At 36.7% G+C, this 68,922-nt stretch overlaps 6 protein-coding genes and 1 pseudogene across 7 annotated transcripts in view; all 7 read left to right on the forward strand.

The window, feature by feature from the left end:
- LOC111344541 (uncharacterized) overlaps positions 1-14,357 on the forward strand; it is a 17,491-nt pseudogene extending 3,134 nt beyond the window's left edge. Inside the window, exons 3-20 of the transcript XR_015997170.1 lie at positions 681-1,454; positions 1,652-2,007; positions 2,095-2,154; positions 3,283-3,491; positions 4,989-5,096; positions 5,669-5,756; positions 6,237-6,327; positions 6,415-6,464; positions 6,667-6,796; positions 6,896-6,999; positions 7,617-7,719; positions 7,833-7,983; positions 8,059-8,140; positions 8,251-8,317; positions 8,480-8,568; positions 12,954-13,074; positions 13,824-13,865; positions 13,990-14,357. The product of XR_015997170.1 is annotated as an uncharacterized LOC111344541 (transcript). The remainder of the gene's footprint in view (positions 1-680; positions 1,455-1,651; positions 2,008-2,094; positions 2,155-3,282; positions 3,492-4,988; positions 5,097-5,668; positions 5,757-6,236; positions 6,328-6,414; positions 6,465-6,666; positions 6,797-6,895; positions 7,000-7,616; positions 7,720-7,832; positions 7,984-8,058; positions 8,141-8,250; positions 8,318-8,479; positions 8,569-12,953; positions 13,075-13,823; positions 13,866-13,989) is intronic.
- Positions 14,358-17,716: 3,359 nt separating this feature from the next.
- On the forward strand, positions 17,717-18,735 carry LOC148737009 (adhesion G protein-coupled receptor D1-like). The gene is made up of 3 exons (XM_088750776.1): positions 17,717-17,832; positions 18,150-18,191; positions 18,310-18,735. Exons 1-3 carry the CDS (start codon positions 17,737-17,739, stop codon positions 18,445-18,447), a joined length of 276 nt encoding a protein of 91 aa, XP_088606902.1. The 5' UTR covers positions 17,717-17,736; the 3' UTR covers positions 18,448-18,735.
- Positions 18,736-30,154: 11,419 nt separating this feature from the next.
- On the forward strand, positions 30,155-41,558 carry LOC148737010 (uncharacterized). The gene is made up of 18 exons (XM_088750791.1): positions 30,155-31,643; positions 31,832-32,247; positions 32,344-32,403; positions 32,935-33,142; positions 33,901-34,005; positions 34,325-34,415; positions 34,712-34,802; positions 34,897-34,946; positions 36,079-36,205; positions 36,295-36,398; positions 36,656-36,758; positions 36,863-37,013; positions 37,124-37,205; positions 37,667-37,733; positions 37,860-37,942; positions 38,099-38,219; positions 40,094-40,135; positions 40,237-41,558. The coding sequence occupies exons 1-18, from the start codon at positions 30,254-30,256 to the stop codon at positions 40,402-40,404; spliced, it is 3,459 nt and encodes a 1,152-aa protein (XP_088606917.1). The 5' UTR covers positions 30,155-30,253; the 3' UTR covers positions 40,405-41,558.
- An 805-nt stretch (positions 41,559-42,363) lies between these two features.
- Positions 42,364-46,798, forward strand: LOC148737011 (uncharacterized). The gene is made up of 3 exons (XM_088750695.1): positions 42,364-43,228; positions 45,235-46,152; positions 46,348-46,798. The coding sequence occupies exons 1-3, from the start codon at positions 43,171-43,173 to the stop codon at positions 46,560-46,562; spliced, it is 1,191 nt and encodes a 396-aa protein (XP_088606821.1). The 5' UTR covers positions 42,364-43,170; the 3' UTR covers positions 46,563-46,798.
- A 1,041-nt stretch (positions 46,799-47,839) lies between these two features.
- On the forward strand, positions 47,840-51,436 carry LOC111346139 (adhesion G protein-coupled receptor L4). Its single transcript, XM_088749230.1, has 7 exons — positions 47,840-48,754; positions 49,477-49,567; positions 49,654-49,703; positions 50,007-50,136; positions 50,253-50,356; positions 51,008-51,110; positions 51,209-51,436. The coding sequence occupies exons 2-7, from the start codon at positions 49,496-49,498 to the stop codon at positions 51,434-51,436; spliced, it is 687 nt and encodes a 228-aa protein (XP_088605356.1). The 5' UTR covers positions 47,840-48,754; positions 49,477-49,495.
- Positions 51,437-54,170: 2,734 nt separating this feature from the next.
- On the forward strand, positions 54,171-55,802 carry LOC148737012 (adhesion G protein-coupled receptor L4-like). The gene is made up of 3 exons (XM_088749231.1): positions 54,171-54,723; positions 55,374-55,476; positions 55,575-55,802. Exons 1-3 carry the CDS (start codon positions 54,689-54,691, stop codon positions 55,800-55,802), a joined length of 366 nt encoding a protein of 121 aa, XP_088605357.1. The 5' UTR covers positions 54,171-54,688.
- Positions 55,803-58,536: 2,734 nt separating this feature from the next.
- Positions 58,537-60,168, forward strand: LOC148737013 (adhesion G protein-coupled receptor L4-like). The gene is made up of 3 exons (XM_088749232.1): positions 58,537-59,089; positions 59,740-59,842; positions 59,941-60,168. The coding sequence occupies exons 1-3, from the start codon at positions 59,055-59,057 to the stop codon at positions 60,166-60,168; spliced, it is 366 nt and encodes a 121-aa protein (XP_088605358.1). The 5' UTR covers positions 58,537-59,054.
- The last annotated feature ends 8,754 nt before the right edge of the window (positions 60,169-68,922 follow it).

A 68,922-nucleotide genomic window follows, 5' to 3' on the forward strand; every position in this document is an offset into this window, starting at 1 on the left:
GGATTTAACTGAGTGGTTGTGAGGGTGAAACGTGAGAGTGAATGGAATGCAGTCGGAATCTTCCTTTTGTGACGTTTGTAGTGCTAAATGTCGATCAATAAGTTGGGCGCGGTGGTAACCCTCTTGAACGACAGAAACAGGGTAGCCACGTTTATGCACATTGACTCTGATTTGTGGTGGAAATCAGGGTCATCACTACGTAAACAACAATTAAATTAATCATCTATTTCTGAAACCTTCCTTTGATTGAGACGCTTGTTCGATTCTAGTTTATAAATGCAGTGAGAAAAATATCCCAAACTTTCCATTTCCGGTGTTATTATTGCATAGGAAATACGTTAAATAAATCAAATCTTCGTCATAAAAGTATCACGCTGTGCCAAGCGATTTAGGGTCCCATCTCAGTACTGTGATGTTATTGAATGATTTTCAGCAAATTGCAGACCTTAAAAGTGAGACGACAATGCTTTGAAACCCTTTCATCCCTTTCGTCGGAAGAATTAGAAGAGTGTTGTGACACTGAGGAATAAAGTTTGCTTAAATCGGAAGGAAATAAATCTGAAGAGTTGCATATGACTGTTTATGGATTCAGCTAAGTTCTCACCCTTTTCATCGTTTTCCGCTTTTGTTTTATTTGATCGAGTTATTACCATGTTTTTTTTTCAATCTTATTTTGCTAGGGTATGCCAGACTTAATAAAGATAACTGCGGGTGGAACGAAAACCCATGTTCAAGGGAATGTATCAAGGCCAACGATAAATGCAACCAACAATGCAACGGAGACAACTATAATTGTTCTCTTAAATGTAGCGGGGACGACTGTGCGCAAGAATGCAACGCTAAAAGATGTAACCTGCAATGTAGCAGCAAACATTGTGAACAGAGGTGCAACGGGAATGTAAACGAATGCCATATGCATTGCAACGGGAGTAAATGTCAACAGACATGCAACGCTATTACCTGTCATTTAACCGGAAGAGCATCAATCCAGGACATACCTGAGCAGAAATGTAACGGAAGAGTAAAAATGTGCAATGTGCTATGCTACGTGAATAAAAAGAATTGTAAGCAAGAGTGTAATGCTGAAAGATGTAATCTGGAATGTAACGGGAAAGAATGTAGTCAAATATGCAACGGGGGAGTAGAAGGCTGCAACGTGCGTTGCAACGCGAATACATGTAAGCAAACGTGCAATGCTCACACTTGTGACATGACAAGAAGTGGGTCAGTTAATTCTCTGACTGAGCAGAAGTGCAACTCTGGAAAGGGCTCTTGTTGTCAACGTATCTTGATGAAAAACACTGTTGGAGGCCTTACAACTATCTGTGACAGAGGAAAAAAATGCACGTGCTCTAAATATTATTCAAATACCAATTACATCAATTTATATACGTCAAATGCTATTGCAACTACCTCAGCGACTATAATTGAAGCCACGAAAACTCAAACATCAGGTACACAAGGGGACTTAATATTTTAGTGATTACCATTAGAAACATAAACGGTTTGTAAGTGTTAAATCCCCCCTCCCCATCCCTACATGATAAAAAAAGGTATCGTGATTGTCCTTTTCAAATTCCTTCCAACAATTACAGCTTTCCAACATTAGTTGAAATCATATTTTGATGTAATATTTTGCTTCAACATACAGCTCACATGCAATCATTGTATGGGTCACCGACCTCATTGTCATTTCTATCAGCATCACCAATATTACAATCGTCATCACAAATATCTTCCTCTTCCTCAACGGCGTCGGCATCGTCATCGTCACGGTCACCGTCGTCACTATCATCACCATCAGCGTCTTTACCATCTTCGAAATCAATTCCAACAGCATCACCATTCTTATCGATGTTATCATCGTCAACGTCATGGTCATTGCCAGTGATACTGTCATCTTCGTCATCATCATTGTCACCATCATTATCCCTGTCATCATCATCGTCTTCGTCATCTCGAACTTTTACATCTCCGCCTGCGCCACTGATAACAATAGAGAGGGTGGTGTGTATTTTAATATCTCCAAATCCTTACATGTATTAGTTCCATAGAGTAAGGCGTTCGTTTATGTGTTTTTATTTCCTTCCCCAGGCAAATGAATATGTTTCTAAACTTGGCACGGTCGAACTCAGCAGAGAAAGTTCGTTAAAGGTATACCTAAAAATACATTTGATTTATCAATCATTTAACTAAACTAAGTTTTATAGCATGCGCAGTATCAAAGAAGTGATCATCTTTAATTTAGACAAAAAAGGAAACATTTAAAGCCCAGACTTAAATTCGAGAGCAGAGCGTTTTAATAGCATTATAAGAATCTGGTGCAGACAAACAGTCTTCTTTAAAACGAAAGCAGATCTGTAAGTTGAAGTGCCGAACCATTTTCCTGTTTCTCTTACCAGTACAATGATTTTTCTCCCAATATATACTTGATGAAACGTTCAAGTATACAGCGTTAGAAGCACGCACAACGTGTCAATATCCCTTCGGCATAATTGAAATTCTAAATAGAAAATTAAAAATGAAAATGAAAAAAAAGGCAAGAAAACAAACGAAAACAACCAAGTTGATACATTCTGGCATGGTGTAATTCTTTGTTTTTTGATGTTTTGTTTTAATTGTTGCTTTTTTTAAATTTATTTTTATCAATCACACAAAAAAGATTACAGACAGACATAGACAACCTTTATTTTAGCACGATAGTAACAAAAGCTATGCAGCTTATGGGGTCGTGCAAAAATACTAAACCTAAGAAGATAATATATACATGATAAGTTACAATATGAAGCTATCTAAAAATTAAATTGTTTAAAACTATGACGTAACCTAAATATAATGGAAATCTTTATGTATAAAATTTGTGGTTGTTGCAGAGGTCTCTTTGAAAGTCAACTCTTTAACAATATCCATTGAACGGGTTTTCTTCTTCAGGGTTGGATAACTTGAATTAGGAATAGTCTTATCCTTAGAAATTAAAATATTCCACAATACAGGGCCTCTATAAGCAATATAGGTTTTACCATAAATAGAGCTGAAACGTGGCACCGCTAAGGAGTCTGACGCTCGTAAAGAGTAACCTGTAGGGGGTTTCGTCATAATATTATCGGATAGCACTAGTGGGAAATTACCATTAAATGCACCTATTTTCGCCACGTTTACCTTAGCCGAACTTCTCAGTACGGAAATCTAATTTTCATTGTGTCGACATCGTTATCAGGTACGCTAAATTAGGATATTTGAAGGTTATGTCATATGAATGGAAAGTATTTCATGTGGTTACAGGAGGCAATGCGTTTGTTCAACGAATTCACCAATCAGTATCAGAACATAACCAAGCCTATCAAAGGCCAACTTGGCAAAGAAGAAGCAACGAAAGGAACAGAAGCTATCTTTAAGGTGGCAGTAGCTTTCGAAAAATTGGTTCTCGATTACAGCAGGTACCACCTAAATGAAAAAAAAGCCGTTAAAGAAGATGTATGACCGTAGAATGGGTAAGTTAGAATGTCGTCTTTTCAAATCTGTGATATTTTGTTGATTAGATCAATACTGACCAAACAGGCAACCTCTTGACTGACTAAAATAATAAAGGCTGATAGTTTCGAAAGAAACTGTTTGGGGCTGCGTCGGTGGGAGTAACGAAATAATTTGGATATATCAACAAAGTTGAAATGGTAAATTGGCCACCGTAACGATTACAAAAGCTGACGTTTCGAGCGTTAGCCCTTCGTCGGAGCGAATAGAGGAATTGTGCGTTGTGTGTGCTTTTAAAGATAGACAATGGAGCTACGTTATTGGTGGGAACATGGCTACGAGAAAAACAAGAATAAATTAGTGGAATGAAAAGCGTTCGTTGATCCCTGTGGAATTTAGACTGCCGGTTTGAAAGATGAGCTTTTTTTCAAGATTTTTACGGCTTTCCGTGCTACCTAAGTGTAAGGAAAGTCTAAAATAATAGTCAACTGGTTGCCTTGCTTGAAGAAAAACTATGCAGATGACTTCTCGTAGTGCGAGTTCATAGGTCTCTTGTCTTATGCTTTAATATAATTAGGTGTGCGTATAGATCTGTAAATCTTCTTTCTGCTATAAGGAGATGCAGCGGCTTTCCGATATTTTTTGCCACATGTGTAGAATAGGATTTTTACCACAATTGGGGGCAATGTCGTAATCTGACTAGCCAATTTGCCGTCATCGATATGAGTACAGAGAATCAACAAAGGTAATATTACACTTCTGTAAACCCAACCACTTGGTAATTACCGTATAATAATCTTTAAAACGCATCTTTTTAGACTTTCTTTTCATAAAAGTTTATGTTTTCAAAATTTTTATTTTAATGTTTTCAAATTTTTACTCTATGTACCAAAAGTTTTTATTTCAATTTTTAGCTTTATTTACCTTTTAGATTTAATTACTATGTACATTTGAGTTTTAATTTGCTTTTTAACTTTTTAATAGCATTGTACCGCGCTTTTGATCATATCTGCGTGGAAAAGGCGCTTTATAAATTTTTAATCATCATTATTAATCCTTGCTAAGAGGTGACTCTTACAAGGAACACAATAATTATCCTTATTTTGGCACATTGTAGACTATAACTTAGTTTACCAATGACGCAAACTCCCTGTTTCCTCAAAATCCCCTTGAAAGGCACAATTTTTGAAGTATATCATGGTAGCTCTCTCTCAGTATAGCTTCCCAGACAGTGGGTCACAGCCGATAACAACAAATACTAGTCTTAACTGATTATATATACATTAAAAAAAGTATTGTAGAACATCCCAGAAACTTAGAACACAGCTATTCTGGTGGAATTACATCATGATTACTTAACCTAACAGAGAATCGTGGAGCTTTCCAAGCTAGGAATGTCATCATGAAAATTGAATATCCATGTCACCGTGAAAAACCATTCTAGAAATTTCCAGTCACTACTTTTTCCATCCACTACCCATAACAACTTCCATCCGGTCTTCTATTTCTTCCGGCAGTTTTACGTATAAAGATAGGATACCCCAATGATGCGAGTAACTTCCTTCTCGAAGATGAAGAAAGGCAAGCCAGTATTAACATTTCCTCTGCAAACTTTGCCGAGAATGGTAAACCCTATTTAATCTTATTTAAATAGGGTTAAATATTAAATATGGTTAACCCTATTTAATCCGATTTATGTTTCATTCCTCTAATATTTCTACAAAGTCTATGTGTTTTGAAATTGAAATTGTTTTTTTCCTTTATCAGTGGCAAGTAGAAAAGTTGCAAAAAAGGCGGCGTAGTTGAAATATACTAGTAGAGTGTCAAGGCGTATATATAAAGTGTCAAGTATCAGGCAGAATAATAAATGGTTAACGAAGCAGTATACAGTAGAAAATAATAGCTGTTTGTGGATTAGTTCAAATGATTATCTTTGCTCTTAAAGAGACTGTTCATGCTTCGGTTTTCGAAGAAAAAAACCATGTTGGGTTGTATTTTCAAGTAAAGTCCTAACTCATTATGTATGTTTTTGGTTTTCTTTTATTATTATTATTTGTGTTTCTTTTTCCTTTTGGTTTTCCCTTTTTTATGAAGCAATCGAAAAAAAGCCTACTTTTGTGACCAAGACTTTGTCTTGAATAAGTATGAGGTAAAAGGAAAGTCTTTCCATCGTGTGTTTTCTTGTTTGTTTGCTTAGGGTCAGTGGTTATAGGATGTGTGTACAAAGATCTCCATGAATTACTGCTGACTAATCAACCCATCGGCAATGGAACTAACAATTCAAGGTGACTTCAATACATTATATATTTCAGAGTTCTTTAATGCCTATTGTAGAGCGTGTGTTGAGTTACATGCCATGCTGTAAAAACGTCAGCTTTTTTGTTTATGCGAAGGTGTTTACTCTTAAACATGATACCTGTTATCTAGTAACCGCAGAAAAATGAATGACAATTGCCATTTCCCTGTTTTTTGTTTTGTTTTGTTTTTTTTTTGTTTTTGTTTTTTTTTGTTCTTTTCAGACTTTTGTCTATTCTCACTTGAACTTTATTTTCCAAATATGACGAGTTCCTTGGTGAATAGTTTCTACTACATTTAACTATAAAATCGCAAGCCGAAGTAAATCTATTTTGATGACCGTTCAATACTGTTGAAACAAATTGGGCCGAACATTTTTATACGTCAAGAAATATCAATGAATAATTTGGTTTTCAAAGACAGATAGCATACCAGACCAGGTCATTTCAAGAACCCAATTTTCCTTTCAGATATGTGAACACTAGGATAATGACGGCAGATATGGATCCTAAACCTGAAAAATTACAAAAGGATGTAATCTTGAAGTTCAGAAACCTTAAGGTAATCAGTTCCGAGAGCACTGAAAGACAACTCCAGCCCTTCTTCGCTGTGTTGAGTTAATTCAATCGAAATACAATACATTTTCAGGTCGTTGAGGCAGAGACGCATTGCATGTTTTGGAGCGGCTTCAGTAAGAGGTAAAAAATATATCCAATATAAACGAATATGATATACACTGATTTTCTCTGAAATTAGTTTCTTCTTCAACGTCCAAAAAATGTACCTAAAAAACTAGGCCCACCCTTACAAAGTACCTTTCAATGCTCTGCTTGTTACAAACCCCAAATGCTTTTCTCACATTACTTTTTTTGCATTTGTCATATTCATTTACTTTTTCAGTCCAGGCGGGTTCACAGATGAGGGTTGTCTTGTAGATTCAACGAAAAGCAACTCAGAAGAAACAGTTTGTAGATGCAACCATTTGACTTACTTTGCAGTCTTAGTTGATTTTGACAGTGGTGGCACAAAGGTATTTTTTTAATTATTGATGTATTTTCGAATGTATTTCCAAGTAGTTTCTCCGTTGGGTCAACTAGTTAATTTTTTTCGTCTCTAATTTCTCATGCAGCTCACCAAGAGGGATGGAACTATCCTGGAGACAATCACTTATGTAGGATTAAGCCTTTCCATCATCGGAATACTTTTGACAATCATCCTGTATTCTTTCCTCACGTAAGTGCTGTTACCAAACAATCAGTTATGACTTTAAAGCTGGTGTCCTAAAACAGGCAGAACGGGCAAAAAAGATTTTAACAACCACTCTTGGCAACTACGATTTAAAAGACTCTGGTGCTTATTGGATTAGATAGTAAGTGACTTCAGTCCGTAAAATATATGCGTTATTGACCAAGCGTGAGGAAGAGACGGTTTGATATTTGCCGAGTTCTTCTTTTTTTTTTTTTACTTTTCTATGGACCTCGACTTCGTCTCGCTGAAAAGGAAGAAAGGATCTCTTCCTGCTCGGGTAGCCAGTCTTCAAAATATTATAACAAGAGACGAGTACCATATATTATCAGTGGCAATGTAGTTGATCTGTTTTCAATTCCTTTAATTCATAACGGAAATTTACAAGAAATCGTAACTATGAATAGCTATAGTGTACCTTCGAACTTCCCTGCTACCAAATACACTAGGCAATCTGAATATCTAATTGATTTATTCGCATATTTTGGATCTATAGTGTATTCGTTTAATTTCCTAAACTTTTTTCTTTGTTTTTGATTAGTATCATTGATTTGTCTTGCTCTCCTCTTTGCCTTTTTTCTTATTTATTTTTGTTTCCTTTTCAGAGATGCTCGTCAACCTCTTTCACAAATACGTTTAAGTCTTTCTGTGTCCCTTGGAGCTGGACAAATGATCTTTCTCGCCGGGATAAACGCCACAGAAAACGTGGTAAGTTGCTTATTCCTACATTCTCGGACCAAATTGTCATTTTGCATACAAGATTTTTTTTTCACAGCCAGGAGCATGTAATTCTATGTTCTTTCCTTCTTTCTTTCCTGCAGGCTGCCTGCATCGCAGCAGCAGCTCTGATGCAGTATTTCCTGATGGCTGCTTTCTGTTGGATGCTGGTGGAGGGAATTTATCTCTACCTGTTTGTTGTAAAGGTTTACAATATTAACACCAAGATGCACATGTATCACGTCATGTCATGGGGTATTTCTGATTATTGACCGCCTTTGTATATGATTCCCCGACATACACTACATTCTTCTTTCTCTCTATTTGTAGGCCTTCCTATCGTCATGGTGGGCATTTCACTGGGCATCGCTGCTGGAAAAGAAGGACTCCAAAGCTACACCAGTGACAAATAGTAAGAAAATCTTTAACTTCTGCCAGGGATTGTTGAGGGTTTCAAAAGGGGTACGGTTTCATTGGCTGGAAATTTTCTTTGATTCCTCATTTTTCTTTCCTTTTCTCAAGTTGCTGGTTGTCTTCGACTAATAAGCTGATCTGGATTTTTGTGACATTTGTGGCGTTTATCGAATCAGTAAGTTTATGATCGATTGATGTCCTATGTTTTCTTTTGATTCGTATATTCGGACTTCTTCTTTGTCTTACACTCGTAAAAAGTTCACAATCATATATGTTATATTGATCCACGTCTATTTTCCGATAAAAAGTTTAAATGCATTTTTGTTTTTTAATTCAGCTCAACATTTTGATACTTGTGCGTGTCATAAGGGAGATTACTACACTTGTAGAACCATTAGGTGAAGACAACTACGGAAAGCAAATAAGGTATATTTTGAAATATGACACATGAAAAAAAAAGCAAACAAACAAACAAGACATAACCACAACAAGAAAAACAAAACAAGCAAATCAAAGTTTTAAAATATATGATCAAGTATAACATGCAAATAAATGTAATGCATTCCTTCAAGTAATGTAATTTTTAAAATAAATGAGTTGCCTGTAAACGGATCCCTGTATTATGCGCAAAGGGTTCTGGGAACGCCCCGGGGCAAACATTGCGAGTTGCTACAAAGAAATATATGGCGAAAACTTGTTTTGACGTACAAAAAAAAAAACATTTTGGAGAGAATTCAGCGCATTAAAACAGCCGTTTTATGAGGAGAGGATAAGGGCAATGTTGATTCGGGGGAGGCGTACGTTTCTGATCGAATTATTGTGAAATATGCGACAAAATGTACCAATAAAGTTCTCTCCATGCGTAAGGTTTGTAATGTTTATAATAATGTGAATCGACATCGCGTAATGGTCTCGAAATATCCCAAAGTAAGGTATAAAAAAGAGGAAATTACTCAGTAAAGAAATTTCATTTTTGAATAAGTGTGAACAGCCTGTTTTTAACATTAGCTCTAGAGTCTTTTATATACGAGTTATGGTTTCCGAAAATTTACCTCCTCAACGGAGAGAAGTCGCTGTCAGTGAAGATGGAAATTGTTTTTACCGAGCTATCGCTCTCTCAGTGGAGGGACGAAATAACAGATGAGAAACATAAAGAAATCTACATTTTAAGTTGTAGTTTGATAGAAATCCAAAAGTGTTTGAGCCGCTACACTTCGCTTCCAATTCCGTGAAGGATCATGTCAAGAAAAGCAAGATCACACGACCTTGGGCTGAGACTGTGGACACTTCAGTTGTACATCGCTCGTCAAGCGACCCATTCTCACGTTCTCATCGTCGCAGAAAAAATGGTACAATTTTGAACCTATTTTGAACCGATTTTGAACACTTATTCGTTTTCGTCAATGAAATCAAAGAAGTGCAGGTGTCCAATTACTTTAATGTATCACGATGATTATGCTTAAACAAACCATTTTAGTCTCCTTCTGCAACTGTGGGACAATACAAGAACAAAAACTGGCACGAGATGAGACACCTTTTGGTTACTGGTCAAAAAATGAAATATATTTATGCTAGACAAAAAACTTTAGAAAATTATCCTTTTACTGATGTATCACTTACTGTTAAAAATTTCATCGATCAAGAAAAATTTTAAGAGAACCATGTCCAAAATTCTACTTCTCAAAAGTCAGTGAAAAACAGCACTTGTTCATTTGATCTTGAGGGGCTTGTTCTCTTCATTAGTAGCAGTTATTCCTGGATAGGAGCAAGTTTACATGGTATTAGATGTCATTGTTCTGACCCTTCAGTAGTAGAGATAAAATGTCCATTTAAAGGAAAGGACTTTGACCCTAAAATTGCTTTCCTGCTACCAACATTTGGTGAAAAAAAACATTGAAGATGGGAATTACTTTCTTGACAAAAATCACTTACATTATTTTCAAGTTCAGACTGGCATGGCAGTTTCAGGTATAAATACTTGTGATTTTGTAACATATACAAGTAAAGGGATATTTATTGTTACAATTCTGGGAAACTGTTTTAGCAACAGTTTACAAGTTTTATTGTAGGGAAGTAGTTCCTTCTTTCCTTATGGAAGCCTTACATAGTTACAATTTTCACATAAAACAGTTATCCCAAAGTCAAGAAGATCAACAAAATCACTAACTAAAACTTTTGCTATTGCAATGTGCACCTTAATTTATGCTTCTTCTACATAAATTAGTATAAGTAGCACAAATAAAAATAATTCTATCCAACATTGGTTTTAACAAAAAGGGAATAACTCCTGAAAGAATTCTAAATTGTTTTAATTTCAAAGTGTTTCTCTCAACATGAGTTTGTAGTGATGCCCCGCGACGGGTGTGCGTAGTCGTTTTGGTTGACAGACATGGTCCTCGACAGTAGGCTGGTGAAATAAGGTGGACTTTCTTAAGTGTTAAGAGATCCCAAATCACAAAACCCTTAAGCTTATCAGCCATAGCTGCATCCCCCACCTCAAGCAAATCCAGCAGTCCACTTTGCCTAACAATTTCTTTATCACTGATGGATCCTGTCCATAATGGTGGAATGAAAGTATATTTAGCTTATTCCAGTGTTTATAATTACTCCATGTGATCTTTTGGCTTGAAGGAACTGTTAGTTTTTGTATAAAGAGTTCAAGACAGTCATTAAATACTTTTTCACTCTTAATATTTTAACCTTTTTGGAAGACACTTTTGTAATTCTTAAAGGCCAATGAACTAGAAAGGACAGCTCTTGAGAAAGAAGTATTATCTAGCCATAACTAGCTATGGCCTTAATTCATTTTCATACTTCTCAGCTAAGCTATGGAATACACTGCCTGGCTATATCCGCATGAGTGCAATTAAAGACCTTAGAAAGATAAACCAAGGCCGTATCTTTGTAGAGTCGCTCCCGCTTATCTTCACTTTTCTGTTCATTTCTACTGATATGTTACATAATTATATTTCTGAATACTGTGTATTTTAGTATATTTTAGTATAGTTAGTATTTTAGATCTTGTACAGATATATGTAAGAATATATATATAAATATTATGAGAGGAAAAAAGGACGTAACTACATTTCCCGACAAGCCTGTTTCGTGAATCGCTTCACTCTTTTAAACCCCTGAAGAGTGAAGCGATTCACGAAACAGGCTTGTCGGGAAATGTAGTTACGTCCTTTTTTCCTCTCATAATATTATATATATATATATATATATATATATATATATATATATATATATATATATATAAGCGAAATAGGCAACGTAGGATCCATGACAGTGCTCGACAATGAAGGAGCGATTACAGTAGCAAATGGACTACTCAAGTGACGCACATATGGATTTTAATACAGCCTGTTTCGTAGACCAACAAAAGTTGATCCACTCATCAGTTAAACTGATCAGTGGATCAACTTTTGTTGGTCTACGAAACAGGCTGTATTAAAATCCATATGTGCGTCACTTGAGTGGTCCATTTGCTACTATATATATAGTGCTCTGCTTTAACGTATTGAGCACTGTTCCACGCGAAAATCGACTTACAGACTTCCTATATATATATATATATATATATATATATATATATATATATATATTGTGGGAGGAAAAAGACAAGTAAACTACAAGTTCATCCCTACAAGCCTGTTTCGTATATATACTTCGCTCTACTTCTATGTATTGAGCACTGTTCTACGAAAATCAAGTCACACTTTATATATATATATATATATAGATAATCTCCATTTTATGTTTTCTCGAAGATATTAGCTCCAAAAAGCTACTCTAAAGTTCCAGATAAAATAAAATTTATGACGATGATGATGATGATCCATGTATTGTAAATTCTGGAAACTTGAGATGAATTAATGCCACAAATGTCAGCTAGGAATTTGACATCAAAACCTTTTCTTGTCCTAACAAACCTTCTTACTCGTTGTAACCTTGAATTGAACACGATTAATAGCTCTGGCCCACAACAAAAACATCTTTCTTATTCTTGGGGGGAGTGGAATCTTAATATCCGAACGTGAGGAAGAATCTTTTGCCATTCTGGGTACCTTCGATCGTTGCCACAACCTCACACAGCACAATGATCGCTACGAGGCTTATTTCCTATAATATTTGCGTTTACGAGCTTACAAATAAACCATAAGTAGACTGTACACACTTATTTACGAATGAAATTTCTTTATTGGGTAATTTCCTCTGCTTTGTACCTAACTTTGGAATATTTCGAGATTAGTAGATGTCGATTTCAGAATAAACCTTGCGCAAGGAGAGAACTTTAATGGTACGTCTTATCTCATACTGCATGGTTATTTCAACAAAAACTTACACTTCCCCTGTATCAATATCGCTCTCATCCTTTTCTTATAAAACGGCTGCAAAAAGGCGCTGAATTCCCTCCAAAATGTTATTTTTTGTACAGAACAGGTTGCCGCCATATATTTCTTCGTGGAAAATTGCAATGTTTGCCCGGGGCGATCCCAGATCCCTTTGGGCATAATAGAGGATCCGGTTATTAGCAACTCATTCATTGCGTTCTCATTTTTCCAAATTTAAATGAGTTTTCCAATTTAGTTCTCCGGCTTCTTCTCGTGGATCATTGAGTTTCGTGGAAAAAAAATCCACTGTTTCCCACAGGGTCGGTCTTAATTGCTTGGTATCACCTTGGTCTATGATACTCGCCTACTTCCTTAGTGTACGGAATCTGTGGGTTATCTAAATTTGATAAATTAATGTGAAGAAAATAAAGGAAAGGCTATTTCCCATGCAATGTTGCAACTGTTCTCATCCTTTAGACTTGGCGTTAAAGCGGGCGTGGTGATGATTCCCCTGCTGGGTATCACGTGGCTGTTTGGTTTTTTGTCACCATTGCACAAACTTTTCACCTACATTTTTACCATCCTCAACTCTACGCAGGTTAGCGTTAATTTTGTAAATCATGAAATTTAATTATTCTGCTAGAAAGTACAGGTATACAAGTCCCTCAGTTGTCATGGTTAGACATTTTAATCATGGCAACATCAAATTGGTCCTAATAAAGGATAAATGACAGAAAGGAAATGATAAATCAGTAATTAATCTGTGCAATTAAAAATGGCACAAAATCTTCTGCCATTTTTTATACCATTTATTGTAAATGATGAACGTTTTAATACTACTACCACATTTACAACAAAGCTTAGAGACCACTATTTTTAACTTTTCGATATTATCAAGAAAACAAAGCGCGATAGAACTTTTTTAGAATTTTTTGGGAGAAGATTTATCAAAAGAGTCCTTGAGGAAAAAATGAAATGAATTACGATATTGTACAACAGTCGGCGGTTTCTCGATATTTATGGTCAGTGGCTCTTAAATTATTTAAACTTGTTTGGATTTTTTTTTCTTGTTCATAGAGGTGGCTTGACGTAATGCTTGTCAACGTTCAGATTAGCATATTGCAATTACTATTAAAACTATAAAAAACTCAGTTTTTCAATTCTCAATCGCTAATTTCCTTTTAGCCTAACCTGGTTGTACTAAAATGTTTTGGGTGTGTAAATGCAGTGTTAAATTAAATTATGAAAGAAATCCTCAATCGCTCTCACCTCTTCATACAGTTAAAAAAAAAAATAAATAAATAGATAAATAAACCACAGTGATTTTTAGAGCATTTTTTGTTTCAGGGGTTCCTGATTTTTGCTCTACACTGTGTGCGAAACAGCCAGGTGAGATGCACTTTTAACAGATATGGGTTTTTCGGATAAATAAAGTTAGATACATTAAATTTACTGCATTGAATATATCAATACTAGCTACACAACTGACATTGTTTTCGATTGTCATCAACAGATTCAAGAGCGATTTAAAAGAAAGCTGAACACTGTTTTTCCATCTTCATATACTGGAAACTCCACTACGAAGGGCTCACAAATCAATCCAAGTGTTTTTGGCGACGAGGGGGCAGTTGAGTTGCGGTCTTGCCATGAATTTGAACTGAAATAGTATTTCAGGCAGGCTGCCACTAGCTGTCAAATTTTTGATGCGATCGTTAGCTTTAATCTGACGGTAAAGTCAGTTCGTTTTGCTCGGTTCGTTAGCTGTCAGAGTAACTCGTTTGTAGTATGGCAGTCATTACTGGCATTAGCTTTTCAAAGTCAGTAATGCTTGAGATTGTTCAAAAATTGATTAAACGCAGAAAGCCTTAGTTCCATTTTTAATCGTTGATATGAACAAATATTTATACTTTCGCTAATCTAATGGTAGAAAATGGTTGATTCGTGTATAATATCTAATCAAAGGCCGGTTGGCATCCCTTAAATTAGAGGTAAGGCCTAATTGTTATTTCAATGATATGTTTTCAAACGGCTCAAGGCTACTCTCGATATGTTCTGCCCTCGTCCAATGCATACTGAGACTTACTTGTCTTTAAACAGCATTGTGTTTGTCTCTGGCGGTCTTTTGATTTTTTTTCTATTTTTTAGTTATTTTTTCGGAAATCTTGATTGCCAAACGTTTTCTCTTCTTAAACGATGGTTCAATATTTGACCCTTTAGGTAATGCGTAAACTCAGGGCCTCCTATCAAACAGTTTGTAGTTATTGTAGTACAAGCAGGTGTAGGAAAGACTTAACTTTGACAAACAAATGAATAAATAATTGAGAAATAAAGGAAACCCCCACACTTTCTGGAAATAACCATCAACATGTTTCAAAAGTATTTCTCAATAGATCTGGCACAAAGAATAAAAAAAAAAAGTTACCTTACTAAGCGCTGTGATATTTTTAGTATCGTTTTCCAAAGAAGGTTCTAAGAGGCACTTCGAGTTTTCCGCGAATAGTGTGCAATGCACCCCTAAGTTGAAAGCGTGTAATGGTTGCTCGGTGCACCCGCAGTGTAGTTTTTCACTTTTGTTGGTCGTCCCCATGAAGTGTTCGATCGATGGTCGTCATTTTCAACATCAAAACCTGACGTACCCAATATTTTTCAGCTTCAACTTCTTTTTCTTGTCTCCCTCATAAAGAGGGCTCCGGCTCTAATCTCAGAGACAGCATTATATTTGACTGTACTCTAAAACCCTTTCAATTGTGTTTAGATATATCATCAAATGATAACCGTGTATCACGCGAATTGTTACGAAGTTACGTATTGCCAAGTTATATGTTCCGCATGCACTTAGCTGCTCTCAAGCCTATTGACCCACACTTTCCCTTCTGAACCCCTCCCCCTCATGTTTATCCTGTCTTCAGTTTTCTGACCCTTTAACGGTTGATGGTCAAAACCATTAAAAGCTTCACAAAGAACTCGTGATCTAAAAAAAATTGAGAAGATAATCCCTGATCTGTAGAATTCTATGGTAGAATTACATTACTATAATTGTTTAGATGCATTACCAGAGAAGTCCCTCCGGGAACTACCACGTGCTGCCTCATTTTTATGATCGATAGATGGATGGTAAATGAAAGAAAATGAATGGCAAATTTCGTCCTGGCGTTATGTCGTCACAACAATAAATCGAAGAGCGCCTAGTACATCATCACCAATATAGCATTCAAGTTAATTTGTAATATCTGAATCCCGCAATTTGTTGGAGAGCCAGGGATACGTCAAAATCGATTCGATACTTACACTAGCAATACACGAACCACCTTCAATTGGAAAACAAAACTGATAACGGCCTTTTCTGAGTAATGCGTCACGATTTCATTTCTCTTTCTAAAATGCATGCAATCTTTCATTGCTTCATCGGTAATATTCAGATTCATATTCATATTGGAATACTAAATTGGAGCAAAAATATGAAACTCACAATACATCCGATCGAAACTGAAGCATTGCAAATCAGGAATCTCCTTTTATTGGACCATATTGGATTTAATAGTCTGAACATGTTTCTCAAGTAAGAGTTTCTTTTGTGCAAAAGGTTAAAGCAATAAAACCAATGAAGTACCTACCTGTAAATACTTTGCAAGAGATGTTTTTTCCTCTTTGGAATCGATACATCCGAGAGCAACGAGAATTATTTTCAACCCTGATTTGTCTATTTCTGTTGTTAAATGTCTTTTGAATTCTCACTTGCCCTCCATTTCTTATTATTACAAGAAGTCTGTCCTTGTATTCATGCATGAGGTTTATTTTGATTCCTTGTCTTTTTGGCCTGGTGAACTGTTTTTAAAAAAAAGTCTCTGGTAAATCTCTACAAGCTATAAATCAGATGTTTACACCCAGACCTAGGTCTGAGCTCGGAAGAAATTCCCTAAGGCACAGAGATCCACTCATATGGAACTATATGGACAACACGATTAATGTTTCGAGTAAAAAAAAAAAATTGTTGTCACTTACTAAAAAACTTTGAGTGAGGACGTTTCGGTTAAAATACTATAACCTTCTTCAGCAATAACATGGCTGCGAAAGCAAATGAGTACTTCAAAAAGAGCCGCAGAAACGTCACTTGGGATTGCCAAGGGCCTTGTAAACATCTATCACCTGAGTCAGCAAATTTAATTCGAGCCACGATTACTTCGATCTTGAAAAACAGCAAACACTCGCGCCATCGCAACATGACAAAGGATGAACTCGAAACCTTACAACGATTATCAAAGGATACATCAGTTACCATCCTACCAGCAGATAAAGGTCGTGCGGTTGTCGTGATGGACAGCTGCGACTACTAACAAGAAATCAGTGGATGGTTACAAGATCAGAACACTTTTTCCCATATGTTTTTGTAGCTGTTGGATGTCCTCAGCTAACAGTTTGATCTGAATATTTGTCACATCTGTGATTACGATTGAGTTTGTAAGTCTCTGATTTGCATCACTTTCTTTTGACATTACTATTTGGGATTTTAGTTTAACGATTGGATCACTTTCTTTTGACATTATTCTTTGGGATTTTAGTTTAACGTTTGATGTGCCCAACAGATATACTTCAATAAAAAAAAATTATTACACGACTCGGGCAGTCAGAGGGCCAATAACTAAAATCAACCAATCAAAATGCTCTATTTGAGGTCAATATTCTCTCAGTATTGGACCGGGCACTGTCCCGAATGGTCCCGAATGATACCGGACTTGTGTCCCTTTGAACTTCAGTCGTATAATAAATCTCTTATTAACCAAGCTTGCTCAGGACCGTACTGGAAGAATATCGGCCCTCTGTCTTTTTCGTACTGTCAAGACCTCGGACCAATATTTTCCCAGTACGGCCCTCGCGCTTGGTTAAAAAGATATATATATTCATATCCTTCCCCTCTAAGGTCAACATTTTGATACTCATTAGAGTCGTAAGGGAGGTGACCAGAATGCAGCCAACAGGAGATAAGCAAATCCAGCAAATACGGTGAGATAGATCTTCAAAATTATGATAAAAAGAAAGAGTTTCTTGCAGAGATTTTTATCAGAATTTTATCAAATTTTTAAATCATCCTTTAAATGATATTTGTCTCACTTCCTCATTTGTTAGTTAATATTAGGAAAACATGATTATTTCTGATGACCAGAAATACTTTTGAGGAAGAGATGCAGTTAATAAACGTTTAAGAACACCATGTCTTAAATTTTTGCCGTCCTTTAGACTTGGCATAAGAGCATGCGCGGTGATGGTTCCCCTGCTGGGTGTCACGCGGCTATTTGGTCTTTTATCGCCATTACACAAAGCTTTCGCTTACATTTTTAACATCCTCAACTCTACTCAGGTAAGTGTTTAATCCTCTTTCATGAATAAATTTCTCTATATGGAGTGTCTAGACTACGTATATGGATAATGTCTTTTCATGAAGTAAGTTGATACTGTAGCTCCAGTAATTGTAACTATTACAGAAGAGTATAAAACTAAAAAGAACATAAACATAGTTTCTGCTCCACTCTCATAATTAAAGAATTTATCTACGTCATTGCACTAGCTCTGAGATATTTGAAACAGAAAACAAAAACCAACACCTTTCACTTGCCTAAATTGAATCGTATATTAAGAAAAGAAGAGATTAAGTTGGAAAAGTTTTCCTCATTTAAGGGTTTCCTGATTTTTTCACTTCACTGTGTGCGAAACAGCCAGGTATGTCTAATATAGAAAGAAAACATGTGAGTAATGAGATTTTAAAACTTGAATATATATGCGTCTGTGCGTGTGTGTTGGGATGCTTTCTTTTGTTTAATTTTGTTTCTATCTGCAGATTAAAGAGCGGTTCAACAGAAAAGTCAACACTGTTTTTCCATCTGTTAACAAAGGAAATTCTACAAAGAAGAGCTCACAGGTTAACCTTAGTGATGTTGGAGATGCAAGGGGAGTTGAACTGGGGTCTTATCATTAATATGAACTGAAAAAACACTCAACTTAGGAAACGGGTTTAGGACAGGCTGAGAATTGGAGTAAATGTTTGTAGAGAGGCAGTTGTTCCTGACAATTGTGTCAGATAGTCTAATCCATATTAAGCCAGCTTTCTAGAGTCATCCGCCTTTAGCGTTGTCTAAGTTCTCAACTAGATGCTAATAGCTTCTCTTGATGGAAAATGAGTACCTCTAGCCTATAAAAGGTGTTAACGATATACAAACTCTTTAGAAAAGGATATTATTGATATTTGTGTCAACGTGTCTAACCTATATTATTATTAACTGGATCATTGGATAATGCAATTCAAGACTTTTTATTGGCTTAGCCATCATGGTATATGAGCCAATATACCATAATCTACAAATATGGTAGGCGTACGCGTTAGCTAAAAGTCAAAAGGGAGCTAAAAAATCCGGTTTCTTCTTACAAAATAATAATTCCTTGGGGGCGTTTTTAATAAAACAATTATTCCACTCGCGCTTGTTGGATATGAGATGATTATAGCCAACTCGGCGCTACGCGCCTCGTTGGCTATCTATCATCTTATATCCAACGCGCGCTCGTGGAATAATTGTTAACTAGACCAGCTTTCTAGAGTCATCAGCCGTTAACGTTGTCTAAGCACTTAAATAGATGCAGGCGGCTTCTTTAGATGGAAAACAAGTACTTTAATTTTAGCCCATCGTATGTGTCAACAACACGCACAATTCTTCAGGAAAGTGGGTTAGTTTATCCTGATGAAATATTTTGGATTCCGGTTGTTATGATTCATCGTTATACTTATGGGTAGTCAGTCTTCTACATAATGGTTAGTTCAATTTGTGCGATAGATATGATTGCCCTTCAAGGGAAACTACAATATAGTAAGATGTCAGTAAATATCATATCATGCATTTGTTATACTCATTTGCCTCTAAATAACATGAATTATTAAAAACTAAATCATTGGATAATGCAATTCAAGACTTTTTATTGGCCTAGCCATTGTGGTATATCAGCCAATATACCATAATCTACAAATATCGTAAGCGTACGTGTCAGCTTAAAATTAAAAGGGAACTAAAAATTTAATAAAATTTAATAATTTAATTCAACGTTTTTAATAAAACAATTATTCCACTCGCGCTTGTTGGATATGAGATGATTTTAGCCAACTCGGCGCTACGCGCCTCGTTGGTTATCTATCATCTCATATCCAACGCGCGCTCGTGGAATAATTAAAGAACTATTCACCGAAGTGGAGGTGGTTAGTGATGGATATTTACCGAGCCGCGAAGCGGCGAGATAAATATCCACCGCTAACCACCGATACTGAGGTGAATAGTTGTTTTAGTATATACTAAAACAGTGAGATAATATACACCACCAAAAATTGATTTCAATTCATACGATTCCAACATTTCAACATTTTCCCGCGCGTAACGATCCAACGCGGCTCGGATTGCGGTAAGTGATTTTTTGTTGTGAAAACTGCCCTCTCCTTTTTTCGCTGACAGATAAAATTTCTGAAGACATTTTGTTTAGCTCTGGTGGCGACATTTCTTCAAATGGTGTTGCAAACTCTTTCTATATTTGAAACCATTTTGTAAACAATACCATTCAACTTTGATTTTGAAGTAAACAAGTGAGGTTACGCAAGATTAATTTGCATTTGTAAACAAAACCTTTTTCATTGGTTTTTATCAATAAAGTCCCGGTTACCATTACCTTTAAACACAGCCAAACCGAATTTAGTCGCTTTCTCTGTGTTTTCAGGGACTGCTTCGTTGTTATTTGAGTGATTTCTTCGCTTGTCACGGATGCAAACCGGCACGCCACTTTTTCTCGAGTTGTTCGGAGGTAAATAGCAAAGGATATTCGGAGTTTAACTAGCCAATCAGAGCGCGCCCTCGACGCTATCCACTGTTTTAGTATATACTAATTAACAACTATTCACAGAAGTGGAGGTGGTTAGTGGTGGATATTTACCGAGCTGCGAAGCGGCGAGGTAAATATTCACCGCTAACCACCGACACTGAGGTGAATAGTTGTTTTAGTATATACTAAAACAGTGAGATAATATACTCCACCAAAAACTGATTTCAATTCATACATTCCAGCAACGATTCCAAGATTTTCCCGCGCGTAACGATCCAACGCGGCTCGGATCGCGGTAAGAGAATTTTTGTTGTAAAACCTGCCGTTTCGTTTTTTCGCTGACAGATAAAATTTCTAAAGACATTTGTTTAGCTCTGGTGGCGACTTTTCTTCAAATGGTGTTGCAAACTCTTTCTGTATTTGAAACCATTCTGTGAAAAATACCATTTAACTTTGGTTTTCAAGTGAACAAGTGAGGTTAAGCAAGATTAATTTGCATTTGTAAACAAAACCTTTTTCATTGGTTTTTATCGATAAAATCCCGGTTACCATTATCTTTAAACACAGCCAAACCAAATTTAGTCGCTTTCTCTGTGTTTTCAGGGACTGCTTCGTCATTTTGAGTGATTTCTTCGCTTGACACGGACGCAAACCGCCACGCCATTTTTTCCCGAGTTGCTCGGAGGTAAATAGCAAAGGACATTCGGAGTTTGACTAGCCAATCAGAGCGCGCCTTCAACGGTATCCACTGTTTTAGTATGTACTAATTGTTAAATATTCTCCAGCCAGTAATATGAATAAAATCACAGTTGTCTTATTAGGGTATGAGACAGTAATCTTTGAAATATTTCGGTTCATTTTCGCTTTTATCGTTCATCATATCGTAAAGAAAAGCAAAAAGGTATTTAGTAAATTAAGTCGAAGTATTTATTGTAAAAGTCATACCCAAAGGATACAGGTATAAAGCTCCCCGATTCCACCAATTTAACTGGTAAGCGACCGAATCGAAACAAGCGAAACGACCAAAACGGAAAAAGCGAAACGACCACAACGAAAGGACCTTAACGACCAAGACGAAACAAACAAAACGAAACGACCTTTATGACCAAAACAAAACCACTACAACGATCGACACACGTAGAGGTTGAAGTGTCGTAGAAAATGGAGATTTCACATCAAATATTCTCTCGCATTTTATGGCCGTCAAACGTTACGGCTTTCTCACGAAACTTTATTGTTTTTTCCACCATGCGATTAGTTGAAACTACTGTTTGACACTTCTATGTAGTTTCCGGGACGGAACGCAAGCCATATCAAATACCAAAGCATATATGGAAAGGAGAGGAAGAAACAGATAAAAGTATTCATTGACAGCATCGATCCACATTCGTGATTTTTAATGAACTAATGTTTTTTTTTAAGTAAAGGCTGATAGTTTCTAAAGAAACTGTTTGGGGCTGCGTCGGTGGGGGTAATGACGAGGCGAGTGACGAAGGGCTAACGCTCGAAACTTCAGCTTTTATAATCGTAACGGTGGGCAATTTACCATTTCAACTTTTTTGATATATTTAAATAATATTTTTAGGGTTCCCATTACCCCACACGCCAATCCGATGGCAGTCAAGAGATAATTTAATTGCCTTGCGACGTAGATTAAGAGTTGACCGTAAACGAAAGGAGACGAATATGACGGTTGACGCCTGACACCCTTGCGTATTCATTTTATTATTGACTGTGTTTTGTATATTGTTTGGTCGTCCCCATAGTTTATTTTTGCCGTTTGGTTCGCTTATTTCGATGCTCCCGTTTGGTCGCTTCGGTGGTTTCGCTTATTTCTTTTCGTTTTGCTCTTTCGAGTTTTAGTCCATGCCATTCAGCTTGGCTGTTAATGGCTGTCCAAAACCCATTTTTTTTTTTCATTCAAGATCGATAGGTCTGGTTAAGTGTGAGTATGTAAACATGTTTGTATTGTTGTAGACTCGCGTGTATTTGTCAGGAATAATTTCAACTGAGGGGAGGGTTGCCAGGGAGACTTCTCAAAGTCTGTGAGAATTGCAACACGGGTTCGTCTGCCGTCATTGCATTTCGATAAGGCTATGAAAACACGGAAAAAATACTTCTATTTCTCAAAATAGCAAAGTTTCGAAATAACACACCCTCTGGCCAGTTGAAGCAGTGCGCCTAACCATTATACAAATGCAAGGTGAGCAAGGCTTTGAAGCATTTCCGATATTTTTGCCCCGAAATCATTTGAACTTATTTGAGTTTCCTCGACAGGAAACATTGATGAAGCTCTAAGAATTCCCGATGGGAACTTCTATTCAGTCAAGATGTGCTTACTGCACCGTCATTATTCTAAGATCATCTTTCTCTCTTTTTTTCAGAATATTGACTTTAAAATTTTCTAAAAACCTTGGGGTCTGAAACAGGTTTTTTTAATACGAAAACATTTTCTATTAGCTAATAGTTATTAACCTGTAATTTTGAAGGAAACAGCCAATCAGAAAACTATTTTGAACTACCATGTGCGTGTTTTAGAATAACAGATTACCGCTGTCACCATAATATGCATGATTCATTTCCACAAAGTATAGCAATGGTGCCTCGTCATTGTGAATGTAGCGATAAATTATTGCTATGAAAATAACAACTGAAGGAGGATAAAATTTCGAGTAGCTTTTATAAAAAAACCCCGCTGATCAAATAACATATCTTAAACTCTTATCCCCACTATTCACGACAACGACATAAAGCTATGTGTATAATCGAAAGCCCTTGCGCGTGAAACAATCAGTCGCGTTATGTTTCTCTACACCACCTAATGTGTGTCAATTCATGAAAGGGAAAAAGTGATCTCAGATAGATCTGTTACAAGCATTTTAGTCTGATGGCGTAATTCTCTCGAGGCAACGCATTTGGGCCCTAAAAATGAATTCACTGTTAACTGGCTAAATAAACAAAGAATGCTAGTCAGTAATTAATACTTAGATCTTTACTTTTAGCCCCGGGCTACATCATCAAGAAGAAAATATAGTTTTCGCTTTGTCATCACGCATCCCACGTTATTATGTTAAAAGAGTTGGAAAATCTGTTCTGGAACAGTTTCGTATCAGTTTTATTTGTTTTACTCAGATCTTAAACGGCTACAAAAGGCATACTGCGTCTTATTTTCGCGGAGACAACTGACTTCAGTAGTTTGCATAACAATCAATTTCCCGCATAAAATGCTTGCAATTGCAATAAACAGCTGTTTCTAGCTCAAAACAACACTTTCTGTGTGACCTGTGAAAGATTTCCAAAAGATAACAATCAACGAAGCCTTCTTCAGGGATACTGGCAAGGTAAATTTGTTGCGAATCAAATGCTATAGCAATTTTGCCAAGAGGTTGCGTTTGGTTCAACTAGATTCAACTTGGCAACAGATAGTGTTTTTATTTTCCTATGAGTATTTCGATATTATGCGTTAATATTCGCTACAGTAGAAGACGTAGTCTGAATTGCAGCGTTTACGCAAAACCGTATTCAATTATGAGTAAGAAGTGAACGGAAAAAAAAGAACCAAAAAAGATATCGGTGTTTCGAAGGTTTTTGTGAAGTAAATGTCTCTTTTAAGAAAGCAAAAATACACTTTTGTGCGAAACAGCGATAGGAACATCAATAGAGCTCTTTGTTTTCACGATGACAACCATTTTTTCACAAAAATGCTCCAACTCGGCACCGTTATTATTTGAAGTTTATGTTTTCGCCTTGTTTTCAGAATTTTCCCGAAAAGTTTTAGAAACACCAACGGTAATGAAACAGGTGGTCAATTACGAAAACATATATCAACATATGTCATGTGAACTATCATGTGCGTGTTCAAGTGAAGATAAGAAACCCGCTCATTACTAGTAAAGGAAAGCATTAGCTCGTTAGTTTTAGACGATCAAATCAAACAGAGTTTTTTGACTTACTATGCCTAATTTTATATCGACGAAAAAATTAATGTGTATCATTTAGAAAAATTTGTGGAGTATGAAAAAAAAACAGGCACAGTCTGTGGCTTTGCACCACTAAGCCGGTATATGTGCTAATATTAATAAAGAGAAAAAATCTTCATTGATACACCCGTTTTCATTGGAGTTATTATTATCGCGAAGTGACTTCTGTTATGCTTACGCTCTGAAAAGAGTTAAATCTTTGTAAACTGGCTAAATAAACAAAGGGTAGCAATGATCATTGATGAATTTTTGTTAGCATGACTACTAATGAAACTTAATATCTCTGCCCTGAGGCTACATCATTTAGAAAAAAAAAAGATTAAAACAACTTTCTGCTCTGTCATTACACGTCGCGTGCAACCCTATGGAGAGAGTCCTAAAAGTTATGCTGGAACGCTTTCTCGGCAAGATAATTTCATTTTGATCATGTTTGTTTTCCCTAAACCTCAAACGGGTGTTAAAAGGAGAAATGCGAGTACATTTTAACCGGAGAGATCTGATGTTAACGATTTGCATAATGGTCAAATTGCCGCATATGCCTACACTCAAAGCAGCTGGTTCCAACTAATCTTTTGAAAAGTTGTAAAAAGATAATTCTCACAAGCCTTTCATACCGAGAAAGAACATTTTGAAAGATCTTCAGCGACAGTAACTTTGACTAAAGGCTCTCTTTGGTTCAGTTGACAGTTGCTCAACGCATACAATGGAAAACAAAATGACGATGACCAGAAGCTTCCATTTATGGGGAATTCTCGTGTTATCAACAACTCTCCTGAGTGAGTGCGAAAGTTGTTTTCAAAAGATTTATATTCTTTAATATATATCATAAGTATACCCGGATGAGCCGAACCATGGCTCTCCGAATAGTGTTCGCAAATAACAAAAAAGCAAAACAGATAAAGAAAAATTGAGTGAAACCACCTGAGAGCGCTAGAACTAGAATGGTGTTAATTAAACAAGTTTGCCCTTCATCACAGTTGACAAAGGCAACTTCCATTAGGAAGCCAATACAAATGATTTTAAGGGATATGCTTCAAGGAGCTAATTTAGCAATGTATTCCTAAGCTCCAACCTTTTAGTCTAATTTAACTTAGGAGTCTTTCATAAAATATGTAAAGTTTTTGCGCAAATACGCAAATGGTGATGGTATAGTTTAAGCCCATTTTTTCACTTGAAATGACATGAGAACTCTGGGATAACCAGTGAATAGTAGTTAGCGTTTGTGAACATATGAAAATCATATATGTGAACTGCGGTTAAAGAAATTACTACGAGAACGATCTTCGCAGTTATAAACACTACTTAAGCTGTAGGGTCTGAAAAAAAAAAAAAAAATTACCAGGCCTATGCGGGATTCGAAACCATGACCTCTACGAAACCGGTGTAGTACTTTACCAACGAGGAGTCAGCTTTTCAAAACCTCTCATAATTCAACGATTCTAGTAGCTAAACAACTATATCTCTAGTCTTCTTTTAAAATGGTTCAATGTAGTTTTTCTATTGCATTTTCAACTTTTATTTTGGTCCTAAGTAGCTACACTGATTTATTTTTCTTATGAATTCAGTCGAATAAACAACAGTGGTTAATTCAAGCTGTTCGTCAAAAATATTTTTGATACTCAGGGATAAAATAGACGATATGCAGAAATATACTTGGTATTTAGAGAAAGCATATTTCTAGACATTCATGTTACACAGCTCAATTATGGGAGCACGGCGTCATTCTTTACTCTAGCCTAGAGACACCTGCAAAATGGCACAAAAAGAGGATATATTTCCGGGCATACTGATGATGCATAATTCATCGTACTAGACCCCTGTAAAGGAGCGGCCGATCCTTGTCAAAAGTAAATAGATAAACATATATATATATATATATATGATTATAACAAACTGGTTCAAGACTTGTGGATTAAAATCGAGCTTTTGGCATGAATAATAATGTTCCTTTCGTCGGCGGTGATGTTGTCAAATTCAGATGCGTAGTTGAGTGCTTTGTTTAGGAGATTAAGGTTTATGTATGGGTAGAATTCTTCTATGCCGAAGCAGATGAAGTTAGAGAGGCGAGAATTGTACTAAAAATTCCCAATCAACGCTGAGACTGGGACCTTTGATGCCCGCCCAATTTGAAAAAATTCTCCGCATTAATTATAGTTTATTCTTTTTTTGGAGTGAAATTCCTGGCGCTTATTCAAGCCCTCAAGTCAACGCTGGTTCCTTAACATTTTCAGTGGATTCGACAATTTTTCCATTTCTTTTTATTGTGATAATTTTTCGCGTAGTAATCACTGCGTTTGTTTATATGTGTCATCACGCCTCATATGAATCTATTTAAGGAGTTTGTAAGTCATTGTATTACAACTGACGAAAGTCTCGGACCGAAACGTATTTTATTAAACTTTCTTAGACTTGTTATTTGAGTATATGTCTTTCTTAGCTCGAAGTTGTCCGTCCTCGTGTACTACAATATTTATATATATATAAAGTGTGACTTGATTTTCGTAGAACAGTGCTCAATACATAGAAGTAGAGCGAAGTATATATTGTGGGAGGAAAAAGACAAGTAAACTACAACTTCATCCCTACAAGCCTGTTTCGCCCACTCATCAGCCCACTCATCAGCCCCCTGATGAGTGGGCGACCACGAAACAGGCTTGTAGGGATGAAGTTGTAGTTTACTTGTCTTTTTCCTCCCACAATATATATATATATATATGCGCATGCTCGCTGGTTTACTCTAGTTTGAGCACTCTGGCATGGCTTAGACGATACCACAAAGGTTGGGTCGTTTGGGGTGACCGTCTCGGTTCTCCCCCATCCTAGCATTAGCACTGCACTGATGAGGCCCAGAAGGCCGAAACAGTACTGTCTGCAGTTAGATATAGCTCTTTGGCATACAAAGCTTTGCTTTCATGTCCAAATTGAGCACTCTATCTACGATGAGTCATTGCCGTTGCAATTGCGCATGCTCGCTGGTTTACTCTAGTTTGAGCACTCTGGCATGGCTTAGACGATACCACAAAGGTTGGGTCGTTTGGGGTGACCGTCTCGGTTCTCCCCCATCCTAGCATTAGCACTGCACTGATGAGGCCTCATCAGTGCAGTGCTAATGCTAGGATGGGGGAGAACCGAGACGGTCACCCCAAACGACCCAACCTTTGTGGTATCGTCTAAGCCATGCCAGAGTGCTCAAACTAGAGTAAATCAGCGGAAGTAGAAGGTTGTAAGGGGTCCCACAAACAATGCTGATCAGTCTCAAACGCGCTGCCTGGAGGATCACTGAAGCGATCGTGGGCTCTTGAAGCAACGTAAATAAGAGCAGAAATGTAATGGTCAAGAGGCCAACTTCAATGTAGCTTTGTTGGTTTAATAGCTCGACGTTTCGACCGTCTCGGTCTTCCTCAGGAGCATACTAATTGCATGAACAATATTCAAATTTAAAATTCGTGTCAACAGTAAACATGTCATGACGTAATAATATCAAAAAATAGAATAGACAAAAGCGAAACGTGTCATGGTGTCTAAAATAGATAAATTAAAGTAGTTATAATTCATGTAGTAAGCTTATTGATAGTAGGATTGAGTCTTAATATCCAATAATTTTCTCTTCCTTTTCTGGTTTCTTGATTTTGACTTCTAACTTTTTCAATAACCGTAAGTTTAAGATGGTCGACGCCACAGTTCTTAAAATGTCTGACAGAGGGTATGTTTTTATGTCCACCCTTGATGTCGCTACGGTGCTGATTGCCACGGTGGTGAATTGGATGACCTGTCTCGCCTACGTACTGATCGTTACATTTGCTGCATTCAATCAGGTATATCACATTGCTAGTCTTGCATGACGTGTGTTGTCGCAGTGTTATCGTTTCTCCTGTAGTGCTGCTTTTAACTGACCCTGTAAATTGCCCGTATGTTTTGCAGCCGTTGCATCTTATGTCAGCCCTACAGGGCCAGAATCCGGGAATAGTGGATTGCAATGGTTTCTGCTTTTTATGTTTATGAGAGAAATGAATTTTGAGGTTTTTGTTAGTTTTGAATGATCGACCACAGATTGTACAGGTAGCGTCAGATGGAACTTGAATGTGTGGATTGCTTATACCGTGTGGGGATTCATCAGTGGAGGGGGCTGTGTCAGCGGCTATCGGCGATCGCAGTGTTTCGTGGGTAAGCATCTGTGTTAAATTACGCCCTTTTCGATAGGCAACGAGAGGTGTTTCTTTGAATATGGCCTGTGTGTTGGACGATGTCAAGAGTATTTGATGGTGCTCCTTGAGGATTTTGTGGATGTTTGGCAGTGCTGGGTTGTAAGTTATTACAAGTGGTACAATGTCAGTGGAGGAAATAGGTTTGCTTGTGAGCGCTTCCTGCCTTGATGTTCTCCTTGCTTTCATTATACATTCCTTAATCATATTCAAAGGCCATATTCAAAGAAACACCTCTCGTTGCCTATCGAAAAGGGCGTAACTTAACACAGATGCTTACCCACAAAACACTGCGATCGCCGATAGCCGCTGACACAGCCCCCTCCACTGATGAATCCCCACACGGTATAAGCAATCCACACATTCAAGTTCCATCTGACACTACCTGTACAATCTGTGGTCGATCATTCAAAACTAACAAAAACCTCAAAATTCATTTCTCTCATAAACATAAAAAGCAGAAACCATTGCAATCCACTATTCCCGGATTCTGGCCCTGTAGGGCTGACATAAGATGCAACTGCTGCAAAACATACGGGCAATTTACAGGGTCAGTTAAAAGCAGCACTATAGGAGAAACGATAACACTGCGACAACACACGACATGCAAGACTAGCAATGTGATATACCTGATTGAATGCAGCAAATGTAACGATCAGTACCTAGGCGAGACAGGTCACCCAATTCACCACCGCGGCAATCAGCACCGTAGCGACATCAAGGGTGGACATAAAAACATACCCTCTGTCAGACATTTTAAGAACTGTGGCGTCGACCATCTTAAACTTACGGTTATTGAAAAAGTTAGAAGTCAAAATCAAGAAATCAGAAAAGCAAGAGAAAATTACTGGATATTAAGACTCAATCCTACTATCAATAAGCTTACTACATGAATTATAACTACTTTAATTTATCTATTTTAGACACCATGACACGTTTCGCTGTTATCTATTCTATTTTTTGATATTATTACGTCATGACATGTTTACTGTTGACACGAATTTTAAATTTGAATATTGCTCATGTAATTAGTATGCTCCTGAGGAAGACCGAGACGGTCGAAACGTCGAGCTATTAAACCAACAAAGCTACATTGGAGTTGGCCTCTTGACCATTTCATTTCTGCTCTTATATATATATGTTGAGTTACAAAAATACGAAAACTACGTTTTCATCCCCACAGGCCGGTTTCGTGACTGTTCACTCATCAGGAAATTTTCTTGATAAGAGTATTCGTAGCCATCGCTTATATACTATACGAATTTGCATAAGAGGCGTGGCGATAGAATTAAATGCGTTGTTCGGTTATTACGCATGCATGCGCAGTATCGATTCGTTTCTCTGGCGGCATGATGACACCAGTTCATTTTGCTCACTGAGTGATGATAATTCAGGTCGGCAGCGATACCGTACAACAAAACGTCTAATAAGATATAGTACAATATGTTTATGTGCTCACTTTGCTGTAGCGGTTAATTCCATGAAAACTATAAGCTCCTCGTATTCAACAATTGCCTAAATCTTTGTATCAGCGAAAGTCTTGCCTGACTTCTTCTTGTCCTAGTTATTGTCATGACTGGTAATCATCATTTGTGTTACTTTATTTATTAATTTTTTTTTTCAGGCCTTGAGCTGGGCGATGATGTATGCAACCAAAATATATGTACATCGGATTGTCATAAAAATATATATTAATGAAGCTCCTTGCAATCCACTTCAGTGTTACAGTGGTAATAATTCTTGTTTTATGAAATGCAAGACGACAGGGTGCAAACAGAATTGCAACAATGCAGTTCAATTATGCGAGATGGATCTGGAAGGCAGCGAAGGGGACTGTGAACAAACTTGCAATGCTAAAACATGTAAACTGAACTGCAGTGGAGGAAAGTGCAAGAAACAGGAATGCTCTGATGAAGTAAAAATATGTGAAATGGGTCTAGATTGCAAAGAGGGGGATTGTGAACAAACCTGCGATGCTGAAAAATGCAATCTGACTTGCAGTGGGGGAAAGTGTAAATTACAAGAGTGTCATGATGAAGGAGAATTATGTGCAATGGATCTGGAATGTAGCGAAGGGGACTGTGAACAGACTTGCAATGCTAAAACATGTAAACTGAACTGCAGTGGAGGAAAGTGCAAGAAACAGGAATGCTCTGAGGAAATAAAAATATGTGAAATGGGTCTAGATTGCAAAGAAGGAGATTGTGAACAAACCTGCGATGCTGAAAAATGCAATCTGACCTGCAGTGGGGGAAAATGTAAATTACAAGAGTGTCATGATGAAGGAGAATTATGTGCAATGGATCTGGAATGTAGCGAAGGGGACTGTGAACAAACTTGCGATGCTAAAACATGTAAACTGAACTGCATTGGGGGGAAGTGCAGAAAACAGGAATGCTCTGATGAAGTAGAAATATGTGAAATGGGTCTGGAGTGCAAAGAAGGGGATTGTGAACAAATTTGCAGGGCTGAAAAATGCAATCTGACCTGTATTGGGGGAAAGTGTAAATTGCAAAAGTGTCACGATGAAAGAGAATCGTGTGCAATGGATCTGGAATGTGGCGAAGGGGATTGTAAACAAACATGCGATGCTAAAACATGTCAACTAAACTGCAGCGGGGGAAAGTGCAAAAAACAGGAATGCTCTGATGAAGTAGAAATATGTGAAATGGATCTGGAATGTGGCGAAGAAGATTGTAAACAAACTTGCGATGCTAAAGCATGTAAACTAAACTGCAGCGGGAGAAAGTGTAAAAAGCAGCATTGCAGCGATGGAGTACAAGTGTGCAGCGTGCATTGTAACGCCATCGATTGTACACAAACGTGCGACAGTCCCACATGTCACATGGCAAGAAGCTGGCCAAGCAATTCTCAGGATGGGGTCATATGTTCTGGGAATGGTGGATGCTGTGGAAGTCTCATTCCTAATTACGACTCATTACCTTTCAGGGAGGGAGTCTATCATACCCTCTGTGACATGGGTAAACAATGCAGTTACTTTAAATGTCTAAATGGCTCCTGCACCACTCCAGATTTATACCGCTCGATTATCATCACACCTGCCTTTTCTACATCGAGTCGAGTTTTTTCAACTCAAATTCCAATGCTGCAACGAACAGGAAACTCCCATACTTTTTGTGAGTAAAATTAACTAAGTGAATACTGAATATACCGTAATATTTTTTTACGACGAAGTGTCCGCGATTCTTCATATAAGATAGTGCATTTTTAATGTTTCTTACTCCAAATGCCTTGTGCTTAACGATAACTTTCTAATTATCGCTTTCATTTCATTTTGACAATTTGCTTTTTCCTCAACATTCAGCTCTTTTGCAATTATCGTCGGCGTCACTGTTACCTTTACTTTTACCATCACCATTATCATCGTCTTCAGCATTGTCATTAGGTGTGGAAGCATCAAAAACGGCAAAATCAGAATCAACCCTATCATCAGAATCAGCCCAATCATCAGAATTAGTATCAACAAAACCATCAGTATCTTTATCGTCACCATCTTTATTGATAGCAGCAGCAGTATCGTCATTAGGTGTAGAAGCATCAGAAACTGCAGAATTAAAATTTAACCCATCATTAGAATCAGTATCAAAAAGATTATCAGTTTCTTCGTCATCAACATCATCATCGCCAGCAGCAGCATCATTATTTCCGTCACCATCGTCATCTCCGCCATCATCAACTTGGAATATTCCGTCATTGACATTGGAAGCACTGAGAAATTTGGTAGGTACATGAGTATTGTAATTCCTCTTTCTCTTTGTAATTATAATTATCATAGCCTCTGCCAATCGCCAACCTTCTCGTGTTTCTTTACCACAGGCAAATGACTCTATTTCTAAACTCACTGAAATAGATATCAAGAGAAACAATTTTTTGAAGGTATGATTGCACGTATTGCTCATCTATCACATGATTGGTATAATATTTAGATATTAAATATGCAATAGCTTCAAAAATGACGTCTCCAACTGAACGCAGCAATTCGTAAGCTTCAAAGGTCTTTTAAACATGGACCGAAGCATACATTTTATTTCAATGCATCCCTGTCTACATGGTTTTTTTTTTTAATGAAAATTGAAATAAAATGTAGACAGGGATACGTCTTCTGAAGAAGAGCAGCTCTTTCACTTCAATACAATGATGATGGTGATTAATTTCGATCTTGATCTGTCAAAAAGCCTTTTTATTTCTTAAAAGAGAGCCAACGGGACTGCGAGTCTCCACTAAAAGCCACTCATTACTTGCCAACAATTACACTATCAATCCAAGCCGGGAGTAGTCCTCATCACCAATATTATTACCCTCGTCAAAGTTTTGATCTGTAACTTCAAGCTGATTTTGTTGAGGCAAATATATTGCCAAGTACCTCAATTCATAGTAACATAAATAACGGTATTTTTGTCCTCACAGGAGGCTGTGCGTCTATTTCAACACTTCACCGATAACCTTCTGAACATCACGAAATCCCATGCAGGCCAACTGAGTAATAAAGAAGATGAAACAAAAATAGGATCCATATTTGAGGTGCCAGTCGCCCTCGAGGAATTTGCTCTTAATTATGGTAAATACCATCTGAGTGGAACGAATCCATCTGCAAAGATCACTAGTCAAAACATGGGTGAGTTGAAATATTCAGAGACTTTATGATTGATTAACTAGTGACTGACTAACTGACCTATCGACTTATTGAGTGCGCTGTCTACTGCCTGGCCAAAAGAAATACATACAAATGGAAGCCGTAAGAACACAGTAAGTTAGCCTGTTTCTCATCTCAAAAGTTAGTTCAAGTAGGTGCATCGAAAAAAGTGCTCGATTAATTATTTGGTTTTGTTCGTGCTGTTTGTTTCTCTATTCTTAACATATCAGAACAACAGTATAATTTAAATTTGGGTGAAATAAACCAGGATCGCGTTTAAGTTTTTGTAATGTTGTAATGCTTTCCAGATCTTAGATCACGCCTCGGCGAGTTTCCAACTCAAGATAAAAGAAGCTATTCACATTCAAAGAGAACAACCTTCTTTGAATCAACAATTACATCATGTAAATCTAAAGCTATCCTTATAATTTTCACATTGTCACGTTTTCTGTTCTTACTAGCTTATTAGCACGTACTTATAAATTGAACTTGTAACGCTGTTTTAATGAACTGAAGATGACAGAGGTTTCTGTCGAAACATGTCTTTTAAACTAAAAATGTTTGTCGTTTTCTTTAAATCTATGTGCGTACAAAATAAAATAATATTAAAAAATGTTAATAATGATAATAATAATAATAATAATAATAATAATAATAATAAAACTTCCACATATGCTCATGTTATCTCACAATTCCAATCATCATCTAACATTTAGGCTTCTCCTTCTTCCTTCTTACAGTTGTGGCCATTCAAAAAGGTTATCGCCATGGGACTGACTTCTTCCTCAAGGAGGAAGAATGGCAAGCTAGTATTAATATTTCTGCAAAAGATTTTGCTGAGAATGGTTTGTGCTAACCAAATTTTTAACTCTAAATTATACAATATCTTGTTTTGGATTTTGCTCCATTATTTATTCTTTTACGGTTAATCAACAAGCAAAATTTAACTGGAAAATGGTGACATAGCTAAGAAAATACTAACGTCCAGATAAGTCAAAAGCCATCGTTAATTGCAGTGTTAAACCCACAGAAAGTTCGAGTTTAATGACCTTGTTGAGACGTTGGACGAAAACTCGAAAAATGTGTAAATCACTTGCGTCTGGCTCGTGGCGGATTTGGAATACGTGTAAAGCTGGACTGATCTCATGGTATGGGGTTATACAGGTTATACAGTGGTTGTTGGGTGTGTGTACAAAGATCTCCATGAATTACTGCTGAGAAACAAATCCATCCGGAAAGAAACTGATGGTCCAAGGTGACATTAAAAGATGAAATATTCAAAAATTAGTTCGTGCCTAACGTGTTAATATTGAATGGCCCGCGTTTTTGAGTGCGTCTGAAGACAATTTCCAATGGTCAGGTTGCTCTTTAAACTCTCAAAAAACACAAAAAGAACTTACTTTTTATCCACATATTTTAGAAAACGGAGTTCTCCAATATAAAGTTAAGGGGTACCACAATGCATTGCCACGAAGCTTTACAGCATACTGAGGTACGGTTACTGTAAAAGCACCATAAGTAATTTTTAGAAGGATTTAATTTTATTTACAGGTACGTGAACACTAAGATAGTGACAGCAGCTATGAATCCCAAGCCCGAACAATTACGGCAAGATGTCATCTTGAGGTTTAAAAACCTGGAGGTAGCAGTATGAACATCGAAAGATAATTTCAGATCGTCTGTGTTGTGTTGGTTGGCTTTTAAGAGAATAACGTAATATAAAGATATTTTTATAGGTTGTTGACAAAATAAAGTATTGCGTGTTTTGGAGTGGCTTCAAAATAAGGTAAAGCATTTATATGATTTACGATTGTTTGAAAGAGCATATTTCATCAGAATACAAAGCTCGTAGCTAAAGTTTTCGCATTATCTACCAATTTGTATGATGACCGAGAATTACTACTGCGTTTCCCCCTACACTTCTCTCGTGCTCTAGCCGCTTCCTGCTTGCTTTACAATGGGACAGAGCACAGCCAAGGCTTCTTTATTTGTTGAACACATTTATTTCCTTAACATGCTTTAAGATCATATATTTCTTCAGTCCAAAGTTGAGTGTAGGAATTGGAAATTATCACTCGAAGAATCTTTCGCAATGTAATTTTATCCCGGTTAGCTCAATTGGTAGAGCGCCGGTCTGTTGTGCGGGAGGTCGTGAGTTCAAATCCGGCCTGACCAACACTCAGGGTCTTTAAATAACTGAGAAGAAAGTGCTGCCTTTGTAATGATATCTGCAAATTGTTAGACTTTCTAGTCTTCTCGGATAGGATAAATAGAGGTCTCGTCTCACAAGCCCTTGTATGTGATAAGAAATTTTGTGGGACGTTAAAGAATCAGCACACTGTTCGAAAAGAGTAGGGCACGTAGTGCCCTGTGTTGTTGTCTATCTTTGTGTAGTGTCTATCAAATTGATGGGGGGTACTGCGCCTTTCAATATTGTGTAGAAAAGGCGCAATATAAATAAAGAATTCATTCACGAATTTATGATGTCAGATGGCATTGTCGGTGACGATTCTTGACGTTTTGATAATCTGAGGTGAAGTCTGAGCGATCAATTCTCTTGACCTGGGCTAGAATTGTAACCGACTTAAACTTTTTATCTGGTTAAGGTGGTTACCATATTCTTGCTGTCATTGAGCTTAACGCTTTTATTGCCACCGAGTTTCAGGGGAACACTTCCGGAAGCTTTATATGTTGTTGTTTGTTTCTTTCTGTTACCAACGCTATCTTTATTTGGAATACACGTTTCTTCTTGTCTTCCTCCAAGATATACCTTTTTGTTAGTTAGTATCACCGAAAAGATATTGATGGTTTTTTTCTCTGAAATACCAAAACAAAGGCAGTAAAAACCGTAATTGATGTTTGAAACCTTGATTTTTTTGTATCAGATCATCATTCTCATTTGTAACATAATTTTTTAGTCCAGACGGATTTTCAGAGAAGGGTTGTTATGTGGATCAATCGAATAGCAATTCCGAAGAGACAGTTTGCAGCTGCAGTCATTTGACTCATTTTGCTGTCTTAGTGGACTTCATTGGTGGCACAAAGGTAATCTTTTTCTTAAGTTATTTTCAAGTAATAGGTCCGTGTGGTCAATTAATGTATATTCCTCTTTTTTATGTTTATTTGCGCCACAGCTCTCCACCAAGGACATAACTATTCTGGAGATCATCACGTACGTAGGATTCAGCCTTTCTATTATCGGAATGCTATGGACAATAACTCTGTATTTTTTCCTCACGTAAGTATTGTAATCAAAAGATCGAGAAAATACATTAATAGATACATTTTTTCACGCCGACTACGATTGGAAAGGCCTAGGTGTTAATTAGAAACTAAATCTGCACAGCAGGTTGTGGGCGTCTCTCGTTATCATTGACTTTCCAAGCTCACCTGCGTACTGTAACTAATCTCTCTTGCTTCCTTCCACGTGGTTTTGTTTTTTTTTTTTCTTTGTTTTTGTTTTTTGGTGCTGTATATTACTTTTTATTTTACCAGAGATGTTCGTCAACCTCTGTCTCAAATACGCTTAAGCCTTGCCGTGGCTTTAGGAGCTGGACAAATAATATTTCTTACCGGAATAAATGCCACAGAAAACAAGGTGGGCAGCTTTTCTGTTTTGTAGAATATATTCAAAGATAATATAATCGAACAAAACATGAAAATAACGACATATGTTGCTGCTTTCGTTTCCACTTTGTGTAGGCTGTGTGTGTCATAGTAGCAGCTTTTATGCAGTATTTCCTGATGGCTGCTTTCTGTTGGATGCTGGTGGAGGGAATTTATCTCTATCTGTTTGTTGTAAAAGTTTATAACATCAACACCAAGATGCACATGTATCACGTCATGTCATGGGGTACTTTGTTTTTACAGCTAAACTTACCTGATACATTCACTGTTGTAAATTGTGCTTTTAAATATCTGAATCATTTTAAGTCACTTTTTTGCTGTAAAATTGTGCAATAGGTTTGCCCCTGGTTATGGTGGCCATTCCACTGTGTATCGCTGCTGGGAAAGAAGGGATACAAGGCTATACCAGTGAAAAATTGTAAGAAGCGCAGCTTTCTTTCTCTCTTTATCTTCTAATTCTTCTCTTACATCGTTCATTTTTTTTGCTGAAGTTTTGGCCTTTTTTTATAATTTTTATAATTTTTTTATAATTTGCTTTGGTATCCTTACTAACTTTTCTCAAACTCCTTCTCATAAGGATGTCAATATTGTCAATTTTTACAGAAACTCTGACCAAGGCTGGGCAGAGAAGAGGAAGAGAAATTAAAATGACCAATCTTCCAAACACTTTTAATCAAATTATTATTTAGTCCATGTATTTATTTTTGTCGCATTCCCTTTTTTCTCCATAATCTTCCCTTCCGATCGTTACCCTATTCTTATCATCACATAATCATAAAAATGCTGTATCATTTTGTACATTCTTAAGAACTGCAGTTCGTATGTTCACATTTTTATTTTTACCTTAATTTTATTTCAATTTTCATTTCTTCATTTTAGTTGTTGGATGTCCTCAGAGAACAATCTGATTTGGATATTTGTCACATTCGTGATTACAATTGAAGTGGTAAGTTTCTGATACGGGTTATTCATTTTTCTCATCATATCATCTTCGGTGATTTTAGTATATGACTTGAAATGTGCAACAACCATACCCTAATACAAAAATCTTCAATATTTTCCTCGCTTCAAGATCAACTTGGTGATACTTGTACGAGTCATTAAGGAGATGACCAGTATGCAGCCAACAGGAGACAAGCAAAGTCAACAAATACGGTGAGATGGAGCTTTTATATTGAACAGAATTGTTTTGATGTAATTTTAATAGTTTACGTCTAGCTGCCTCAAGGTTTTGTTTAAATTGATCAGGTTACCACAAATGTTTCCAAGGGTGATATGCATTCTATTAACCCGCATGTTTTCGTCCCTCAGAATTGGCATTAGAGCATGCGTGGTGATGATTCCCCTTCTGGGTGTCACGTGGCTATTTGGTCTTTTGTCGCCATTACACATAGCTTTTTCCTACATTTTTAACATCCTCAACTCTACACAGGTGAGTATCAAATATTATCATTTCATAATTTTACACATTAAGATAGAATAAATATATGAAAATCATATATTTTGAACTGCGGTATTTGATACGTATGATGGACGATCCTCGCAGTAGATAGCGCTATTTGAGCAATAGCGAAATTCAGACCTGAAAAAAATCAGGCCTGTACGGGACTCGAACCACTGACCTCTGCGATACTAGTGCAGCGCTCTAACCAATTGAGCTAACAAGCCAACTGAGAGCAGGCCGTTAAGTTGATTCGTAATGAACCCGTGAAAGTGATGAATGAGATAGAATAAATATATGAAAATCATATATTTTGAACTGCGGTATTTGATACGTATGATGGACGATCCTCGCAGTAGATAGCGCTATTTGAGCAATAGCGAAATTCAGACCTGAAAAAAATCAGGCCTGTACGGGACTCGAACCACTGACCTCTGCGATACTAGTGCAGCGCTCTAACCAATTGAGCTAACAAGCCAACTGAGAGCAGGCCGTTAAGTTGATTCGTAATGAACCCGTGAAAGTGATGAATGAGATAGAATAAATATATGAAAATCATATATTTTGAACTGCGGTATTTGATACGTATGATGGACGATCCTCGCAGTAGATAGCGCTATTTGAGCAATAGCGAAATTCAGACCTGAAAAAAATCAGGCCTGTACGGGACTCGAACCACTGACCTCTGCGATACTAGTGCAGCGCTCTAACCAATTGAGCTAACAAGCCAACTGAGAGCAGGCCGTTAAGTTGATTCGTAATGAACCCGTGAAAGTGATGCACTAGTATCGCAGAGGTCAGTGGTTCGAGTCCCGTACAGGCCTGATTTTTTTCAGGTCTGAATTTCGCTATTGCTCAAATAGCGCTATCTACTGCGAGGATCGTCCATCATACGTATCAAATACCGCAGTTCAAAATATATGATTTTCATATATTTATTCTATCTCATTCATCACTTTCACGGGTTCATTACGAATCAACTTAACGGCCTGCTCTCAGTTGGCTTGTTAGCTCAATTGGTTAGAGCGCTGCACTAGTATCGCAGAGGTCAGTGGTTCGAGTCCCGTACAGGCCTGATTTTTTTCAGGTCTGAATTTCGCTATTGCTCAAATAGCGCTATCTACTGCGAGGATCGTCCATCATACGTATCAAATACCGCAGTTCAAAATATATGATTTTCATATATTTATTCTATCTCATTCATCACTTTCACGGGTTCATTACGAATCAACTTAACGGCCTGCTCTCAGTTGGCTTGTTAGCTCAATTGGTTAGAGCGCTGCACTAGTATCGCAGAGGTCAGTGGTTCGAGTCCCGTACAGGCCTGATTTTTTTCAGGTCTGAATTTCGCTATTGCTCAAATAGCGCTATCTACTGCGAGGATCGTCCATCATACTTTACACATTAACTTATCCATTTTCATTGTCTAGATCACTTTACACTATAGCGAACATAGTACGCATCGTCTGATTAGTCAATTCCGTTTCCAAGCGGATGGTTAATGAAGTTATAGAGTTTGGCTTGGGATTTATGAGCTTTTCTCGCTTGTAACAACATCCCGTATGGCTTTTTCACGTTTAGTAGGGCCCGGGAAATGCGTTCTATCGCTTAGCTATAACCAAACATTTTATTGTGATAATATGAAACTTGAATTTTAAACCAGACAGAACAGAATTAAATTAAAGTTAAAACAAGAAAGCGATTCCCATGTTTGTGAGATTGTCACAACTCCAGAAGTAATTTGATTTCTTTGGTTATTTTTTTGAGACCTATGGAAAAAAAAAAAAAAAAACAACTTTAATGCAGTTATCTCCAGTCATATCACAAACCACAATTTATCTGAAAAACGATTTTTTCTGTTTAAGGGTTTCCTGATTTTCGCTCTTCACTGTCTGCGAAACAGCCAGGTAAGATTAATTGAAAAATTATACATATGGTGTAGATAATGAGGTTTTCAAAGGTGAATATGCATTGGAATTTTTTTCTTACTGTCCATGTCTATCTGCAGATCAGAGAGCGATTCAAAAGGAAGGTGAACACCATTTTTCCATCTACAAACAGTGGAAACTCCACAAAGAAGAGCTCACAGATTAATCCAAGCGATGTTGATGATATGTGGGTAGCTGAATTGCAGTCTTGCAATGAATTTGAGCTCAGTGAAAAACCCTCAACTTGAAGGAATAGAATCAACAGAGCGAGTACAAAAGTGGACTGTCTCATTGTTTAATAAGATCATTCTGGTCACCGTAGTTAATCTAAGGCGATTGTTTATTTTCGATCTGTTAATAAAATTTCGGTAGTTGCGATTGCACCATTAGCTGGGCAAATAAATCACTTATAAGATGTTAGTCTGCTGATATTTGGATGAAGGAGTCTAATTCGTTGATAAGGCAACTTGCCAAAGTCGGTAGTCAATCGCTTTTTTTTTTAAGCTAAGTGCAGGAAATATAATTTTTTGTAATCAAAAGTGTGTATTTTTTTTATTATCGTACGTAATATGGGAAACTTCGCCTTAGTTGAGAGCTAAATTGTTCGTGAGTAACTAGCTTAGAGGCTGGCTGTCGATCAATGTTAGAATTCTAAACAATGTTTCCATCACATATTGGTGTATCTGTTCCTCTTATGATTGCCCCAAACTATTTAGTTGGAATGTGGCGGTAATTCATATGACGCGTCATGTTGAGTCTGAAAACGTCTTCAAACAGTGTTTTGTTTAACTTTGATTGTGATAATCGCTTCCCGGTTAGCTCAATTGGTTAGAGCGCTGGACTGTTGTGCGGGAGGTCGAGGGTTCGAGCCCTGGCCGGACCAACATTCGTGGTCTTAAAATGATTGAGGAGAATGTGGTACCTTTCTATAATATCAAGAAATGGACAGACATTCTAGTCTTCTCTGATAAGGACGAATAATCCGTAGGTCTCGGCTCCTGCATCTTTACTTAGATAAATATAATTTGATCAGGCAGGGGACATTAAAAAACGCACATCACGAGATTGCAGTCATGTGGTCTGGCCTTGTTACTGGGTATTGGGGGGAGGGGGCATCTATAAATAATTCGCCTTTGATCATATCCACATGTTAATTTGCGCTATATAAATGTTAATTCATTTATTCAATCATACGCATTTTATTGTCTCGTCTTTGAATTCCGTTTATACAGTGTTTTTACGAATATTACATGATGGCGTCATCTATTTCTACTTTTTAAGGAGTTAAAATCCCTTTAAAATACCAAATACTATTTTCTTTTGTAATAGTGGTAGTTACAGCTGACTGTTAAATGTTCTCATGAAAAAATTCATGGATAAATAAACCAAAGAGGAACAGTTCCCTGAATGATCAGTTCCATCGCTCAAACGTTGTACCCTTTCCGGTCACAATCCTTCGATCACTTTGGATTCAAAGGAAGAAATTGAACTAACTTCTTGGAAACAAGTCCGATTTGCAGCACTGTGAAATGGTAATGTAGACGAAGGTTGACGAATATCGAGCTTTATTCTTTCCATAAATCGGGAGCGAGGATGTGGGTCATAAGATGCCTAGCAATCCAATCACACCCACTCTGTGACTGCTTATTTTTTTTGTTTGTTTGTTTGTTTTGCTTTGTTTGTTTGTCTTTGATTTGTTCTGTTATCTATCAATTTCGTTTTCTTCTGTTTTAATACTTAGTCAATATAGTCAGCACTGTAAATAAACAACCTCAGGCGCCTGGCATGCCAGCTGATAGTCTGCTGCTAAGAGATTGTCCGATAAAAAAGCAATTGGCCAAAAAGCAAAGCTTAGAGAGCAAATGTGGACATTAACAAGCATCCTATTATTTTTCATACTGCGCATCGATAAAATATCTTTTGACCCTCTTTACGGTCCCGAACAGCATATGAAACCAGCTTTTTAAGGTTGCTATCGCTGAGTACTAAAAAGCAATGTTTTCTTCTTCCATATAAAAAGGTGATACTCTTGGAGTCTGCTCTTTTGCGCTGGTCTATTTACTTTCCGAGAGACTAATCTGAAGACAAATACTGACGCCGACGGAGGTTATTGCTTGAAAACCGTCATTTTCATTTTGAATTACACGACGAAACTAGCTAGTAAAACTTCGCAAAAACGAATGGGTGGGTTTTAGAAGGAAATGACCTTGAGATAGTTTTGATGACTAATCCATTTTGTGTTAAAGGTCGTAGTGGCATTGCTCAAGGGTTCTGCTCGGCATACCTTGGAATTCCAGAGTGATGCATCCAGAGAAAATGATGGAAATAATATCAAAATACTTCTAGAGAAGACCAGGGTCAAAATGGTAGAGAAAGGTAAGCCAGCACAGTTATTTGAGCTGTGGGGATCATTTGAAAATTTAAGTAAAACCATATTTTTTCCGTGTCAGCTTGTGTTATGTTAATGCTCTAAAAAGACCGACATTGTTGCTTAAATAGCTGAGTAAACAGACTCACAGTGAATAGTTGACTGCAAGAGTGACATTTGCAGTTCCTGTTGTAATTGATACCCAAAAGTTACTATCTCGAGCTTGACTTTATGATTAATTTTTATTTCATTTTATTATTTTCAAAGATTAGTGAAGAACGTAATGAAAGAGTATCTCTTGATGTTGATTGATTATTCTTTCGTATTTGTTTGAAACAGGTGCAAGGGCTTCTTAAAATGGAATTTAACCGGAGATAAGATGTCAAAAATTTGCATTATATTCAATTCCCTGCATAATGAGTTAGCAAAAGAAGGCTGATTTTGACTCAAAACAACACATGCGGAAAGCTTATTCTTTCAGCAGGAGACTGATTTAAATAGAATATTTAAAAAAATAATAATTCCCACCGACCTGATACTGTGAGAGGGAGCTTTATACTAATGTTCAGCTTATAAAAATTAGAAAAAAAAAACAGAATTGCTTGAACGTAACGCTGACAGAAACTTAATCTACACGGGAAGGGAGATGTTGACGAAAGCATGTCAGATATGGGGACCTGTTCTAGTATCAATAACTTTGTTGGGTGAGTACCAAAGTTCTTTTATGAACATAAATTTAGTTCATTTAGTACCACAAGCATACTCCAAAAAGAATAACTTCATCAGATTTTCCTAAGGGGACTCGAAGATTTTGCCCTCACGACGGCCCTTGGAAGAAAATAAGGACGGGGACAGAGATAAAACCTTTAAGTTCTCATCTTCATGTATTACGAGGACGTAATTTGAGATACCGGTCTATTATCATTACTGAGCTCAGTATAGATAACTCATGTTAGCTATAAGCCCAATTCAACTTAAGTAGATTTTCAAGGTGAAACTCATACGCAGCCATGTAAATAAAGGTTTATTTCAAGCCTGTTGAATTAGATCAAAGATATGGATTCTGTGGAATGATCAAAATAGACGCATGTGTATTGGACAACTTATCTAAACTACATTTCAAAAAACCTCACAAATTGAGGACTCTGCGAAAAGACAGAATGTTATTCTTCTTTCTATCTTCTATTTGAATTCTCAGCTTTCATCTCATTGTTGATTTATCAAACTCCTGTCGTTGTGCAAATGACAATTGAAGAATTGACACTGTTAAACAGAATAAAAATGTACGTCTCCAGTAATGATAAAAATGTACGTCTCCAGTAATGGTGACCTTATTGTAAAACTCCTCACAGTAATTTTTAGAATTCGGAAGGAAAATCCATTGTAGATAGACTTCAGACGCTAATCCCATAGGAACCGCCTACAAGGCAGTCCCCCTTAAAAAGTAATTTTCTTCATAAATTTGTCGTGAAGGACTCAAAAAAAACGCGGGGACGTTTTACTTCCACCTGTCTAAACATGAAAACTGAAGTTTATTCTGAAAAAAAAATCGTTGTTGCCCGTGCTATATCTGATTTCTTAAAAATAAAAATGAATAAAGAAACTGATAAATAAAAAAACATTTTCAGATGAGTTCAATACGTGAACTGCATCAGTCATATTCTATTTTCCTACATCGCTCGTAAAATAAAATGAATACAAAAAGTAAAATATTAAATGTTTGTTTTCTGAATTAAGAATTTATCTCTCGTTCTTTTTGTAAATCGGATAACTTTGTGGTGGTGGAGTTCTTGCAAAAAGAGAAACACACACACACACACACACCTACACACACGTGCGCGCGCGCACACACACACAAACACGCGCGTTTATTCACACCCACACACACACGCGCACAAAAGCACAAAACAAAACAAACAAAAAAACAAAACAAATAAACAAGCAAACACTCTAGGAGAATGTTATTATATACAATTTCCGATTTTGCAAATCACCAAAATTTTGGCGGTTACTTGGCTAAAAATATATTCTCGTATTGGCCGGAGTTGCGTTTGATATTGCGATCCATAAATCAGAGAAGGATACACCGTAGTCAAACCAGGGTGTGCTTAATGAACATTTTAGATACTTTCCTTCTGCCATTAGTATCAATGGGAACAGTATTTCAAAGACAATGTTTTGTCGCGGGTTTTGGAAAGATTTCGTTGTTATTAATGTCACAAACAATCGCCTTCACCAAAGGATATGAGCGCTATGTAAATGACCAAATGTGGAGGAAAAAATTATTCATTCTGAGCTTTTGGTTTACAGACTTATTCAAAAATCGTGTACCATCAGACGCTGATGTTTCTATCGTTAATTTTCGATGCTGTTAATACATGGCAAATAAGTCGAAATAAATGAAAACTTTTAATTGAAAGCTGTATGCTGCTCTTTTTTATTTTCATCTGTTCTGGTAAATTTGTAACAACCCCAGCAACATCACTTTTGAAGCGTACCTGTGAATCCCATTTCAGGGCTGTGGTGTCAATTAATAATTAATGACTTTCAGCCAACATAGTCCTTTAAACTTAGACAGCATAACCATGGTGATTTAATGTCGTATCTCTTTAAAAGAAAGAAAAAAAGAAAATCTTACAAAGGATGGCGACACTGATTATCTTTATCATCGTTTTTGTTTGTTTTTTTTGTTCAAATATTCTTTTTCCAGGATATGCCAGACTCGACCAAGATATCTGCCACTCCAGGGAAAACCCATGTTCACGGGAATGTTTTAAGGAGGAAGAAAAGTGTGACCAACTGTGCCATAAAGGCAACTATAACTGTTCTCTTGACTGTAACGGAAAGAATTGCAACCAAGATTGCGACGCTGAAAGCTGTAACCTAGAGTGCAGCAGTAAAGAGTGTGATCAAAGGTGTAAGAAAAACGTAAAAGAATGCATTATGTATTCCAACGCGAGTAAATGTCAACAGACGTGCGATGCTGAAGTATGCCTCATGACAGTAAGTGCATCAATCGATGATACACTAGTACAGAAATGCAACAGAGTTTTAGCAAGATGCGATGCACAATGCTACATGGGTAGCGGTAATTGTAAGCAGCATTGCGAGGCTGAAAGATGCAATCTAGAATGCAGCGGGAAAGAGTGTGATCAGAAATGCAATGGTGCAGTGAATGAATGCAACATGCATTGTATTGCTACTAAATGTAAACAGACGTGTGACGCTAAGGAATGTCACATTACAGGAAGTGCGATACAGGATATACCCGAACAGAAATGCAACGGAAAAATAGATATATGCGATGCACAATGCTACGTGAGTAGAGGTAAATGTTTGCAACATTGCGATGCTAAAATATGTAATCTGGAATGCTGCGGGAAAGAGTGTGATCAGAAGTGCAACGGGGGAGTAGATGGATGCCATATGTTTCGCACCGCAAATGAGTGTAAACAAAAGTGCGACGCTGGCTCTTGTAACACGACAGAAATCCAGCTAGTCAATTCACTGACTGAGCAGAAGTGCACCTCAAATTTCAATTACAGGACTTTATCTTCGTCAAATATTATTGTAACTACCTCAGCTACGACAACTGAAGTCATCAGAACTCAACCATCAGCTACAGAAGGTAGAGTAAATTATCATACTTTTAGTGAGTACCATTTGAAAGATAAATAGACCACGAGTAAGTGTTTATAAGTGCCCCCTCTAAGAAAAAAAAGATATCTTGAAAGTCAATTTCCAAATTTCTTCTATTCCATGGGAGCGTTCCGATATTAGTTGAGATCGCATTTTGATAGTGAGAGTTTGCTTTAACATACAGCTCACTTGCAATCATCGCACGGGTCGCCGACAACATTCTCATTTCTCTTACCATCACCATTGTCATCATCGTCATCCACTTTCTCATCATCGTTACTATCATCGTCGTTGTCGTGCCCATTATCATCATCATCATCATCACCATTGTCACCACAACATCCACCATCAACGCTGTTATCATCATCTCAGTTGTTTCCTTGGACATTCTCGACATAGTCGTCATCGTCATCGTCATTATCATCATCGTCATTGTCGTCAATATCCTCAATACTATTAACATCGTCGTCATCATCATCACCTTCGTCATCATCGTCATTGTCAGTGTCACCACTGTTATCTTTGTCATCGCCGTCATTGTCAATTTCGTCATCGTTATCTTCGTTTTCATCGTCATTGCCAGCCTTATCATCATCTTCATCATTATCATCACCATCATCATCAGTATGCATGTCATCATCTTCGTCTTCGCCCTCGTCTCCTTTATCGTCATCGTCATTGTCATCTTTAACTTGGACAAGCCGATCATCGCCGCCAGTAACAACTGAGAGTCTGGTATGTATTGTAATTTCTCCTAGCCCTTGCTCTCATTATTTCAACAATCTATGGCGTTAGTTAAAAATGTCGTCTTTTTTTCCCTAGGCAAATGTATATGTTTGTAAACTTGATGGAATAGAAATTAGCAGAGAAAGTTCCCTAAAGGTATCTATCACAATTCATTTTTATTCATCAATCATTTAAGTATATAGCAAGTGCATTATCTCGAAAGTGACCATCTTAAAGTAAACGCGAACGCGTTTAAGAGCATTATAAGAATCTGTTGTAGACAGGTTACTCTTCGAAATCTCAGGAGATCTGAAACTTAAATAGTTTTCGAGTTTCTTTTGGCGAAACGACCATTTTTCTCTCACGATACAATTTATCAAATATTTAAGAAGGCAGCGTTCTGAGCAGGCACATGGTATCGATATTCCTTCTTCCATGTTAAATAGCATACTGCAACGAGTAAAAAAAAAAAAAAAAAACCAAAAAAGGAAAGGAACAAACAAACAGAAATAACTAAGTAAATACCTGCAGGGATCTGTCATTTTTTAAATTTATTTTTCTTATCAGTTATTGTTTTTGTCCTTGTTGTTGTTTTCGGCTTTTTCTTGCAATTTTCCTTGTTCTTGTGTTTGACTTACGTTTGTTGTTGTTTCTTTGGTCTTTGTTGCTTTTCTTCTTTGTTGTTGTTGTTTCTGTTTTTTTCGAGAGAGATCTGAAATTATAACTCCAATTTCCATTATTACAGGCCTGTCTACCTTTGTCGACTGTCCTGGTTCAGTAATTCAATTTTCATTGTGTTTACAACATTATTAGGTATTGAAAAACTTGAAGTTAATGTAAGATTGATGAAGAATATTTATGTAATTGTAGGAGGCAATGGTTTTGTTGGAAGACTTCGCCGATCTGTGTCAAAACATAACAAAAGCTATCATAGGCCAACTTTCTAAGGAAGAAATAAAGGAAAGAACAGAAGCCATCTTTCGGGTGGCAGTCGCCTTCGAGAAATTTGTTCTTAAGTACAGCAAGTATCATCTGAATGAGAGAAGACCTTCCAAAAAGATTACTAACCAAAAAATGGGTGAGTTAAAACCCGAGATCTTTACACATTTGTTGTTTTATTTCCCCTGGATCTTATTAAACCCAATTACATATGGGCAATCTTAACTCGGTTCTGTCTAAATATGTACCTTCAAGTCTTTATTGAATTCGTAGGAAACACGCACTTACTCATTTGTCATTAATATCTCACTTATCTTCTGCTCCTTTCGGCAGCTCTTGTAATTCAATTAGGCTACCGCCAAAATACAAGTGACTTCCTTCTCAAGGAAGAAGAATGGCAAGCCAGTATCAATATATCTTCTGCAAATTTTGCAGAAAATGGTTTGTATTATTGGGAGAATATTTAGGACGAAAGAACAGCAAACACGCAAACTGTGTTGGTATTTTTAAGATGTCAATATCAAGCAGAAAAGTAACAGCAGTAAAATAGGCAGCCAAGATAATAATTGCTAGTAGAGTGTTGGGGTCAATTAATTATATTGTAAATGATGCAATATCGAGTGTAAAAGTAGCAATTAGTTGGCTTGGTTAGTTAAACATCAATGTAGGAGAGTCAAAAACATTTAAAGTCTGTTTTGATTTCCAAAAATATCTTGGGCAAGATTCCCGTACGAACTCAAATTTCATTAAACATAAATTACCTCTCAAGATTAAGGGTTTGCTTTTTGGCATACACCGATACCTTTCCCTTATTTTTTGTCGTCTGTTTCCTTTTTAGGGTCCGTGATCGTAGCGTGTGTGTACAAGGATCTTCACGAACTACTACTGACAAATCAATCTGTTGGGAATGAAACTGACAATACAAGGTCAGCTTGATGCACGAAATATTTGAGACCTAGTTTAAGCATAGCAGGTCTGCTTTCAGCAATATCTTGTAAAAATTTTCAAAACATCGATTTTTTGCTCTACGCTGAATTTTTTAAAAAAAGAAAGCAATCCATGACCTGAAGAGTGTTTTAGGATAGCTGGTACCAAATAGTGAAAGGTGTAATGGTCGTTTTATGAGGGCTTTCGTTCAGGATCTCGATTTGCACTCAACTACGTCTCTTGTTTCTCCCTACACTTCTTTCGTGCTCTAGCCACTTCCGCGTGCTTTATAGCAGAACAGAGCAAAGTCACGGATTTTCAAATAGGTCATGTTTTTCATGAAACTTGGATAAAGTATTTTTCTGATATTGTTGCAGAAAAGGGTGTGGGGCCTTTACGAAAACTTTCTTGTGACTTCGCAGAGATGTATTTCCTATTATCCAACTTCAAAATAGATTTTCTTAGGAACCAATATATAGGAATATCGAAAAAAACCTCACACTCTTTTTTAGCCTATTATCTGCTGAATGATACAGTCCAGTTCGTTTGGATGTTAACAGTAATTCGAGGGCTGGTAACTCGGTTAATCAAACATCGTTTGTTGTTTTTAAAGTCTTGCACGTTCCTATAAAAAAAAAAAGACTCAATTTTTTCATTCATTTTTAGAATATAACCCTAATAAGCTCAACACTGATAATTCTTAGGAAAATGTTCGTTACAGGTTTGTGAACACCAGGATAATGACCGCAGATATGGATCCTAAACCAGAAAAATTACAACAAGATGTCATCTTGAAGTTCAGAAGCCTAGAGGTAGTTAGTTTTACCGCTGAAAGATAACCTCAGTCCTTTTTTATGTTGTGTTGATTTGATTCAAACGAAATAAAATATATTTTCAGGTCGTTGAGGCAGAGAAGCATTGCATGTTTTGGAATGGCTCCAGCATGAGGTAAAATTCATATACGTTTCTTATTCAACGTCAAAATTAGATTAATAACATGGATTCTTTTATCTGTTTGTCTGTTGCTCCTAGAAATACTTTGTACCTGAAATGAATGTTTGTCATATAGTTTATCTATAAAGAATGTGGCGAGGGTATCTTAACGGTCTAAATACACTTAAAAAAAATAGGCCTTTCTTCAAATAGGCCTTTCTTCAAATAGGCCTTTCAATACTCTGCTTATTTGAGACTCCGATTACTTATCTCACATATTTTGTTTTTCCTTTTTGTCATATTCATGAACTTTTTTAGTCCAGACGGGTTCGCAGATGAGGGTTGTCATGTAGATTCAGCGAAGAGCAACTCAGTGGAAACAGTTTGTAGATGTAATCATTTGACCTACTTTGCTGTCTTAGTTGACTTTCACAGTGGTGGCACAAAGGTATCTATTAAAATTATTTATGTATTTTCGAATATTCTTCCATATAGTTCATCCGTTTGGTCAATTAATCAAATCTTAATTTGTTTTTTTTTTTTTGTTTCTAATTCCTAATACAGCTCACCAAGAAGGACGGAACTATCCTGGAGACAATCACTTACGTAGGATTAAGCCTTTCCATCGTCGGGATGCTTTTGACAATCATCCTGTATTCTTTCCTCACGTAAGCACTGTTACCAGACAATCAGTTATGACTTTGAAGCTGATTCCATAAAGCAGACCAGAACGTGCAAAAAATGATTGTAAAAATCTCTTTTGGAAACTACGATTTGAAAAAAACTTGATGTTTATTGGATTGGATAATACGTGACTTAAGTCCGTAAAATAAATGTTCGTTATTGACCAATCGTGAGGTCAAGATGGCTGGATATTGGCCGAGTTCTTTTGTTGCATTTTTATGGACGCAAAAAGGAACAAGGGATTTAACTGGATAATCCAGAGTGGGCAAGATGGGTCCATCTTCCTGCTCGGGTAGCCAATCTATGAAATATTTGATAAGGGACAAGTACCACATATAATCAGTGACAATAGGGCTCATCTGCTTTCAGTTCGTTTAATTGATAACGGACAGTTAAAAAATAAAACGTAACTATGAAATAGTAAGTCTTTTAGTTAGAGCGGTCCTTCCAACTTCTTTGCAACCAAATATACTGGGAATGTCAAATATCTTATGCATTTATTGGCATATTTTGTGTTTATTGCATGTTGGTTTTTTTTTCCTTTGACTTTAATTTTGCTTCTGATTATAATCATATGATTTGTCGTGCGTTCCTCTTTGTTTTTTTTTTTTCCTTTATTTTCGTTTCTTCGTCAGAGATGTTCGTCAACCTCTGTCACAAGTACGTTTAAGTCTTTCTGTGTCCCTTGGAGCTGGACAGATTATCTTTCTTGTCGGGATAAACGCCACCAAAAACATGGTAAGCTGCATGTTCCCACATTCACTGACGAAATTGTTGTTTTTTTTTATTTCACAGCCGGGTAAAGTACTTCTGTGTTCTTTCTTTCTTTATTGCAGTCTGCCTGTATCACAGCAGCAGCTCTTATGCAGTATTTCCTGATGGCCGCTTTCTGTTGGATGCTGGTCGAGGGAATTTATCTCTACCTGTTTGTTGTAAAGGTGTACAATATCAACACCAAGATGCACATGTATCACGTCATGTCATGGGGTATTTATGAATATTTACCGCCTTATTTGGTGTATGATTCCCCGACATACACTGCATTCTTCTGTCTCTCTATTTGAAGGCCTTCCTATCGTCATGGTGGGTATTTCACTGGGCATCGCAACTGTAAAAGATGGACTCCAAAGCTACACTAGTGATAAATAGTAAGAAAATCATTAGCTTCTGCCAAACATTGTGGATGGTTAAAAAGAGATATCGTTTCATCGGATGGAATATTAATTTTCTTTCATTACTTTTTTTCTTTCCTTTTCTCCAGTTGCTGGTTGTCTTCGACTAATAAGCTGATCTGGATTTTTGTGACATTTGTGGCGTTTATCGAAACAGTAAGTTCATAACTCATATCATATGATGATTCGTATATTCGAGCTTTTTCTCTGTCACACATTCGTGAACAATTGACTCTCGTGTTTATTTTGATCGACGTCCATTTTCCGATATAAAGTTTCAGTTTTTTTAATTTTTTTTTTCAGCTGAACATTTTGATACTTGTACGAGTCATAAAGGAGATTACTACGCTTGTGGAACCATTAGCGGAAGACAACTACTGCAAGCAAATAAGGTATGTTTTGAAGTATGAAACACACACAAAAAAAAAATAAACAAAAAAACAAGGCATGACAACAACAACAACAAAACAAGCAAATGGAAGTTTGATAAATATATGTTTAAGTGAAACATGCAAGTAAATATACATGCATTCCTCCAAGCAATGCAAATTTGAAAATTGCGTTCTCGTTTTTCCAAATTTAAACGAGTTAGTTTAGTTCTCCGGCTTCTCTTTGCGGATCATTGAGGTTCGTGGAGAAACAAAATCCACTGTCTCCCCCACGATCGGCCTAATATCTTGGTATCACCTTGGTCTATGATACTCGCCTACTTCCTTTTTATACGGAATCTGTGGGTTATCTAGATTTAATAAATTAATGCGAACAAAATTAAGGAAGGACTAACTCCCATGCCATGTTGTAATTGTTCTCATCTTTTCGACTTGGCGTTAAAGCGGGTGTGGTGATGATTTCCCTGCTGGGTGTCACTTGGCTGTTTGGTTTTCTGTCACCATTGCACAAAGTTTTTACCTACATTTTTACCATCCTCAACTCTACGCAGGTTAGCGTTAATTTTGTGATTTATGAAATTTAATTCATCACACTAGAAAGTACTGGTGTACAAATCCCTCAGTTTTCATGGTTGTACATTTTAATTATTGCGAGATCGAATTGGTCCTAAAAAGGGATAAATAACAGGAGGAGAAGGGAGAAATCAGTAATTAATCTGTATTATCATTTATGGTACAGAATCTCCTGCCAGTTTTTATGTCATCTATTGTAACTGACAAACGTTTTAATAGCACTACTACATATGCCCCAAAGCTTGGGGGCAACTAACCCTTATTATCGAGAAACTGCACTAGGTTGCCGAGAATGCATAATTTTCCATCGCTTTAAAGGAGGCGGAGAGAACAACAGTGATCTACGCGAATTTTGAACTTTTCGATATTGCCAAGAAAACAAAGCGCGATAGAACTTTTTAATATAAGTTTTGGAGAAAGGTTTATCAAAAGAGTACTGTAGGATTAATAAAATGAATTACAAAATTCTGCAACTGTCAGCAGTTTCTCGATGTTTACAGTCAGTGGCTCTTAAATTATTTAAATTTGTTTTGATTTTATTGTTTTGTTTTCTTTTTCATAGAGGTGGCTTGACGTATGTTTGTCACCGTCCAGATTAGGATATTGCAGTTACTATCAAAACTATAAAAAACTCAGTTTTTCAATTCACAATCGCTAATTTCTTTTTAGCCTAACCTGGTTATACTAAAATATTTTGCGTTTTTAAATGCAGCATAATTTAAATTAAATTATCAAAGAAATTCTAAATCGCTCTCAACTCTTCATACTGTAAAAAAAAATTGAATATCTCAATACTAGCTACACAAGTCATGTTGCTCTATAGAAACCAGGACGCGAGTTTATACGAGGAATTTTTACAATGAATGCCATCAGCGACAGATCATCTCACGACAGGTTTATCTTTACGTTATCTTTTAATTCGGCCTCTGCTTCCTTGAGTTTTCATTTTATTGATTTGTAAAATGTTTCCCTCAAAAGAACACCCGTATCCTGTAGAAATGAATGAATTCCACCCAAATACTGAATGAAAAAAGAAAAAAAAAAACTGATACAGTGCTAATGTTTTCCATCGATCCGATAAAAGCAGTATGACATAATTGGTCGATTTTAATTGTCCTATTTCTCAGTTAATTCGCGATGTACATCGAATAGTTTCCAAATAGAAAATCTCAACATCCATATTTATAACAGATTATTTCATCTGAGCAGTTATCCATCGTTTAATTGATCCATAAATACGATGGTGAACCGAAATAGCTCAATAGCATTCACAAATTACAGTTTTCATTACCATTCAATTCAATTCTTCGGAGATGTTGCATAATAAGTGAAAAACAACTAACACAACAACCAGACACAATGAATATATGAAGTTCGTATATTTTGAACTGCGGTATTAGATACGTATGATGCACGATCCTCGCAGTAGATAGCGCTATTTATGCAATTGCGAAAATCAGACCTGAAAAAAGTCAGGCCTGTACGGGATTCGAACCACTGACCTCTGCGATACTAGTGCAGCGCTCTGCGATAATAGAGCGCTGCACTACTATCGCAGAGGTCAGTGGTTCGAATCCCGTACAGGCCTGATTTTTTCAGGTCTCATTTTCGCTATTGCATAAATAGCGCTATCTACTGCGAGGATCGTGCTTCATACGTAACACAACAACAATGCTGCCATTTGTAAAGCATACCTGTATATTTGTCTGCAGAAAATATCCAATTTTGCTCCGATCGAGAAGCAAACATTTTTGAACTCACGAGTAATTGTCTAATTCATAGCGGAGCTTGCGGCGCGTGCAACGAAGATCTATTCTTAAAACAGAAAAAAAAAAAAACAAAAAAAAAAAACAAAAAAATTGGAGGTAACACATCAAGCCGAGCAAATGATCGTATTCAATGGGAAATATGTAAAATCCATCATGCAACAGTATAGTAGATGTAATCATTTGACCTACTTTGCTGTCTTAGTTGACTTTCACAGTGGTGGCACAAAGGTATCTATTAAAATTATTTATGTATTTTCGAATATTCTTCCATATAGTTCATCCGTTTGGTCAATTAATCAAATCTTAATTTGTTTTTTTTTTTTTGTTTCTAATTCCTAATACAGCTCACCAAGAAGGACGGAACTATCCTGGAGACAATCACTTACGTAGGATTAAGCCTTTCCATCGTCGGGATGCTTTTGACAATCATCCTGTATTCTTTCCTCACGTAAGCACTGTTACCAGACAATCAGTTATGACTTTGAAGCTGATTCCATAAAGCAGACCAGAACGTGCAAAAAATGATTGTAAAAATCTCTTTTGGAAACTACGATTTGAAAAAAACTTGATGTTTATTGGATTGGATAATACGTGACTTAAGTCCGTAAAATAAATGTTCGTTATTGACCAATCGTGAGGTCAAGATGGCTGGATATTGGCCGAGTTCTTTTGTTGCATTTTTATGGACGCAAAAAGGAACAAGGGATTTAACTGGATAATCCAGAGTGGGCAAGATGGGTCCATCTTCCTGCTCGGGTAGCCAATCTATGAAATATTTGATAAGGGACAAGTACCACATATAATCAGTGACAATAGGGCTCATCTGCTTTCAGTTCGTTTAATTGATAACGGACAGTTAAAAAATAAAACGTAACTATGAAATAGTAAGTCTTTTAGTTAGAGCGGTCCTTCCAACTTCTTTGCAACCAAATATACTGGGAATGTCAAATATCTTATGCATTTATTGGCATATTTTGTGTTTATTGCATGTTGGTTTTTTTTCCTTTGACTTTAATTTTGCTTCTGATTATAATCATATGATTTGTCGTGCGTTCCTCTTTGTTTTTTTTTTTTCCTTTATTTTCGTTTCTTCGTCAGAGATGTTCGTCAACCTCTGTCACAAGTACGTTTAAGTCTTTCTGTGTCCCTTGGAGCTGGACAGATTATCTTTCTTGTCGGGATAAACGCCACCAAAAACATGGTAAGCTGCATGTTCCCACATTCACTGACGAAATTGTTGTTTTTTTTTATTTCACAGCCGGGTAAAGTACTTCTGTGTTCTTTCTTTCTTTATTGCAGTCTGCCTGTATCACAGCAGCAGCTCTTATGCAGTATTTCCTGATGGCCGCTTTCTGTTGGATGCTGGTCGAGGGAATTTATCTCTACCTGTTTGTTGTAAAGGTGTACAATATCAACACCAAGATGCACATGTATCACGTCATGTCATGGGGTATTTATGAATATTTACCGCCTTATTTGGTGTATGATTCCCCGACATACACTGCATTCTTCTGTCTCTCTATTTGAAGGCCTTCCTATCGTCATGGTGGGTATTTCACTGGGCATCGCAACTGTAAAAGATGGACTCCAAAGCTACACTAGTGATAAATAGTAAGAAAATCATTAGCTTCTGCCAAACATTGTGGATGGTTAAAAAGAGATATCGTTTCATCGGATGGAATATTAATTTTCTTTCATTACTTTTTTTCTTTCCTTTTCTCCAGTTGCTGGTTGTCTTCGACTAATAAGCTGATCTGGATTTTTGTGACATTTGTGGCGTTTATCGAAACAGTAAGTTCATAACTCATATCATATGATGATTCGTATATTCGAGCTTTTTCTCTGTCACACATTCGTGAACAATTGACTCTCGTGTTTATTTTGATCGACGTCCATTTTCCGATATAAAGTTTCAGTTTTTTTAATTTTTTTTTTCAGCTGAACATTTTGATACTTGTACGAGTCATAAAGGAGATTACTACGCTTGTGGAACCATTAGCGGAAGACAACTACTGCAAGCAAATAAGGTATGTTTTGAAGTATGAAACACACACAAAAAAAAAATAAACAAAAAAACAAGGCATGACAACAACAACAACAAAACAAGCAAATGGAAGTTTGATAAATATATGTTTAAGTGAAACATGCAAGTAAATATACATGCATTCCTCCAAGCAATGCAAATTTGAAAATTGCGTTCTCGTTTTTCCAAATTTAAACGAGTTAGTTTAGTTCTCCGGCTTCTCTTTGCGGATCATTGAGGTTCGTGGAGAAACAAAATCCACTGTCTCCCCCACGATCGGCCTAATATCTTGGTATCACCTTGGTCTATGATACTCGCCTACTTCCTTTTTATACGGAATCTGTGGGTTATCTAGATTTAATAAATTAATGCGAACAAAATTAAGGAAGGACTAACTCCCATGCCATGTTGTAATTGTTCTCATCTTTTCGACTTGGCGTTAAAGCGGGTGTGGTGATGATTTCCCTGCTGGGTGTCACTTGGCTGTTTGGTTTTCTGTCACCATTGCACAAAGTTTTTACCTACATTTTTACCATCCTCAACTCTACGCAGGTTAGCGTTAATTTTGTGATTTATGAAATTTAATTCATCACACTAGAAAGTACTGGTGTACAAATCCCTCAGTTTTCATGGTTGTACATTTTAATTATTGCGAGATCGAATTGGTCCTAAAAAGGGATAAATAACAGGAGGAGAAGGGAGAAATCAGTAATTAATCTGTATTATCATTTATGGTACAGAATCTCCTGCCAGTTTTTATGTCATCTATTGTAACTGACAAACGTTTTAATAGCACTACTACATATGCCCCAAAGCTTGGGGGCAACTAACCCTTATTATCGAGAAACTGCACTAGGTTGCCGAGAATGCATAATTTTCCATCGCTTTAAAGGAGGCGGAGAGAACAACAGTGATCTACGCGAATTTTGAACTTTTCGATATTGCCAAGAAAACAAAGCGCGATAGAACTTTTTAATATAAGTTTTGGAGAAAGGTTTATCAAAAGAGTACTGTAGGATTAATAAAATGAATTACAAAATTCTGCAACTGTCAGCAGTTTCTCGATGTTTACAGTCAGTGGCTCTTAAATTATTTAAATTTGTTTTGATTTTATTGTTTTGTTTTCTTTTTCATAGAGGTGGCTTGACGTATGTTTGTCACCGTCCAGATTAGGATATTGCAGTTACTATCAAAACTATAAAAAACTCAGTTTTTCAATTCACAATCGCTAATTTCTTTTTAGCCTAACCTGGTTATACTAAAATATTTTGCGTTTTTAAATGCAGCATAATTTAAATTAAATTATCAAAGAAATTCTAAATCGCTCTCAACTCTTCATACTGTAAAAAAAAATTGAATATCTCAATACTAGCTACACAAGTCATGTTGCTCTATAGAAACCAGGACGCGAGTTTATACGAGGAATTTTTACAATGAATGCCATCAGCGACAGATCATCTCACGACAGGTTTATCTTTACGTTATCTTTTAATTCGGCCTCTGCTTCCTTGAGTTTTCATTTTATTGATTTGTAAAATGTTTCCCTCAAAAGAACACCCGTATCCTGTAGAAATGAATGAATTCCACCCAAATACTGAATGAAAAAAGAAAAAAAAAAACTGATACAGTGCTAATGTTTTCCATCGATCCGATAAAAGCAGTATGACATAATTGGTCGATTTTAATTGTCCTATTTCTCAGTTAATTCGCGATGTACATCGAATAGTTTCCAAATAGAAAATCTCAACATCCATATTTATAACAGATTATTTCATCTGAGCAGTTATCCATCGTTTAATTGATCCATAAATACGATGGTGAACCGAAATAGCTCAATAGCATTCACAAATTACAGTTTTCATTACCATTCAATTCAATTCTTCGGAGATGTTGCATAATAAGTGAAAAACAACTAACACAACAACCAGACACAATGAATATATGAAGTTCGTATATTTTGAACTGCGGTATTAGATACGTATGATGCACGATCCTCGCAGTAGATAGCGCTATTTATGCAATTGCGAAAATCAGACCTGAAAAAAGTCAGGCCTGTACGGGATTCGAACCACTGACCTCTGCGATACTAGTGCAGCGCTCTGCGATAATAGAGCGCTGCACTACTATCGCAGAGGTCAGTGGTTCGAATCCCGTACAGGCCTGATTTTTTCAGGTCTCATTTTCGCTATTGCATAAATAGCGCTATCTACTGCGAGGATCGTGCTTCATACGTAACACAACAACAATGCTGCCATTTGTAAAGCATACCTGTATATTTGTCTGCAGAAAATATCCAATTTTGCTCCGATCGAGAAGCAAACATTTTTGAACTCACGAGTAATTGTCTAATTCATAGCGGAGCTTGCGGCGCGTGCAACGAAGATCTATTCTTAAAACAGAAAAAAAAAAAAACAAAAAAAAAAAACAAAAAAATTGGAGGTAACACATCAAGCCGAGCAAATGATCGTATTCAATGGGAAATATGTAAAATCCATCATGCAACAGTATAGTAGATGTAATCATTTGACCTACTTTGCTGTCTTAGTTGACTTTCACAGTGGTGGCACAAAGGTATCTATTAAAATTATTTATGTATTTTCGAATATTCTTCCATATAGTTCATCCGTTTGGTCAATTAATCAAATCTTAATTTGTTTTTTTTTTTTTGTTTCTAATTCCTAATACAGCTCACCAAGAAGGACGGAACTATCCTGGAGACAATCACTTACGTAGGATTAAGCCTTTCCATCGTCGGGATGCTTTTGACAATCATCCTGTATTCTTTCCTCACGTAAGCACTGTTACCAGACAATCAGTTATGACTTTGAAGCTGATTCCATAAAGCAGACCAGAACGTGCAAAAAATGATTGTAAAAATCTCTTTTGGAAACTACGATTTGAAAAAAACTTGATGTTTATTGGATTGGATAATACGTGACTTAAGTCCGTAAAATAAATGTTCGTTATTGACCAATCGTGAGGTCAAGATGGCTGGATATTGGCCGAGTTCTTTTGTTGCATTTTTATGGACGCAAAAAGGAACAAGGGATTTAACTGGATAATCCAGAGTGGGCAAGATGGGTCCATCTTCCTGCTCGGGTAGCCAATCTATGAAATATTTGATAAGGGACAAGTACCACATATAATCAGTGACAATAGGGCTCATCTGCTTTCAGTTCGTTTAATTGATAACGGACAGTTAAAAAATAAAACGTAACTATGAAATAGTAAGTCTTTTAGTTAGAGCGGTCCTTCCAACTTCTTTGCAACCAAATATACTGGGAATGTCAAATATCTTATGCATTTATTGGCATATTTTGTGTTTATTGCATGTTGGTTTTTTTTCCTTTGACTTTAATTTTGCTTCTGATTATAATCATATGATTTGTCGTGCGTTCCTCTTTGTTTTTTTTTTTTCCTTTATTTTCGTTTCTTCGTCAGAGATGTTCGTCAACCTCTGTCACAAGTACGTTTAAGTCTTTCTGTGTCCCTTGGAGCTGGACAGATTATCTTTCTTGTCGGGATAAACGCCACCAAAAACATGGTAAGCTGCATGTTCCCACATTCACTGACGAAATTGTTGTTTTTTTTTATTTCACAGCCGGGTAAAGTACTTCTGTGTTCTTTCTTTCTTTATTGCAGTCTGCCTGTATCACAGCAGCAGCTCTTATGCAGTATTTCCTGATGGCCGCTTTCTGTTGGATGCTGGTCGAGGGAATTTATCTCTACCTGTTTGTTGTAAAGGTGTACAATATCAACACCAAGATGCACATGTATCACGTCATGTCATGGGGTATTTATGAATATTTACCGCCTTATTTGGTGTATGATTCCCCGACATACACTGCATTCTTCTGTCTCTCTATTTGAAGGCCTTCCTATCGTCATGGTGGGTATTTCACTGGGCATCGCAACTGTAAAAGATGGACTCCAAAGCTACACTAGTGATAAATAGTAAGAAAATCATTAGCTTCTGCCAAACATTGTGGATGGTTAAAAAGAGATATCGTTTCATCGGATGGAATATTAATTTTCTTTCATTACTTTTTTTCTTTCCTTTTCTCCAGTTGCTGGTTGTCTTCGACTAATAAGCTGATCTGGATTTTTGTGACATTTGTGGCGTTTATCGAAACAGTAAGTTCATAACTCATATCATATGATGATTCGTATATTCGAGCTTTTTCTCTGTCACACATTCGTGAACAATTGACTCTCGTGTTTATTTTGATCGACGTCCATTTTCCGATATAAAGTTTCAGTTTTTTTAATTTTTTTTTTCAGCTGAACATTTTGATACTTGTACGAGTCATAAAGGAGATTACTACGCTTGTGGAACCATTAGCGGAAGACAACTACTGCAAGCAAATAAGGTATGTTTTGAAGTATGAAACACACACAAAAAAAAAATAAACAAAAAAACAAGGCATGACAACAACAACAACAAAACAAGCAAATGGAAGTTTGATAAATATATGTTTAAGTGAAACATGCAAGTAAATATACATGCATTCCTCCAAGCAATGCAAATTTGAAAATTGCGTTCTCGTTTTTCCAAATTTAAACGAGTTAGTTTAGTTCTCCGGCTTCTCTTTGCGGATCATTGAGGTTCGTGGAGAAACAAAATCCACTGTCTCCCCCACGATCGGCCTAATATCTTGGTATCACCTTGGTCTATGATACTCGCCTACTTCCTTTTTATACGGAATCTGTGGGTTATCTAGATTTAATAAATTAATGCGAACAAAATTAAGGAAGGACTAACTCCCATGCCATGTTGTAATTGTTCTCATCTTTTCGACTTGGCGTTAAAGCGGGTGTGGTGATGATTTCCCTGCTGGGTGTCACTTGGCTGTTTGGTTTTCTGTCACCATTGCACAAAGTTTTTACCTACATTTTTACCATCCTCAACTCTACGCAGGTTAGCGTTAATTTTGTGATTTATGAAATTTAATTCATCACACTAGAAAGTACTGGTGTACAAATCCCTCAGTTTTCATGGTTGTACATTTTAATTATTGCGAGATCGAATTGGTCCTAAAAAGGGATAAATAACAGGAGGAGAAGGGAGAAATCAGTAATTAATCTGTATTATCATTTATGGTACAGAATCTCCTGCCAGTTTTTATGTCATCTATTGTAACTGACAAACGTTTTAATAGCACTACTACATATGCCCCAAAGCTTGGGGGCAACTAACCCTTATTATCGAGAAACTGCACTAGGTTGCCGAGAATGCATAATTTTCCATCGCTTTAAAGGAGGCGGAGAGAACAACAGTGATCTACGCGAATTTTGAACTTTTCGATATTGCCAAGAAAACAAAGCGCGATAGAACTTTTTAATATAAGTTTTGGAGAAAGGTTTATCAAAAGAGTACTGTAGGATTAATAAAATGAATTACAAAATTCTGCAACTGTCAGCAGTTTCTCGATGTTTACAGTCAGTGGCTCTTAAATTATTTAAATTTGTTTTGATTTTATTGTTTTGTTTTCTTTTTCATAGAGGTGGCTTGACGTATGTTTGTCACCGTCCAGATTAGGATATTGCAGTTACTATCAAAACTATAAAAAACTCAGTTTTTCAATTCACAATCGCTAATTTCTTTTTAGCCTAACCTGGTTATACTAAAATATTTTGCGTTTTTAAATGCAGCATAATTTAAATTAAATTATCAAAGAAATTCTAAATCGCTCTCAACTCTTCATACTGTAAAAAAAAATTGAATATCTCAATACTAGCTACACAAGTCATGTTGCTCTATAGAAACCAGGACGCGAGTTTATACGAGGAATTTTTACAATGAATGCCATCAGCGACAGATCATCTCACGACAGGTTTATCTTTACGTTATCTTTTAATTCGGCCTCTGCTTCCTTGAGTTTTCATTTTATTGATTTGTAAAATGTTTCCCTCAAAAGAACACCCGTATCCTGTAGAAATGAATGAATTCCACCCAAATACTGAATGAAAAAAGAAAAAAAAAAACTGATACAGTGCTAATGTTTTCCATCGATCCGATAAAAGCAGTATGACATAATTGGTCGATTTTAATTGTCCTATTTCTCAGTTAATTCGCGATGTACATCGAATAGTTTCCAAATAGAAAATCTCAACATCCATATTTATAACAGATTATTTCATCTGAGCAGTTATCCATCGTTTAATTGATCCATAAATACGATGGTGAACCGAAATAGCTCAATAGCATTCACAAATTACAGTTTTCATTACCATTCAATTCAATTCTTCGGAGATGTTGCATAATAAGTGAAAAACAACTAACACAACAACCAGACACAATGAATATATGAAGTTCGTATATTTTGAACTGCGGTATTAGATACGTATGATGCACGATCCTCGCAGTAGATAGCGCTATTTATGCAATTGCGAAAATCAGACCTGAAAAAAGTCAGGCCTGTACGGGATTCGAACCACTGACCTCTGCGATACTAGTGCAGCGCTCTGCGATAATAGAGCGCTGCACTACTATCGCAGAGGTCAGTGGTTCGAATCCCGTACAGGCCTGATTTTTTCAGGTCTCATTTTCGCTATTGCATAAATAGCGCTATCTACTGCGAGGATCGTGCTTCATACGTAACACAACAACAATGCTGCCATTTGTAAAGCATACCTGTATATTTGTCTGCAGAAAATATCCAATTTTGCTCCGATCGAGAAGCAAACATTTTTGAACTCACGAGTAATTGTCTAATTCATAGCGGAGCTTGCGGCGCGTGCAACGAAGATCTATTCTTAAAACAGAAAAAAAAAAAAACAAAAAAAAAAAACAAAAAAATTGGAGGTAACACATCAAGCCGAGCAAATGATCGTATTCAATGGGAAATATGTAAAATCCATCATGCAACAGTATAGCACTGAGGAAGCTTTGCGATGTTATGTTATATTTTCAGTCTCTCATTGAGTTTGGAATCTTATTATAGTTTAGCGCGTTGACCGACTCCTCTACGCCCCCTCCCTCCCCTCCCTTCATATTTTTCCTGATTCCCACGCCAACGAAGTTATTTGCATACGATGTAGACGTCAACAAATACAACTTTCTTTTTTTTTCCCATTTAAAAGATGGGACATTTGCAATAACTTTCGATAGGAAACATAAATCGCAAAAGACATCTACCTTTAAACATGATTCATTGGAACTATTTTCATTAACCGCGTAATCTATCAACCTTTTACTATCTGCGCTATTACAAAACGTGAGCGAATAAAGCTATTTTAGTACCTTGAGTTTTTTGTATTAAGAAACAAAACTTAATTTTAATTTTTTAATATTTTTTTTTTAATGAATTCGCAACGTATAGTTTCAAAATCATAAATCTAGATATAGTACAGATCAATTCAGTTTAACGTTTCCTCGCCGTTTCATTTATCGATAAAACTTTGGGGTGAAACCGGCTAGGTTGCATTTAAATATTTACCTTACTAATTAAAAATTTTCATTTCCTTTCGAGTCACTTATTTTGTGTAGATGTTGCATTGATAAAGACAGGCAATGATCCTAACTGGCGCACAATATTCCTGTTAATCATGTCTCTACAATGCCATTTAAACCACCTGACGTCAAGGGAACGCGCAAAAATTGACAGAGTAGTACACTGAAGAACAGGCAAAAATTCTGTCGGAAAGCGGAAAAACAAAGTAGTTGCACAGAACGATCCATATTATGGCTTTTTTCGTTTTTTAAGAAACAACTTTCTAAGAACATTAAACTTTTGTTTTGTTGGCCATAAAGAATGCTTTACGCCTGTGTGTCTTCTCATGTTTCACTCACATATTCCGCGGTTAGCATCTGCGAGCGCGTTCTTGGTTGTCAGAACCACGTTTTCTTCGCCAGGTTCTCGGGCTGAACCGCATTGTGGTATCTAAAACTGCCTCTTGTAAATGTTGCGCTCAGAGAGGAAGTTTGATTCAAAATTCTTCGTTGGAGTTGCATCGGGGCAAGAAGCATCTAGCCATATTCTGACATAAAAAATCAAGGCGTAGGGATTTTTTTCAAATATATTTATTAAATAACTGTTATGTATCGTAATATCAACGCAAAATTAGTTTGCAGTAAGTACATTTACAATGTTACGAGTTTGTACGAGCAATTTTTGTAATGAATGCTGTCAGCGACAGATCAACTCGTGACAGGTTTATCTTTACGTTATCTTTTTAACTTGCCTTTTGCGTCATTGAGTTTTCATTTTAATGAGATGTAAAATATTTCTTTCAATAGGACACTCGTATCCTGTAGAAATGAATGAATTACACCCCAAAGACGGAATGAAGAAAGAAAAAAAACTGGTATAGTACTATGTTTTTAATCGATCCCATGACAATAGTACGACATCAGTCGTCGAATTTAATTGTCCCATTTCTAGATGAATTCGCTCTGTAAAGTGAATATTTTCTGAATGGAAAAATCTTAAGATTTATGCTTATAATAAATTATTTCATCTCAATAGTTCTTCATCGTTCAATTGTGCCATAAATACAATATTGAGGCGAAATACCTCAGCTGCAACTACAAATTTCAGTTTTCGCTACCATTCAGTTCAATTCTTCGGATATGTTGTATAATCAGTGAAAATCAACTAAAATGAGAGCAATGTTCCCATTTGTAAAGCATACCTGTATATTTATTTGCAGTAAAAAATTAAACTTTCAAAAATACAATATTGAGGCGAAGTAGCTCAGTTGCATTCACAAATGACAGTTTTCATTATCATCCAATTCAATTATTCGGAGATGTTTCATAATGAGTGAAAAACAACTAAAACAACAACTGCAACTACATAGATTAAACGAACCAATGCAGCTAAGGCTGGTAGTTCTTTACTGACTTCAACTGAAGACATAAAACCAAAACAAACGCAAAAATTACACTTAAGGCTCGATGCAAACATCTGTCGAGCGACGCTGCACAAAAACACATGAAATAAATTGGAAATAAACCTCAAAACAAAAACTTATCGAACTTGAGACATAAAACACATACACTTTTACCTTGTCCAACCTTAAGGATCGCGATAGCAAGACAAAGAAAGCACGCTAAACGAGCGTGAATCTACCAAAACTTGTGTGGAACTTACGACTACTCTAGTTCAAAAACGCACTGGTCAAGTGACTAAAAAGACGCGAAAAGTAACCGCGCGGGGACTGGACTGGCTACAGTCACAACAACAATTTTTCCATTTGTAAGGCATACCTGTATATTTGTCTGCAAAAAATATCCAACTTCGGTCCGATCGAGAAGCGAACATTTCTACCTCACGAGTAATTGTCCACTTCTAATTCTAACTGTTCATCGCGCGACCATATGACATTATTCAATGGGAAAGATGTATAATCCGTGAAATAACAGTATAGCACTGAGGAAGTTTTACGATGTTATGTTATATTTTCAGTCTGTCATAAGTTTTGGAATTTTCTTATAATTTAGCGTATTGACCGACTCCTCTACGCCCTCTCCCTCCCCTCCCTTCACGCTTATCCTGGTTCCAACGCCAACGAAGTTATTAGCATACGATGTAAACGTTAAAAACTACAACCGCAGCCTCATTTCTTTGATGGATGGATGGTATTGCTTTTTTTTTTTTTTTTTTTTTTTTTTTTTTTTTTCCAGTTAACAATTAGGACACTTGCAATAGCTTTCGATAGGGAAAATACTAATTCGTAGAATACATCTACCTTTAAACATGATTCCTGAACTATAGTCATTAGCTGCGTATTTTATCAACCTTTTAATATCCGCGTTATTACAAAATGTAAACGAATTAAAGCTATTTCAGTATCTTCAATAACTTGTTTTAATGAAGCCAACCCTTGCTCCACATCTGGTGGAAATAACCTGTAGCCTCATTGGTCCGTTTATAAAGAAAAGAAAATAATTCTGGCTTATGTCAGTAAGAAGCGATCGATTATTGTTTTGTCCATTACACACTATCTCCTTTAAAACGTTAGACAATCTGCTGCACTTGGGTTGTTATCAAGTCAAGAGGTATACAACATGAACATATCGGCCTCTACTAGAAGCAACTTCTGCATATCATCAGCTTGATGAAGTGGGCTTCAATCCAGTAAAATGTTCACAGCACTGTCAATACATTGTGCCCTGAGTAAGTACAGACTCTATTTTATCCAGTGGTTATGCTCTAGAACTATAAGGGAGGTAGTGAACGGTTAGGTTAAGATATCTCGGTCTTGGAACATCCTGTAGCCCCAACCGAAATCCAACTGGAAAGAAGATTCTATCGGCGGCTTTTATTCGGCTCTCTGGACAAAACAAATTAAAGTTTGTCGATGTCTGTTCTTGACTTTTGTTATACTTGAAAAGAATACAGGTAATGAACATAAATATACAAATAAAGGCAAAGGAAGAGATGTGTTTAAGCTTGTTTCGGAATGCAGTTTTAGTTTTAAGACGCAAAATCATTTGGAAACAGCTAGCCCCGATGAAAAAATTACGCGGTTATGAAATTGAAATGCATGATATAATTCGTTGGGTAGGGTCCCAGGTCACAACAGCCTAGTTACCTACCTTTTGAAGTTGCTGTGACAAGTTGTCAGCCACAAGTACACATTGTAAGATCTTCTTCAGACAAAAACGAATTAAGTTCATCGTTTAAAACTTATTTAAACGTTTTACAAGCGGAATGAACAATCTTGCACGAGCTCATTTTATAAACATGCTTTATAGAAAACAATGATTGTGATAAACAAAAGGCAAGTTTGGACATAGTATTTTCACAATTGATGCCGTCAGCGAGAATCAACTTGTGACGTGCTTATCTTTTATTTCCCTTTAAATTAAGTTCCTGCCTCGTCGACTTTTCATCGACTTGAGTTGTTGAGTGTTATTCTATAAACGGAGGCGAAAGCATTTATTAGAATTTCCTCGTCGCTAATTCATCGATTAATTTTTGGGGTGAAACCGGCTAAGTTGCAATTAAACATTTGCCTTGCTAATTCACAATGTTCAAAAAAAAAAAAAAACCGGCTAAGTTGCAATTAAACATTTGCCTTGCTAATTCACAATGTTCAAAAAAAAAAAAAAAAACAAGTAATAATCTCAACTGGCGCAAAATATGCCTGTTAATTATGCCCTACTATGCCATTTAAATTATATAGGGTCCAGGGAACGCGCGAAATTTGACACAGTAGTACAGTGAAGAACAAGGCAAAAATTTGGTCGGATAATGGAGCAACAAGCCGGATAATTTTTGGCCTCTTCCAACGAAATTTCTTCAGATAAGCAATAACTGTGAGAATCATTTTAAGATAACTTTTGAGCTTTAAGGAAAGTAAAGTCAAAGGAAAGAGATAGATACAGATGGAAGTTGTTCTGCTCATTGTTCTTCAAATCATACCTTTTGCAGCACGCAACCGTTATCAACATCTTAGGTCAAAAGCGTTTTCTGTGTTTGCTTCCAGTGCTTCACTCTTTGAACAAGAAAGATTGCCTCTTTTGACTTGTTTCTTGTTTTTTAACCAGATACCTTGAATAGACATTAAAGCCAAGACTCTCATCGCTTTTGTCGTGAGATCTTAAAACGACAACCGGTAAATTGAACCACATTATGTTTCGCAGGTAGACCGATCCCGCATAGGCGAAGATACATCTAAAAAAAGAATGGTTCAATTGTTTATATTTTTTTTCCATGTCGAATCAGGCGTCAACTAATGTAGCAGTAATTTCCGATAAAAAAAAGTTTTAAAAATATTGAAACACACTTTTTTCTTGCGGTAAAAATCATGGTGGTTGAATATTAGTCAAGTTAAAATCTCTATATTTCAGTTGCATATGCTGATCTTTGCTATCTGTCTGCGTCTAAAATTATTCTGTAAATGAAGAAAAATAAATAAAAAGAGAGAAAAGTCCTTATACTTGAGACACGCCGCCCCTCCCTCTCCTCCCGCAAGCTTATCGCAGTTCCCATGACGTTGAGTAACCAGAGGACTGCTACATCCCGTGGTATATACATGTATTCCAGATATGTTCAAGATGGTTTTTTTCTGTCATTTTCAGTTGTGCTGAGAAGGAAAATGATTTCGAAACAGTTAACAATAATGACACAATTATGTGGCTCTAAAATTGAAATGGCTGTTTAATTCATGTTTGCTGTGTCTTTAACTGAATTTCAGCGCAACACATCAGTTTAATTGTTGAGACGCATAATGAGTTGAAAAAGATTAACCAAAATGACCTAATTATGCAGTTTTAAATTTGAAATGGACGATATAATTCATGATTGTTATGTTTTGACGTGATATGCAGCACCTTTCAGAAGTAATACGTAGGATCTCAGAAACACAGTGGATTCGTTACGAACTTTCTCGGCTGACAGATGTCAGCCGAGAAATACGTATCTGACCTCTTTTCGTGGTAAAAGAAAGTTCGTCCTTTCGAAATAAGTCAGACGCTTCTCCTGTGGAATAAAATAATCTTGTGCAAAAGGAAAAGAGAATTTCATTCGACCTCCCCTCATCATCTTGTTCCATAGAAACCAGGACGCGAGTTTCTACGAGGAATTTTTACAATGAAGGCTATCAGCAAACGATGATCTCATCACAGGTTTATCTTTACGTTATTATTTTAATTCGGCCTCTGCCTCCTTGAGT

The sequence above is a fragment of the Stylophora pistillata genome, chromosome 2, assembly GCF_964205215.1.
Source record: "Stylophora pistillata chromosome 2, jaStyPist1.2, whole genome shotgun sequence".
NCBI lineage: Eukaryota > Metazoa > Cnidaria > Anthozoa > Scleractinia > Pocilloporidae > Stylophora > Stylophora pistillata.

Excerpts from the sequence above, each read along its gene's own strand:
- LOC148737009 (XM_088750776.1), top strand. The coding sequence starts at position 17,737 with ATGGTTCCCCTGCTGGGTGTCACGCGGCTATTTGGTCTTTTATCGCCA. Across the intron at positions 17,833-18,149 it reads ACATCCTCAACTCTACTCAG|GGTTTCCTGATTTTTTCACT; the intron begins GTAAGTGTTTAA and ends TCCTCATTTAAG. Across the intron at positions 18,192-18,309 it reads ACTGTGTGCGAAACAGCCAG|ATTAAAGAGCGGTTCAACAG; the intron begins GTATGTCTAATA and ends TTCTATCTGCAG.
- LOC111346139 (XM_088749230.1), top strand. The coding sequence starts at position 49,496 with ATGACCGCAGATATGGATCCTAAACCAGAAAAATTACAACAAGATGTC. Across the intron at positions 49,568-49,653 it reads TGAAGTTCAGAAGCCTAGAG|GTCGTTGAGGCAGAGAAGCA; the intron begins GTAGTTAGTTTT and ends ATATATTTTCAG. Across the intron at positions 50,357-51,007 it reads ATCCTGTATTCTTTCCTCAC|AGATGTTCGTCAACCTCTGT; the intron begins GTAAGCACTGTT and ends TTTCTTCGTCAG.
- LOC148737012 (XM_088749231.1), top strand. The coding sequence starts at position 54,689 with ATGCTTTTGACAATCATCCTGTATTCTTTCCTCAC. Across the intron at positions 54,724-55,373 it reads ATCCTGTATTCTTTCCTCAC|AGATGTTCGTCAACCTCTGT; the intron begins GTAAGCACTGTT and ends TTTCTTCGTCAG. Across the intron at positions 55,477-55,574 it reads TAAACGCCACCAAAAACATG|TCTGCCTGTATCACAGCAGC; the intron begins GTAAGCTGCATG and ends TCTTTATTGCAG.
- LOC148737010 (XM_088750791.1), top strand. The coding sequence starts at position 30,254 with ATGAAATGCAAGACGACAGGGTGCAAACAGAATTGCAACAATGCAGTT. Across the intron at positions 34,006-34,324 it reads AAAAGATTTTGCTGAGAATG|GTTATACAGTGGTTGTTGGG; the intron begins GTTTGTGCTAAC and ends GGGGTTATACAG. Across the intron at positions 34,416-34,711 it reads AAAGAAACTGATGGTCCAAG|GTACGTGAACACTAAGATAG; the intron begins GTGACATTAAAA and ends TTTTATTTACAG.
- LOC148737013 (XM_088749232.1), top strand. The coding sequence starts at position 59,055 with ATGCTTTTGACAATCATCCTGTATTCTTTCCTCAC. Across the intron at positions 59,090-59,739 it reads ATCCTGTATTCTTTCCTCAC|AGATGTTCGTCAACCTCTGT; the intron begins GTAAGCACTGTT and ends TTTCTTCGTCAG. Across the intron at positions 59,843-59,940 it reads TAAACGCCACCAAAAACATG|TCTGCCTGTATCACAGCAGC; the intron begins GTAAGCTGCATG and ends TCTTTATTGCAG.
- LOC148737011 (XM_088750695.1), top strand. The coding sequence starts at position 43,171 with ATGTTGACGAAAGCATGTCAGATATGGGGACCTGTTCTAGTATCAATA. Across the intron at positions 43,229-45,234 it reads AGTATCAATAACTTTGTTGG|GATATGCCAGACTCGACCAA; the intron begins GTGAGTACCAAA and ends TTCTTTTTCCAG. Across the intron at positions 46,153-46,347 it reads TCAACCATCAGCTACAGAAG|CTCACTTGCAATCATCGCAC; the intron begins GTAGAGTAAATT and ends TTTAACATACAG.